This window comes from Capra hircus, chromosome 13, assembly GCF_001704415.2.
Source record: "Capra hircus breed San Clemente chromosome 13, ASM170441v1, whole genome shotgun sequence".
Classification (NCBI taxonomy): Eukaryota; Metazoa; Chordata; class Mammalia; order Artiodactyla; family Bovidae; genus Capra; species Capra hircus.
Genome location: NC_030820.1, coordinates 5174746 through 5246834, shown reverse-complemented (window position 1 = coordinate 5246834; position 72089 = coordinate 5174746). Strand labels below are relative to the sequence as shown.

The 72089-nt window shown below is 43.7% G+C and overlaps 1 protein-coding gene across 3 annotated transcripts; it reads right to left on the bottom strand.

Moving 5' to 3' along the window:
- On the bottom strand, positions 26116-59873 carry BTBD3 (BTB domain containing 3). Of its 3 annotated transcripts, none has more exons than XM_018056926.1 (5): positions 59716-59873; positions 34383-34665; positions 33806-33896; positions 33130-33248; positions 26116-30083 (listed from the first exon to the last, which is right to left on the bottom strand). In XM_018056926.1, the coding sequence occupies exons 2-5, from the start codon at positions 34523-34525 to the stop codon at positions 29051-29053; spliced, it is 1386 nt and encodes a 461-aa protein (XP_017912415.1). In that variant the 5' UTR covers positions 34526-34665; positions 59716-59873; the 3' UTR covers positions 26116-29050. The 3 variants fall into 3 exon arrangements, with proteins under 3 accessions (XP_017912415.1, XP_005687873.2, XP_017912414.1); XM_005687816.3 differs by lacking the exon at positions 59716-59873 and adding an exon at positions 45533-46260; XM_018056925.1 differs by lacking the exon at positions 59716-59873 and adding an exon at positions 34990-36061 and having other exon boundaries at positions 34383-34798.

Genomic DNA, 72089 nt, shown 5'->3' with positions numbered 1-72089 from the left:
TGCTCCAGAAGCTAATGGCATCAAACAGACCATCTAACTATGTTCAGGGACTGGGTGATTTAGAAGTTTGCAGGGCACAGTAGACATACATTGCTTCTGTCACGACACCTAGGGCTCCATCCGAGAAGATTCTGAGACTGGGGCACATGACTTCTGCAGGCTGCAGGCACCTAGCGTACGTCTCTGGTGGCTGATGCTGACTGTCACCCGGGACCTGGGCTGTGGACACCGATTGGGGCACCTGCTCTGTGGTTTGGGCTTCCTCCAGCATGGTGGCCTCAAGGCAGCTGACCTTCACCTACACAGGCTCACAGCTCCAAAAGCAAGCATCTCAGCAGGCAAGGCAGAAACGCCATGGCCTTTATTTAATGACTTGACTTCAGAAAGTATGTGAGCTATGCCATCATTTCTGCTGCGTCCTATAGGTTTTAACAACATCTTCAAGGTTGGCCCAGATTCAAGGAAGAAGAACTTAGGGCCCATCTCAGGATAAGAAGAGTGTTGCAGTTTATAGACATGATTTAGAACTGCCACACAGGGAATGTGATGGTGGCCAGGAAGTCAGAAAAGGCCACACTCAAAAGTCACTCAGATGCAAGTGACTGGAAAGCCATCTATATAACAATATGGGGAAGTGCTTTCTAGACACAGAACATACTGCCTACAGGAAGCAAGCATCGTGTCCAGTCCTTTGAATAGAGAGCCTACCCAGTGAATCCGACTACAACTGGGTGATTAAGCCTTTCCAAGCTTGAGGCTTAGTATACAGAAAGTCACCTTCCCCAAAATGTAAGTCATATTCTCCAATATCAACTTTATTTAAAAAAAATCCACCTCCATCTGACATTTTTATTTTGGAGGGAGGGGAGTGTGTGCCATGTGGCATGTGGGATCTTAGTTCCCTGACCAGGGATCAAACCTGAGCCCCTTGCGGTGAAAGCAAAGTCTTCACCACTGGACTGCCAGGGAAGTCCCCTCCACCTGCCATTTCTAAAATCTCACTTCTCAGTTGCTTCAAAACTTGGGTGAGGAGGAGGGATAATCTTTATGGATGCCCTTCTGAAAACTTGTAGTGAGTGGAGGAGTGCTCCAGGAACCTGGAAGAACATCAAGGGATGTCACTGGTGGGTCAAAGCGGCAGAGAAGTTCAGGATGCAGGCGGGTGGACACAGAAATTCCAGATGCCTGTGCAGGTCCTGGGGCTTGTGTGTCTTACTGTCTCACTCTGCATGGGTCCCCAGTGCCATGACACAGGCAGGTGGCCCTAAGCCTCCGGTGCCAGCCCCACAAGGCTTCACTCTGATACAGGCTTCGTCCATCAGCTGCAGATGGAGACTGCAGCCATGAAATTAAAAGACGCCTACTCCTTGGAAGAAAAGTTATGACCAACCTAGATAGCATATTCAAAAGCAGAGACATTACTTTGCCAACAAAGGTCCGTCTAGTCAAGGTTATGGTTTTTCCTGTGGTCATGTATGGATGTGAGAGTTGGACTGTGAAGAAGGCTGAGTGCTGAAGAATTGATGCTTTTGAACTGTGGTGTTGGAGAAGACTCTTGAGAGTCCCTTGGACTGCACGGAGATCCAACCAGTCCATTCTAAAGGATATCAGCCCTGGGTGTTCGTTGGAAGGACTGATGCTAAAGCTGAAACTCCAGTACTTTGGCCACCTCATGCGAAGAGTTGACTCATTGGAAAAGACCCTGATGCTGGGAGGGATTGGGGGCAGGAGGAGAAGGGGACGGCAGAGGATGAGATGGCTGGATGGCATCACTGACTCCATGGATGTGAGTCCGAGTGAACTCCGGGAGTTGATGATGGACAGGGAGGCCTGGCGTGCTGTGGTTCATGGGGTCACAGAGAGTGGGACATGACTGAGCGACTGAACTGAACTGAACTGAACCGAGTAGACTTATTCGTGGAGGCAAAACAGTGAGCACAAGTGAAGGCCTCAGTGAAGGTGCTAACCTTGGTCACAGGGCACAACCTGACTCTATGCCACACAGACAGCAAGCGTCAGCCAAGGATTAGGGCTTGAGAAGCAAACACTACCATGGCCTCAGCAAGGAGCAGCCTTATTCAAGGCAAGATCTCCATGGGGTGGTCTCAGGTGAATGCTAAAGATTACATGCACTTTGTTCTTGGTAAATGAAGGGTTAATAGGGTAGCAGAGATGTGCCTGCAAACGGGTCTCTCTGCTCGGGCTGAGTGTCCTTGCATACGAGGCGTTCTGCCAAAGAGTCTGGACACAGCCTTGAGTTTAATGGTCCCTTGCAAACGAGGGAGCATTCCCTTCTTGAGATAAGAAGGAGATGGGGGCTTTGGGCAGACTCTGCAGTAGACAGAGATTTCACTCCCCTTTGCTATACGATAACATGTATGCACCTGCGCTGTACTGAAAAGGCTTATTCATGCAGTCTGGAACTCTGCCTAGGGGGCTTTTATAATAAACACAATTAGTTTTTTGCCCGGTTCTGTTCCTCTGGCCAGAGTGGTTCCTGTCTGTCTCTTGTGCGTCTCGTATGTTCTGTGTCATTTCACTTGTAATCACCAGTAATCTACAGAAAACATCCCTACATCCAAGGGACACTTGGGGAGGATACTTACGCCCAAAGTCCAGTAACAACCCATGGACACTGTACCAGTTTTCTACTGCTTTGTAACCAACTTGCGGATTCAAACAGGTATCTTTGCTTTTTCCTGGGTTTCTGGGTGGTTCTGTTGACTTGGGCTGGGTTCAGCCTATCTTAGCAAGGCTCGGGGGTAGGTCTACTCTCTGCTAACTGGTCACCTGGGGGCTGGAGGTTCCAGCGTGGCCTCAGCTGGGATGACTTGCCTCCACTCCACGTGTATCTTAGACGCCTCTCCAGGGGAGTCAGGCGCGTTCCCTCAAAGAGGAGCGAAAATGTCCCCGCGCTGTGCAAGTCCCTGCTGTGTCCCCCAGCGAAGGCAGACCACATGGCTGAGTGCACAGCGAGGGTGGGCACTCAGAGTGACCCAGCTGTCACCAGGGACCCGCCCTCTATGGCACCAGGACCAGTTAGCTGCAGGGCTTGGTTGTGTTAGGAGGTGGGAGAGGGAGTGACGACGGAGGAGAGATGGAGAATAGACACTAATGGCCTCCACTGCACCCACCAACGGACTCACTTTTCCATAAGCATTGATCCTATATTCAAAGAATAGCACAGCGAAGGAAAGACACGGCGAGCTGGCCCTCACGCCCATGTGTCATGCTCCAGAGCTGGTTCTCTCTGCCCCAGGCCCAGCCCATCGTGAAATCCCATGACTCAGAGCACAGCTCTCCACACTGACCTGGAGCCCGGTCAGTTTCTACCTACCTGACTTAGTGTCTTCAAGTTCATCTTCAAAAGGGGAGGCGGAAAGCATGCCCTGGAAACTGAACCACTCACAGCCTTTACCATCACAGTTATTCTCTGGGAAGACAAGGTGAACGGAAGAGTGGAAGGGATGAGGAGAGAGTCGGGCAGAGAGATCCATTAGCAGTGGCAAGAGTTCGTGGAGCTTATTTATTGACGGTGGGAAAGGGCTTGATGAATATTTAAGCAAACAGCTTAGTGGGATGAAGAAACGCCTCTCCCAGGAAGGAGAGGAAATACACGTATCTGACTGATAACTGATTTCTTTCAGTCCATGAAAGAAAGAGCTGATTGGTGCATTTGGGATGGACACATCCCCTCCCCTCTTCCAGCCTCTCTGCTCCTGTCTCCTGGGAGAGGCTTGAGGACACCAAGCTTCAGGGCTTGGGTCCTTCTCTGGGACAACAAAGGGGTCATGATGTCTCAGACCCATGTTTTTCCTTAATAGGGAAAAGCTTTTGCTGGGAAACCGAACAGCCAGGGAAAGGAGACACACAGTTTCTGACATTGGATAAGACGGTGCCAACTCTATTAACAAACGGCACAGGGCCTTGAGTGTAGGGATGTCATTTATAGGTGTGTATAGTGTACCTGAGGGAGCCATTCACATCACAGACTATGCAAACATTGCTCTCCTACGTTGTGCAGTATACAAACCACACCGCTGTACGCGACTGTCCCGCTGAGGTGGACCTTTGTAAATTATTAAGCTAATGTGAAAATTCTGTGAGTTCCTTTGGTATTAGTCCTTTGAAACACTAACAGCTTTCTATTGGTGAGGCCTTAATCCAAACTTGATCAAACATTTGGAATGGCTTTTCTTCCTGAGAATTTGGGCAGGTCTGAGATTGTATATCATTTCCCAGGCTCTTTTTAGAGTGTTTCCATTCCATGCTTGCCTTCCCATCACAGTGGAGTGAAAACGACGCCCTGTGTCTTCCCAGCTGTATCACCGGTACTGCTGATGTGAATGCTGTATTATAAGCTGCTTGCAGCTAGGGTTCAAGTCAGTCAAAAGAATGGCTTCCTCGTCTTCACTTGAACTGCTGAAGTCTGCGAGTGAGTGAAGGAAAGGACTGATTTGGATTTGATCAACAGGACAACTGTCCTAGGAAGTCCTTATGTGACTTGCCTAAGGCTTCACAGTCCTTCAGCAGCACGACTGGCCTTAGAAGCTTCATGTCTGGGAATCCTGTCAGAGCTCTTGGAGTTTGAAACTATTTATACATCATTTAGACAACGATGACTTACAAATATCCATTTGTTGCTTAAAGGAATGATAAATAGAGTAGACACTTGAGACTTGGGAAAAATATGTCCCAAGGTCCTTTGTGAATCTAGAAGTGTTAAAATACTATTAAAGCTATAATTCTCCAACTAGGTGGGGGAGTTTGAGGTCAATGCCCCTAGAGATTTTTGTTGGAATCACAAAGAAATTGTGTATTGTTTAAGAAAAGAATATTCAACATACCAACTGTATTTTTAATATAAGCCATAGAACACAAAGGTCAACAAAATCTCTCGATGGGTGGGAAGAGAGAGAAAATAAGCTGAATGCCTTTCAAAAGACATAATTTAAAAGAAAAAAAAAAAACAGCTTGAGTAACTGTCTACTGAAACATGTAATTTTTTTCCATAAGAGACAGTAAATTATAACTGAAAATTTTAAGTGACCCGTTCAGACTCTTGAATATTCCATAAATATAGGATTAAAATCACAGATGTGAGCTTCTGTTGCGTAAGATATTTTGCTCTTTAATTTATAGGAAACTTTGACTGTACAACTAAGAACAGTCTCTCATGCACCTCTGCATTCTTTTGATTTCCACAGATGCACTAGCAGCTGAATTTCTTGGGGGTAAGGGCAGTTTTAAGGTAGTAAAAAAAAAAAAAAAAAAAAGCTATTGTTCAGCTGAATTGCAGTATCATTTAGGTATCTTTTTGCTCCAAAGAGAAAACTCCAATCATACAGGCTGGCACAATATCAGAATTTACTTAATCTGGCTTAAGTATCTGTAAAGTCCAGGAGGAGAGTTGGCTTGATTCAGATGTCCACACCATCATGAGGGCTGTGGCACCTTGCTTCTGCAATTCTGGTAGTTCTGTCCTTATTTTGAGGCTGGCTTCAAGCAGCTCTTCCATCTACTTCCTTGTTGATAAAGAGAAGTGAGACAGACAGAGGGATAGCCAATCTTGATCTTGACATTTCATTCTGGCTCCAGTAGACTTATTAGAAAAAGGATCCCAATTCTCCACTTCTCCCTGAAACCATGCCCTTTGCAATGTGAGCTTATAGTTCCTCCCATCGTGAAGTGGAGTCTGTATCTCTATTTTTTGAATTTGGGCTGGCTTCCTGACTTGCTTTAGGCAACAAAATATGGAATACGTGACAAGGGGTTAGTTCTGAGTAGGAGCCTCATGAGAAACATTCTCACTCTCACTTGGAATTCTGTCTCCACCATAAGAACAAATCAGGGGCAATGAAAGACTACATGGAGTAGAGATAAGCCATCTTCATTGAGACCAACCTCAATCAAGCTACAACCAACCATCCATATACATGTGAGAGTCCGGCTAGGAGCAGCAGGCCTGCTCCCTGATCTGCAGCGGACTACAGACACGCAGGTAAGCCCATCTGAGGGCAGAAGAACCACACTGCTGATTTGCAGAATTATAACAAAAGCTCATCACTTAAGTTTTGGGGTGGTTTGTTACATAGCAATAGCTAAATGACATGCAGATCTTTTTAAATCACTTGGTCAACCCACAGCCAATCACTATGACTGACTCTAATCCAATCAAGGCCACCTTGAGCTGTGATGCCAAAAAGTTCATTTGGGTTTTTCCATAAGATGATACAAAAGCCTGAACGAACTTTTGGGCCAACTCAACAGAAGTGGAAACCAGAAAGAACATCACAGGTTATTAGAAAGGAGATAGAAGGCAGCTGGACAGTGGGGATGGCTGCACTGTGCTGTGCTGAATCAGTCATGTCCGACTCTTTGTGACCCCATGGATTGCAGCCCATCAGGCTCCTCTGTCCATGGGATTCTCTAGGCAAGAGTACTGGAGTGAGTTGCCATGCCCTCTTCCATAGGATCTTCCCAACCCAGGTCCCCCCACATTGCACGTGGATTCTTTACCAGCTGAGCCACTAGGGAAGCCTGGGGGTGGCTAGGCGGTGGCAACACCCTGGCTACCACTATACCTTTAAAAGAGCTCCCAGGTGGGCGAGGATGGAACGGGAGGATGAGGAGTGCGCCTCCCCCTCGGGGTGGGGGGTGAGTGGCTCTTACCCAAAAGCCAGCCACACAGTACATTCAGATATTTCATCTGCCTCCACAAAGTTACAAGTTACTAACAGCCCTGAAACTTCCAGTTGCTTGAAAACTCTTGAAATGAATATGCCAAATCCAACAATGTCAACATTTTAAGTGCAAATGGTTTCTCACACTCCATATTACAAATATATATATAGAGGCCAAATTCCACGTCTTTTAAGTTCAGAAAGCCTTCAAAGGAGAAAGCTGACTGCACTAACTAGGGCACATTTCCCCATGAGTATCTGATGCAGACTTTCAAGGCCCATAAGTCACACATCATTTTCTTCAGGAGCTTTGTGCAGCTGAGGCTTCCTCCTGCAATACAGATCAGTGCCACAAAACTGCCTTGTAACGCTGTTTTCAGAGTTAAATTAAAACACCATCAGATTTTGTTTAAATATGCCTTTCAAATTTTCTGTTCTAGGTGTTTTTTCTTTATGCAAGTGGAAAAAGATAAAAATTATGCTTAATATTTTTTTAAAAGGAAAAGAAAGCATATGCAATATAAGCATGCTAACACAACAGGTACAAATGTCGCAAAAAAAAATCACCCAGGACAAAATCAGCAATGGCAGTTGAACTTCAAAAGGGCCAAGAGCTACCATTAAGGAAGGAAGACGGTATTTCTTTCCAGTTGGGGGAATAGATAATCATGGGGTTTCTGTGAGTCCACATCCCATACACTGCATTTTTTCTCTTGAATCTCCCTTCTGCTTCTGGAAGAAAAAGACCTATTGCATGCATGTACTGGGAGAAGTGAGCTGCGGTCCTAAGAAAATGATTTAAAGGCACTTTAAAAATTGTATTTGTAAGCAGTCAGGCTTTTATTACTAGACAGCGTATCAAAGCTTAGGGGAAGCCTCTGGCAACCGATGAAAGAAGGAATTTTGGTGTAAAAACTGGCCAAACGGACTGGAGTGGATTTAATGTTAAAAACCCTGTGGACATTTAAGGACTCACTCATTAAAACTTATGGAAAATTGGATTAGATTAAACAGCTGTGGAGAACAGGGACATGTGAATAAGAGGCCTTTCATCTTTAAAATGTTCCTATAACTTGACATATTTAAAGCGACCTCAGTAGATTATTGTGGTGCATTAAGCATACTGATCGCCTCGATTCATCACACTTGCCTGTATCCATGTCCTTCAGTATCAGCCTCCCTAAACCCTGCGCTTGGACATGTGATGCTCTTTGGCTAACGAAACCAGAAAACCTGACACATACAGATGTTTCAGAAGTGCTCATGTATGTTCTCTTTCTCTCTTCGATTCCTCTCATTCTTGTGTTTACAAGCCCAGCCTTGCCTGCTGGAGTCAGTCCATGAAGCCCACAAAGTCACCTCAGTTTCATGGGGCTTGAACCTATGAAAACCCTGCATCCAGAAAATCTGGGAGAAGATACAGTCATAAAATCTTTAAAGAATCTTTTGTCTGACCTCGCCTCTGCTGCCAAAACCTGTATTAGTTATCACTTGAGACATAACAAATTGCTCTGAAATGTAGGTAATTAAAAAACATTAAACATTTATTATCTCATGGAGTTGCTGTGGGTCAGAAATCTAGGTCCAGGTTAATGGGACCGGTCTGGCTTGGGGTTTCTAATGGAGCTGAAGCTAAGATGGGTGTAGGCAGCTGAAGACTTGACTGGGCCTGGAGCACCTGCTTCTGAGATGACTAACTTGCAAGACTGTTGTCAGGACACCTCAGTCCTGAACCACGTGGATCTCTCCCCAGCATGGCTTGAGGGTCCTCTCAACATGGCTGCTGGCCTCCCCAGCGTGAATGGCCGGAAACGGCAGCTCAGAATCGACGGTGTCTTCCATAGCCTGGTTGTCAGAATCCCATACCATTGTTTGTGCGATATTCTACTGGTTTCACAGATTAGTTCCATTCCATGCGTGTGGAACCTCACAGTGATGTGAATATGAGGACATCTCAGAGGCTGACCTCTGCATATGATTTTATAGATTTGATCTACAAGCCAGTGCTCGAAGAACCACGTGTCCTTCCAGATGAGTCTCTTGTATTACCCAATGTTTTCTCACCTTACCAGCGTGCAGGATCCAGGGAATGCTACTTCAGTGGTTTACCCTGAAACCTGCAGACTCACTGGCTGCCAGACGGCAAGATCTCAGCCTGTCCCTTTCCTTGTGTCTCTCTGGCAGCCAGCAGCACTGGCAGACGATAGTCGTATTTGCCTCGTTTAATTCTTTATAACCCCTGCGTCTGTCAACTGCAGCTGCTTCTCTTACACCACTGGCCCACGTGGCCGTTTCTGCACGGAGCTGTCCTCGGCGCCTGTTCTCTCTGCTGCTACTGCTGTTGCTGCTGCTGCTACCCGAACTTCCATCCTCAGATGCCTCCAGATGCTCTGATGTTGACGAGGACTCCAGTAGGTCATGTTCTCAGAGCCACCAGCCCCGCTCTGAGCTGTGGTGCTCCCCTCTCGGGCTGAATGGAAGGAAGCTTCTTTTCCGTCATGTGTGCATGTTGCGCTTGTGTGCAGATGTGCACGGGGGCTTCCCCGGCGGTCTAAGGGTAAAGAATCCTCCTGCCAATGCAGGAGGTTCGATCCTTGCATTGGGAAGATCCCATATGCTGCGGAGCAAATAAGCCCACATGCCACGACTTCTGAGCCTGCACTCTGCAACAATGAAAGCCACCATCGTGAGAAGCCCATATATTCCAACTCCAAAGTAACCCTCACTCGCACAACTAGAGAAAGCCCAGGTGCAGCACTGAAGACCCAGCACAGCCACAAATAAATAAACAATTTAACAAAAGAGGCACGTGAAATGCATTTCCCTGTTTTAATCAGCCTACATTTCCCTCCTTACTATGATGAAGAGGAAGGTGGAAGAGGAAATTTTGAGATGTCTGCTTAAAGATTCAAATGAAGTTGTGAGAGGTAGCTATACACATGACCTGGGACTCAGGTCTCGGCTGGAGATATGAATTTAGAACTCAGTATATACATCCTGCCCCTAAACAGAGGAGCTTTGCCGTGGGCCTGTCGTTTGCACATTTTATCCTGTTCATAGGCTCTGTGGGCCAGTACTGGAGGAAGCACAGTGAGCACTCTGCCCCTGATGTCTGGGGCCTTTGCTGGAAGTGATGAAATGGCTGGGGCTAGAGCAGCAAGGCTGCAGGACCCACTTCCAAGCTGGTTTCCCTCTCGCATCTCATGCTTCGGCGGAAGGGCAGACTTAGCTGAGAATGTTGACCAGAACGCCAACATGCAGACTCTCCAGCGTGGTGGTCTCTGGATGTTTCTAATGTGACTATGCAAGGCTCTAGGAGTAAGCATTTCCAGGGAACGAGGTCATGTCCTTTGTTGACATAGCCTTTGAAGTCACACAGCATCACTTCCACTGGACTCTAAGGACCACTGGAGTTCAAGCAAGTAGCCATTGACCCTATCTCACACTGAATGGAGTAACAGAGAATTTAGGGTCATGCTTAAAACTGCCATATCTGACTCATCATCTATCTCCTGGGTGGAAAGAAAGCTCTGTGATCCAGGGATTTTTGTCTCTTTTTTTAAACTACTGTATCCCCAGCACCTAGAAATAGGAATATTTGTTGAATGAATGAATAGGGATATAAAACCATGGAAACAGATGAGATCACTTAGGAAGAAAGTACTAGAGAGTTCCAGAGCTCAACACTGAGCCCCTGGGGACATGCCAACATCTGGGGTCTGACAGAAGAGGAGGAAGAGACAGAGCTCTTTCCTATGGATCCCCTTAACCCTTGAAAATCAGTCAAGGGGACATGTCTTTCTAGAACATTTGCTTCAGTCTCTGGATCACATAGTATCTGGTTTTCTGTAAATCTCTGTCCTTGTGGCCTCCAGCTCACTTCTTCATGAGGACAGGACAGGCGAGGACTTGTGCACATATAGGCCCCAGGGTTGGCCATGGGGTAACTGGGGTTGGACTGGGATGGATGGAGTTGAATGTATGGGCTGAGGAGACCATGCATGAGCAAGGAGGCCCCTGTTTTGTGCTGTGAGATAAAGACAGGATTCCTGGAGAAAGGATGTGGGCTATGGGCAGGAACTCAGGAGCCAGGGACCCACCTCTCCTCAACCACCACGTTCCCTGGGGCAGGCCTCTCAGGGACCAAGCGTTCAAAACTTGAGCCTGGCTTTACAGGCTGCTACAAAGTCATACTTTTGTCACACTTTTGTCAAGGTAGAATACTAGAACATATTTTACTTAGTGGTTTGTTAGCTGGAGTTACAACTTTTAATATTTAAACATATAATATTCCGGTAGCCACTTGCACAACTGTCCTGGGCTGTATAATTCTTCAGGTTGGGCTTGGTTCAATGGAGGGTCTGGGGTAGAAATGTTGGTGGTACTACTTTCAGAAGCCAGAATATCTCAGACTCAACTCCAGTTCAGACAAACACTCACAGCACTTGCAATTAAAATCTGCTAAAATTAGATTAGGTTGCCACCCAGGGAACTATAAGAATGCCCTAATGAAATCACGATCTAAACGTCCAGGCTTCTCCCAGATATGATTAACAAAGATCAAGACTGTAGAATGCTTTTCCCATTTAATTAAGAATTTTATGAAGTAGGAGTCTTCATTTAAGCAACTAAGCATACATGTCAATCCCTGCATTTAAGTGGATGTACATTTTGTTTTAAAATTCCAAAATCCAGCATTTATGAAAACCTTAGGCTACATTATATGATACCAGAGGTGGGCTGATCAGGGACCCCTTTGCCCACGTGTGTCTGAAAAAGCCAGGTTTACTTTCAAACATGCTTTCAGCTGTAACTGACTGAATGGGGCCTGTCAGCCTAGCTAATTAAATTTAGGGGGGAAATTGTCTCTGTCTAGGAACTACTGTGCCATGCATGACCTCTTTGATCTGATTCCGACTACAATTTAAAGTAATTTTTTATTATGGAAATTTTCAAGTATATACAAACACAGATTGTACAGCAAAATTCATGTATGTATCTCTCACCCAGTTCAACAATTATCAACTTTCTTTTCAATTTTAAGTTTGGTTGTCATTCTACACTTCCATAATTCTCAAACTGAATCCTCTTCTTGATTGAAAGCAATAAGTTTTTTCTCATTTTAGAATTGTTTTTACATTCAGTTCAGTTCAGTCGCTCAGTCGTGTCTTGACTCTTTGCGACCCCATGGACTGCAGCACACCAAGCCTCCTTGTCCATTACCAACTCCTGGAGTTTACTCAAACGCAAGTCCATTGAGTCAGTGATGCCATCTAACCATCTCAACCTCTGTCGTTCCCTTCTCCTCCTGCCTTCAATCTTTCCCAGCATCAGGGTCTTTTCAAATGAGTCAGTTCTTAGCATCAGGTGGCCAAAGTATTGGAGTTTCAGCTTCAGCATCAGTCCTTCAAATGAATATTCAGAACTGATTTCCTTTAGGATGGACTGGTTGGATCCCCTTGCTGCCCAAGGAATTCTCAAGACTCTTCTCCAACACCACAGTTCAAAAGCATCAATTCTTTGGTGTTCAGCTTTCTTTTTAGTCCAACTTTCATATCCATACATGACTACTGGAAAAACCACACCTTTGACTAGATGGACCTTTGTTGGCAAAATAATGTCTCTGCTTTTTAATATGCTGTCTAGGTTGGTCCTAACTTTTCTTCCAAGGAGCAAGCATCTTTTAATTCCATGGCTGAGGTCACCATCTGCAGTGATTTTGGAGCCCCCAAAATAAAGTCTGTCACTGTTTCCACTGTTTCTGCATTTATTTGCCATGAAGTGATGGGGCCAGATGCCATGATCTTCATTTTCTGAATGTTGAGCTTTAAGCCAACATTTTCATTCTCCTCTTTCACTTTCACCAAGAGGCTCTTAAGTTCTTCACTTTCTGCCATAAGGGTGGTGTCATCTGCACATCTGCTGCTGCTGCTAAGTCACTTTAGCCGTGTCCGACTCTGTGAGACCCCATAGTTGGCAGCCCACCAGGCTCCGCCGTCCCTGGGATTCTCCAGGCAAGAACACTGGAGTGGTTTGCCATTTCCTTCTCCAATGCCTGAAAGTGAAAAGTGAAAGTGAAGTCATTTAGTCATGTCCAACTCTTTGTGACCCCATGGACTGCAGCCTACCAGACTCTGCAATCCCTGGGATTTTCCAGGCAAGAGTACTGGAGTGGGTTGCCATTGCCTTCTCTGCTGCGTATCTGAGGTTATTGATATTTCTCCCAGCAATCTTGATTCCAGCTTGTGCTTCCTCCAGCCCAGCGTTTCTTATGATGTACTCTGCATATAGTTAAATAAGCAGGTAACAATCTACAGCCTTGACGCACTCCTTTTCCTATTTGGAACCAGTCTGTTGTTCCATGTGCAGTTGTAACTGTTGCTTCCTGATCTGCATACAGGTTTCTCAAGAGGCAAGTCAGGTGGTCTGGTATTCCCATCTCTTTCAGAATTTTCCACAGTTTATTGTGATCCACACAAAGGCTTTGGCATAGTCAATAAAGCAGATGTTTTTACTTTACTTCTTTATTTTTCTTTATCTTATCACCTGTGCGATTCATCTTTCTTTGTAGCCCCAGAATGATGGGGCCTGGGACCAGGGCAGAAATAAATGCCTTCAATCCAGTTAGGGGTTTTCACAGAATTCTTGTTTGGCTACTATTCTCTTCTGATTATGTGCAAATGTTCCCATTGTTAACCAGAGAGGAAAAATGCTTCCAGGAAGAAACTGGAAAGAAGACATCTATTTAACACTGCCTTTGGGGGTTAGCGCAAAATGACAGGACAGTAGGAAGCAGTAGAAAGAGCTCCCCCGACAAGAGAAGCTAAATGATTCTGAGACTGGCTCCCAATCAGGTGTGGCATTGACAAGGCCCTGATAATGACCTGTGAAAGACCGCTTTCTGGTTGCACTTGGTAATTTGTTTCTCTAACCAGAGCATCTTAGCAGGAGTTTAGAAGAAGGTACAGTTCCTTGTAAATGGCAGGCACATGGCAAAGCCTGAGAACGAGCTCCTTTTATCTTTTTAGGCTGCAAGAAGCCACGTGTGCTGCCTCTCCTTGTCCACTGGCTGGTCCGAGATCAGGGGTCTGGCTGCAGTCGCCCAGGTTCCCACGTGCCTTCATCATGGGACAGGGGGCCTGTGGCCTCTTCAGGGGGGTCTCTGCCACTCCCTCTCCCCAAACTGTTGTGAAGTACTCATGTGTTGTGAGAGGCTAGGGCGGTTCTCACCCCATCACCTTTCCTGATGAATGTGGGCATCGGGTGGGGTGGGAATGGGATGGACTGCCTGAGCTCAAGGGTGAGAGCTGGAAGGCGGGGAGCAAGGAGGTGCTGCCATTGAGGAAAGACACAGAAAAGAGAGGGACACGCGCAAGCCAGGAGGGTCTCAGACTTCCCAGATGAGGCTGACTTCAGGAAACTCGACACCATCAGAGGCTCCAGGTATTCTGAGGCTACCCCGAGCCAGACTGGGTTCTTTCTTTCTTCTTAGTCTTATTGCAGTGTAGCTTGACAGTGTTGTCCCCGTGTCCTCTGCACAACAGAGTGAATCCACTCTATGTCTACGTATGTCTCCTCTTTTCTGGATCTCCTTTCCATTTAGGTCACTACAGAGCACCGAGCAGAGAGCAGAGTTCCCTGTGCGTTACAATAGGTTCTCATTAGCTATCTATTTTATGCATACTTTGTACAGACTTGGTTCTTTCTGGTGAAGGACACATCCTTTAAGCGCCTCCAGGGCCCGAGGGCGATGCTTGACAAAGATGTCAAGGGGGGCCGGTTTCTTGTCTCCCCGCTCATCCTCAAATGGCCGCTGGGTCCGCCCTGCACTCTGGGCTCTATTTGGAGGCCCCAAAGCTGAAGAGCCTCTGAGCAAAAGCCCTGGGGAGGCCATTCACGGAACTCTAAGGGAAGGCTTGGCAAGCCTCAAAGGCTCCTTGGGAGCATGGGAGGCGGGCCAGGGAGGGTCCCAGCCCTTCTTGGCTGGTTGTGATTCAGCATCACTGCTTCCCTTCCTCCTCCTTCCAAAGACTTGGCCTCTAAAGGAAGCTCTACAGCGGTCTCTCCCTCCCTCCCATTCCTTTCCTGACTAATCTTGCTGCACCTTCCTGTTTCTAGTCACTTTCTTGCTCATTTCTGAAGCCGTCAGGAGTTGGAGGCCAAGGTGACCTGTAGATGGAAGATCTGGTTTTCTCCATCTGATAACTGTTTGCCTGGAAAGAAGGGAGTTTCTCTGCCATTACAGGGAAGAGTTCTGTTCATTTCCTTCCTGACTCTGGAACTCAGTCCCACCACAGACACCCGAAATCCACCCCAAGTTAAGAGTTCTTTGCACATTTGGTCAGTCTGGACATGGGAATCTTACCAGAAATGGCTGCAGTCCACTCTTTGCTTTCTCGGGAGCTGTCTGTAGAGGGAAGCACATTCCTCCTGAGTGTGAAGAGCAGAGGAGAAGGGGATGGGAACCTTCCACCTTGCGTTGCTGGGCAGAAATTAGCCCAGGAGATGTTCATGTTCAGCCCAGGCTTCTGATTGGTGGATGGCAGCCAATCTCTGGGAAGCCCCCGGGGCCTGAGGCACCCATTCACATTGGATGCTCCCTCCAAACCAAACTGGACCTATAGTCATGGGGCTTTTCCTACGGGGAAGACTGGTTTTTCTAGGGCATGAGTTGCTTCTTTCTGGATTTTTGATAAACCCACGTGGCAAATAAATCTGACATTCGGGAAAGGCATGCAATTTCCCCCCCAGATTTATAGCAACTCTTTTAGCAACCGAGGCTCTGGCTGGTAACTTACAGTAACCAAGCATAATTCCTCAGTGGGGAACACAGGGTCTAGGATACTCCACCAGTGGAAACTTTCTGTACTGCGGGAGAGGAACAGAGAGAAAGCAGGGATGCGGGTGAGGGAGGGGTTCCTCAGAGAGGAGAGGAATGGAAGCAGCATCAAGGGCATTGCCTTATTTCCCAAAAGACCGGAGAGGAAAGAGCAGACTGAGAAATACACGTGCGAGGCGACAAAGCAGCGTTACAAAGGCCACACAGAACACTGTTCACCAAGGTCACAGAAGACAGAGCAGGTCAAGCAGGTTCTCGCCAAGCAGACCTTAGGAAAGCAGGCGATACAGCCAGCCCATCAGCTGTTGGGCTCTTCCTAAACTTTTCCACCTGCTGAGATTCTCCTGGGTGGTCCCAGGTCAGGAACTCTCTAGAAGATGTGGAAGTGAGCAGCTCCCAGGAGAGAAGTTACATGATGTTTCCTGCTCACCTGAGACCCCATCCTTCCTCTCTGCTCCTGCTACCCCCTCTATCTATATCCTCCCAGGACTGGCTGAGCTGTGATACCCCAGTCCAACTCCCTCTTTCCTTCCTGACCCTCTGAGGGCCAACACTGCCCCTCTTGGCTCCTGGAGGAAGCTCTTGGACCAGCACAGGTTTCCTGGGGTCTTGCTGTTAACAATGATGAAGACATTCGAAAGGGGACTTCCTCGGTGGTCCAATGGTTAACCCACCTTCCACTGCACTGGGTGCAAGATCATGCTAAGATCCCACATTCCTCATGGCCAAAAAACCAAAACATAAAACAGAAGTAATATTGTAACAAATTCAATAAACCTTAAACATGGTCCACATCAATATTAAAAAAAAAAAAACACCACCACACAGAAGGGAAAGGCTCCTTCCCACCCACCTCCACAGCCCTTTCTTAGTTTCCCAGGGCCTGGCTTTTGAGTACAACTGCACAGCAATGCCAAGGGCAGGTATACAAGAGCAGAAGGCATGCTGTGAGTGACTAGACAAACGTGACACTGAGGTGTCTACTAGCTCCAGGTGAAGACTCCAGGGTGAGGAGCTGGAGCTAGCGGGCAAGAAGTGGTCTGGGGAGAAGACACAGTTGTGCCTGGGGGACTGGGCACCTCTTGGTAGAACAACCAACTAGTTACCTGGGGAGGAGACCTGCTAAGGGAATGTTTCGGCAGTTTAAGACACGAAAGGGATTCCTTCTCCTCTCCCCTACAAAATAATCATGTTCATTAGTGCCTTTTGCTCAAGCGGAGTCTCTGTGGACAACTTCAGCAGGAACTGAGCGTAGGGGCCAAGTTAGAAGGAGCACCGTGTGTACGTGTGGGCCCCTCCCACATTCCGGGGAAATGTGCTCACTGCCTGGTGGCATAAATGGTCCAATTAAATGAAATTGGGTCATTTGTAGAGACACGGAGGGACACAGAGTGTCCTGTCCTACAGAGTGAAGTTAGAAAAACAAACATCCCGCACTAATGCATATATGTGGGATCTAGCAAAATGGTATAGAAGACCTTATTGGCAAAGCAGAAACACAGACACAGATGATAAACACATGGACACCGAGGGGGAAAGGCGGGGGCGGAACTGGAGTTGGCACACATCCGCTGTGGATGCTATGCCGTGCCGTGCCCAGCTGTGTCTGACTCTTTGAGACCCCATGGACTGTAGCCCGGCAGGCTCCCCACTCCATGGGATTTCCCAGGTGAGAATACTGAAGTGGGTTGTTATTTCCTCCTCCAGGGAATCCTCCCCACTCAGGGATCAAACTCTCATCTCCTGCACTGGCAGGCGGATTCTTTACCGCCACACCACCTGGGAATGCAAAGCAACTACACTCCAGTAAAACTTAATTTAAAAAACTTACTAAAAATTTTTTTAAAAGGAAATGTGAACATAAATAAATGGTCTGATTAGCCACTCCTAGTTACTCACAGCCTCTGCCACATGCCTTTGCTGAACTTCTCAGTAAAGAGATGGAGCCTAAATCCCCCCACCCCCCGTATCGGGGGTCTTCTGACCCATGCTGGCTGATAGGACACAAGTGATGACTCGCAAATTCTGAACCCAAGCCTCGACAGGCCCCCCCGTTTCCTCCTGATGCAGGTGACTTTCCTGGCCTTGGTCATCACCATGGAACCACACCTGGGCTAGCTTGCTGGACAGACAGAGCAAAGTGGCCCAGCCAAAGGTGGCCAGCCCTCACACGTGAGGCTGTCAGTGTGCAGAGCTGCCCAGACTGCCCGCAGCAGCTCCAAAACTTAGGAGCACAGAGGGATTTCTTCTGGCCGCTGAGGGTGTGTGTGCTTGTTATGCAAACGAATGTATTATAAGTACCGACAGCTACAGAACAGCCTGGACAGGAGTTTCCACTAGGACCAGGGAGACCCACTGGGCCTGGAGTGGAGATCAGCCTGGGCCTGGAGGCTGGGAGAGGACACGTCAGCCTGAGTGGCTAGCACACTCCTGAAGGAGGTGGAATGTTCCAGAGACAGGGCTGAGAACTGGAGTCCCAAACGTGGGCAGGCACTGACACCAGTTAATGGTGATCTGAACGTAAACAAGTGGCATGGTCTGTGGGCCAGACACTGATGAAAGGGCTGGGTCTCTAAAGTTTGGGGGTGCAGGTTAGAGGGCTGGGGTATAGGGAGATTGAAATGAGTGAGCCCAACAGGCAGAGGTCAGGGTCAAGAGGTCAGGGAATCAGAGACTGGGCCTTCTGAAACCCCGCATTTATTTCATCCATTAACACCGCCAACAGTGGTTTGGTTTTGTTTGGGGTGAACTGGAATGGCACCCCACTCCAGTACTCTTGCGTGGAAAATCCCATGGACGGAGGAACCTGGTGGGCTGCAGTCCATGGGGTCGCTAAGAGTCGGACAAGACTGAGCGACTTCACTTTCACTTTTCAGTTTCATGCATTGAGAAGGAAAAGGCATGAGTCGGACATGACTGAAGCGACTTAGCAGCAGCGTCCATGGTTTCAGAACATAAGCATCAGACTGATTTCAGGGCGTGTGTGATGCCAGAGTCCCCAGCAAGGAACAGAGTGCAGAAGCTAGATGTGCAGGTGTGTAAAAGTTTTAGCACAACTTGTCTACACCAGGGGTTCTCAACCTTTCATGGGCGTCAGAATCACTCATTCGTGTTGTCAGCTTTGCAAAGAAGTGACTGGCCCCTAAAAGAGAATCTCTGGAGGTGAGGCTCCTGAAGTAATATTTTGTAAAACAGAGAATACAGAATAAAGGGATCAGAAACGAACTTCCGGGAAACCAGGGCCCAGCACTGATCCTGCAGATGGGTACATCGTGGTGGGGGGCGGTGGAGTGCCACCCTCGGGGGGACACGACTCAGCTGCCAGGGCTCCTGACACACCTGTGTTTACCCGAGTAAAAACAATCAGCCGTTGAAACAGTCCCTGTAATAGTCACATCACTCATAATAAAGGTCAAACCTGCTCTCAACACACAGCAAATAATGTCAAAGCTAAAACCAATTTTAATTCCCAAATATTTGGAGAAGGGGTTATATCCAAAATTGTCTAAGACTCTTAGCCATGAAAAGAGCTTATTTTGACTCTAGCAGAACTAGGAAAGGGGCTATTCTTTTACCTGCAAAACAGACTCCTGGAAAATGTCTTCAAAAGGTCTTTCAAAAACTCACCAAGTACTCTCACATCCAGCTTTTCCAGGGTACGTTTCTGAAGAATCCTAGGTAATTTCCTAGCACAGAAGCCATTTGATACACTAGAATCCATCTATCTCATTTGCCTCTCATATGGCACCCCACTCCAGTACTCTTGCCTAGAAAATCCCATGGACGGAGGAGCCTGGTAGGCTGCAGTCCATGGGGTCGCTAAGAGTCGGACAGGACTGAGCGACTTCACTTTCACTTTCACCATCACAGAATTTAAATAATTACTAAAAATTCAGTTAAAATATGAGAATTTCACAACAACACAGCTCCTTGTAAGTTTATATACTCCCTATTCACTGGATATTTTAAAGGACAGCAACAAAATGACTTTAATTTTCGGCGTTGACAACTTCTTGAAAGTGTGTGCAAACTGGTTTATGTACAAGCGCACAGAAGAGGAAAATACGTGGGTTTCATTTGTGGCCTTTCATATTTTGTTTCGCATAGCACTGTAATGATGCTTCCTGTTTGCCAGGTACTGTCACAAGCTCTTTAGAAATATTAATTTATTTAATCATCAACAACTTTGTGAGGAAGCACTTATTACTGCCCTCTTAAGAGAACTGAGGCTCAGAGAAGTTAAGTAACTTGCCTGAAGCCACATGCAATTAGAGCTTCAAATCCAGGTAGTCTTCCTGCAGCCTAAGTTATGAACCAGCACCCTAAGTGGACTCTCTTGTTTTTCGTCTTCCTAAGAAGTCCTGAGTGTTCACTGGAAGGACTGATGTTGAAGCTGAAACTCCAATACTTTGGCCACCTGATGTGAAGAGCTGACTCATTGGAAAAGACCCTGATACTGGGAAAAATTGAAGACAGGAGGAGAAGGGGATGACAGAGGATGAGATGGTTGGATGGCATCACTGACTCGATGGAAACGAGTGTGAGTAAATTCCAGGAGTTGGTGATGGACAGAGAGGCCTGGCGTGCTGCAGTCCATGGGGTTGCAAAGAGTTAGAGATGACTGAGCGACTGAACTGAACTGAAAAGAATCTTAGAATCAAGGATGGGTACCTATAAACCATCTACAGAGGATGGTAGAATAAAAGCTGTTTTCTTTCCCTCTCCATAAATGTAAATATATGACAAGAGGCTTCACTCCAGTCTCACAACCCCGCTTCTGCCTGGATGTTGCAGCCACTGGACCCTGGCCAGAGTCTCTCCTCTGTTCCTCTGGAATCCTCATCCTCCTCTCCATTTCCCAGCCCTCTCTGAGCTTTGTGTGTGTTACTCATAGGTCCACCCTCTCCTCCTGCCTCTAGTCTGATCCAGGCTGGCCTTCCTTGCGTCAGAAAAACGGTTTTAAAACATGAAACTGCTGCCTTATCTATCTCAAATATCTTCAATGTCATTGCTTTATTCTGCAGATAAAAGCCAATAATTCAGCCGAACGTGTAAGTGCTCCCCGTGCCTGCCCCGTTCATTATCCTGTTCCACAGCTGGCACACAGGAGGCAGTCTTGTTCTCCCACAAGTACCCTTTACGTGAGCTGTATTAAGCGGTTTCCGATACTATCCCTCTGCTCTCTCTTCTGGAATTCCTTTCATCCCTATCTGTGAGTCTGTGTGTGAGTGTGTGCTAAGTCACTTCAGTTGTGTCCCACTCAGTGACCCTATGGATGGTAGCCCACCAGACTCTTCTGTCCATGGAATTCTCCAGGCAAGAATATTGGGTTGCCATTTCCTCCTCCAGGGGATCTTCCCAACCCAGGATCAAACCCACATCTCTTCTGTCTCTTGCATTAAGCGAGTTCTTTACCTGTTCTTTATCAGGTGGGTTCTATACCATCAGCGCTACATGGAAAGCCCCAATCCTTATTTCTTCCCTTCTGTGTCATGAGTCTACGCTAGATGATTCTAACACATCCTTCAAAGTCCAGCTCAGCATCGCTTTTTCTTCCACCAGAGGCTGATCTAGATGCTCCTTCTCATTGGTAACCAAGGCATTTTTCTACTGCCTCTTAGAACTACTGGTGTATTCCTGCAGACTCCTCCCTGGTCATCATTCTCTTGGGAGCTACTCAAAGTGTGATCTGCAGACAAGGCTGTCAGTCAGCATCGTGTGCATGCTCCCAGGAGAGGCCGTTTCTGAGGCTCCACCCAAGAGCCACCAAATCAGCACTTCTGTGGGTGGGGGCCAGCCATGCACAAGGCTTGGCGCTAACAGGAGGGCAGCATCGCACAAGAAGCCGCTGAAAGCACTTGTCTCCTAGCACCTTACTGCCTGGGATGAAGCCAAGGATCCATAAACAGTCAATGAATGAATGAACGTTGAGTTAATCCCCCGAATGATCCATTAAACCTATCTTTCCTGGGAAGCTACAATACTAAAATTCCTTAGTCCACAAATGCCTCCAAATATTCTCAGAACTGAAAATTTTCCTGAGTTTTGAACTGGATAAGGCTCAGGTGTTCTGAGTGTTTGTTTCAGCACTATTGGACAAGATGCAGAAAAAAAATTTAAGTTTGGAGCTGGTTAAGGCAAGCACAAAAGTGAAAATTCAAGATGTAAAGAAGAGTATTTTTATGGATTCTACTATATAGCAGAAGGTGGTACTCTCCATTTCAAGCTTTGAAAGATTATTTGAAGCTTCCTTAAACAGTTATTATCTTCCTTTTGACTACTTTTTGAACATAATAGTTTAGGAAGGAAAATGCAAATTGTACAGCCACAGTGAAGACTGCTACGTATCAAAATATTATTTTTGTACTTTTCTAGTTTCTCGCAAAAGAGTCTTTATGCTCTATGCTGGTCATGAAGATTTACAGCAGCACTTTTTGATAAAATGAACAAGGCCTTCAATGAGGTAACATCTCAAATCAGTCAGAATGGCCAACATGCTGGAGAGGGTGTGAAGAAAAGGGAACCCTGCTACACTGCTGGGGGAGGGGGTCGGCGGAACATAAACTGGTACAGCCACTGTGGAAAACAGTATGGAATTTTCCATAAAAGACTAAAAATAGAGTTGCCATATGATTTAACAATCTCACCCCTGAGCAAGTATCTGGACAAAACTACAATACTAAAAGATAAAAAAAGACAATTCAAAAATATACTATATTCATAGCAGCAGTATTTACAATAGCAAAGACAAGGAATCAACCTAACTGTCCACCAACAGATGAGTGGATAAAGATGAGGTGCGTACACAATGAACTACTACTCAGCCATAAAAAAGAATGACATAATGCCACCTGAAGCAACACAGATGGACCTGGAGATTATCATACTAAGTCAAGTCTGAAAGAGAACACCATGTGATAAAGCTTACATGTGGAATCTAAAATACAACATAAATGAACTTATCTCTGAAACAAAAAATAGACTCACAGATAGAGCACAGTCTTGTGGTTGCCAAGGGGAAGGGGCTGGGGGGTAGGATGGATTGGGAGCTTGAGATTATCAGATGCAAACTGCTATATAGAATGAATAACAAGGTCCTGCTGCACATCACAGGGAATTGTATTCCCCAACACTATAATAAGCCATAATGAAAAAAGAATGTATATGTATGTGTTCAGCAGAGTCGCTCAGTGATGTCTGACTCTTTGCGACCCCATGGACTGCAGCACGCCAGGCCTCCCTGTCCAACACCAACTCCAGGAGTTTAATCAAACTCATGTCCATTGAGTTGGTAATGCCATCCAACCATCTCATCCTCTGTCATCCCCTTCTCCTCCTGCCCTCAACCTTTCCCAACATCAGGGTCTTTTCAAATGAGTCAGCTCTTTCCATCAGGTGGCCAAAGTATTGGGAGTTTCAGCTTCAGCATCAGTCCTTCCAATGAATATTCAGGACTGATCTTCTTTAGGATGGACTGGTTGGATCTCCTTTCTGTCCAAAGGACTCTCAAGAGTTTTCTCCAACACCACAGCTCAAAAGCATCAATTCTTCAGTGCTCAGCTTTCTTTATAGTCCAACTGTCACATCCATACATGACGACTGGAAAAACCATCGCTTTGACTAGACAGACCTTTGTTGGCAAAGTGATGTCTTTGCTTTTTAATATGCTGTCTAGGTTGGTCGTAACTTTTCTTCCAAGGAGTAAGCATCTTTTAATTTCATGGCTGCAGTCACCATCTGCAGTGATTTTGGAGCCCAAAAAAATAAAGTCTGACACTGTTTCCATAGTTTCCCCATTTATTTGCCATGAAGTGATGGGACCAGATGCCATGATCTTAGTCTTCTGAATGTTGAGCTTTAAGGCAACTTTTCACTCTCTTCTTTCACTTTCATCAAGAGGCTTTTTAGTTCTTCTTCACTTTTTGCCATTAAGTGTGGTGTTGTCTGCATATCTGAGGTTATTGATATTTCTCCCGGCAATCTTGATTCCAGCTTGTGCTTCATCCAGTCCAGCATTTCTCATGATGTACTCTGCATATAAGTTAAATAAGCAGGGTGACAATATATAGCCTTGAAGTACCCCTGTCCCGATTTGGAACCAGTCTGTTGTTCCATGTCCGGTTCTAACTGCTGCTTCCTGATCTGCACACAGATTTCTCAGGAGGCAGGTCAGGTGGTTTGGTATTCCCATTTCTTTAATAACTTCCCACTTTGTTGTGAACCACACAGTCAAAGGCTTTGGCATAGTCAATAATGCAGAAGTAGATGTTTTTCTGGAACTCTCTTACTTTATTGATGATTCAATGGATGTTGGCAATTTGACCTCTGGTTCCTCTGCCTTTGCTAAATCCAGCTTGAACAGCTGCAAATTCATGGTTCACATACTGTTGAAGCCTGGCTTGGAGAATTTTGAGCAATACTTTGCTAGCACGTGAGATGAGTGCAATCATGCAGTAGTATGAGAATTCTTTGGCATTCGTATATTTATACACACACATACACACTATGTGTGTGTGACTGTAGCTGTACAGCAGAAACTAACAACACTGTAGATCAAGTACAATTCAATAAGTTAAAGAATACAAAATTAAATTAATAAGCCCACTAGTATGATTTATTTTAAAAATTTTCCAGGTATAGTGTAATTGTTCTAAAATAAACTGATGTAAAAGAGATGGTCTATTAAACATAAACTGTTCATCAAAGTCATAAAAACAAAAAATACACTTCTATTTTGAAATAATTTCTGTACTGCTGCTGCATGAAGTGAAAAAATCATCCCTGCCATCTAAAGCACAGCCCCTCCTCTTACCACTCAGCTTGGTTACTACTGGAGTTAGTGGGAACAAACCAACGATTCAGGGGTAGCAGTTTAACAGGAAACGTTAACTATGTCCTATACACAAAGTATGGATTTGATACAGTTAATCATGGGTTTTCTGTTTAACTATCTCTCTTGATGTTTGGCTTTTCAGATGGCCAAGTATAAAACAGTAGCATCTGCTGCTATAACTGCTGTCCAATGGGTATTTTAAGTAAACAGGCAAATAGAAAACTACCATTATAAGGACATTTTAAGATCTGCATAAATAGGAATGGTACCTTCCCCACCGCCCCCACTCAAAAAGGCTGAGAAGAAACAACAGGAGGGGTGCCCACGTTAGGCAAACTCACCCAGACTCCTCGGTGACTCATCTACAGATGCTAGAGTCATATACCGTGTGGTGTGTGTGTGACCAAGTCAACCACTGTCTTCCTCACAAATATTTACACTTACCAAACTGTATCTTGGCTGAGCAACTTTTCTCACCAGCCCATCGTGTAGTTACAGAAATAAACAAAGAGATTCTATTGTTGACATTTCCCCCTGGTTTTAGTTTTGTTAGATGATCTTAAAAAAATGGAGGATAACGTGAAGTTTTGAGCAAAGCAAGTAGCTAGCCAATAAATGTAAATGGCTCAGAAAATATGCTGAAACGTATTGATTAGAAATTTAAAAGTACAGTCATCTTCTAGTGCAGCACCTCAAAGGCACACACAGTCCTCTCTAATACAAGATACTGCAGGCGCCACTTGCTTGTTTTGGCCTCTTTCAAAGTGAGTTTCACGCTACTTACTTCCTCAGGAATAATTTTTCTCCTTCCTGTTTTGTTTTGTTTTTTCTCCTCAACGTTAAGTCCATGGCTTTTGTAGGGAAGTCAGAGTCATTGGGAAGAAAGTATAATTTCAGTGAAGTGTTGATCCTGAATGCCAACAGTAAAGGAGGATCATTTCCAATTGCCTTGGGATATTGAAAACAAACACATGTGGGTTAAGCTTAAAGAGCACCAGAGAGGAGATAACGGCTAAGATTTTGCTGGATTAAAGATCTTTGCAATTCAGACTGTAATTAAGCTGATAAGAATGGGTATTTCCAGTTCTCTCATTCTATGGAATAATTCCAAAATTCCTTTGAGCAGGTATGTTATAGAAACTGAACCAAGTACAAGCAAATACACAGGGCTTTACAATAAACTCTAGTACAAAAGTAACAAAGTTATACTGAAAAAACAAAGTTATAGTGAAAAAAATGCATGTATATAATTATGTGTGTATATAAATGTACTTGATATAGGGAAATATAATGGAAAACCAGTTGAGGACATAAAATTATATTCATCACTATCATGTCACATTGATCTTTCTTCCTAGATGTAAGGTATTCTAACAGCAGGGATACGCAGCACTGGCCACACTAACGCTAGATGTGATTTGCCACCAACAGCAGTGAGCTCAGGGAGCTCTACAGGCATGTGAGGAACGAAGCCATCAGAATGCCAGCCAACTACAAAACTCCGCAACTGGAACAGAAACACATCCACTCACTCTCTCCCATCAACTTAACACTCAGGTTTTCAACAATGCAACTGGTTAACATATTCATTATTCTATTATTCTTTACCGGATTTTTAGTTCTTTAGGGATCAATGATATGTGAGTAACTTAGCAAACAAATGCTCCTGCAAAAACCATCTCTGTAAAAGGTTAAGTGGCACCAAAATGCCAGAATGGGTTTTTTTTTTTTTTTACCACTTTAAGGAACCTTCAAAAATGTTAAGGAAGACAAATATATGAACCGGTTTTATTTTATTTGCATTTAACATGATTATACACATTCATGTGTCTAACAAGATCTGCACTGTTACATTAAAAATACAGTACAATAACATTCAACATGAGGTACTTCATATTTATATATTTTTCCTTCATAAATAATGCTGTAAGCTCCTGAATTCAAGCACTCTAATGCACAACTGGCTAGTGTCTTGAATTAGCAAGCTTATTTAGACACCTTAAAAAAAAGACAGTTCAGTGCAATAATTATGTAGAAATTAGACCATTTACTTAAATACTATATTAAGATATGCTTAAAGAATGTTACATTAGAACTGCTAGCCTAGTTCCCCTTATCCCCAGGACATAAACGACAACAAAGACTGCCAGATACGTGGGGAAAAGCATCTACAGGGCAGTGTTTAATAAAATTGTGTTTATGCATTCCACTTGCTTGCCTTGTCAGAACAATGATTTCTAGTTTTGAAAGCTACAAAATTTGATATTATCAAAGAAAATAAAGCAAGCACATTAGCCTTAATTCCATGTCACTGAAAATGCAGAAGGGAGAATAGGATTTAAAAGATAACATTTTTTAATTTTAAATACAATCTTCAAATTTATAAAACAGCTCTTGGCACCAGCCAATCAGATGACGGATTTCTTTTTCTTCTAGTGACAGCGATTATCATAAAATTAAGTTCTTCCATATCCAGTACAAAGGATCTCAAGGGGCTCTCACCCAGCAGTTTCCCAGCCTCTGGAGGGCAGCTACTAATAGGAGCACTGGTCTTGGGTGTTACTGAATGAACAAGGTTATCACACTCCTCCCTGAACAACAATCTAGTATAATGAAATTAGTGCTAAAAAGTTTCTTCTCCTCTGGCTTATAAATAAGTGCCTTCCAATCAGGTAAATCTATAGTCTACCAAATGTGAGGTAGCTATGAGTTACCGAAATGTTTAACCATAATTTATAAACAAAACCCTCTGTAGAAATATTTTTTAAAATTGAAAACCTACCTCCGTTTCAGAGACAGTTTGCCACTACTACTATCTGTCATCCTGCTAATAAGAAATAACTGTTAGATAATTTTGGAAGCTTGTCCTGGGAGCACTCATCTGTTAATCACTGGTAACAGCTTCTGACCCTCCATGCTAATAGACATAGGTAAGGGCAAAGACGATTAAAACATTTCTGTAATCCAGTGTTTTTCTCCATCGGGGAAGCCGGCCGAAGCAGCAGCCCACGTCTACGGGGGAGAAGCGGCCCGGAAGCACAGGCAGTCCCCCTCTGCGGGCTGGGTGGGCCCGGCAGGGGGACCCTTCTGTCCCAGCCCTGCTGGCCGGGCAGCAGGAGACAGTTCCTGAGCCGGTGCACACGCGTGTGCACGGGCACCCACGCACATACCCACCCCGGGACTAGCCCCCGCTCCAGAGCCAGCTTCGGGCTCACAGAACAGGAGAAGGAGGTGGCCAGGGACCACACTCTGGGTGGCGGGGAAGCCATCTCAGGATCACACTGCGCAGAAAAGTTGCCCAGAAACACGTGGATACTTCAACTGGGAGTGACCACAGTGTACACCACTAGGGTCACGGGCACTAAGCCAGCACAAGCCTTTGCTGAAGGAGAATGTTTTGATGAGCTTTTCCCTCCTTTATTTACACTATCCATGGGGGGGGGGGGGGGGGGAAGAGAAAACTGGATGTGATGCTGAGGCAGTGAACATTAAGGTATCATCAAGTTTATCACTCCAGACCACTTTTTAAAAACCCTGCAGGCATATATTGGCTCGTTCAGATGGTCACAGGCCAGATTCTAGCAGTCCAGGAATGGGACAGAATCATAATTAACGAACAAGAGAGAGTGTGGTCAAAGTAGATTAAGTAAAATATACTTCAGATTAAAAAAAAAAACAAATGCATAAAGTATCTTATTACATTAACATGTGGCACTACAAAACTAACTGTTATTCTACTCATCTGAAGAAATCATTTGGTCCTCTCTTCATGGGAATGGGGGAATAGGAATTCTATACAGTACAACTTTTGAAAACCAGCAAGTGGCAGGGATCAAAAGCTAAGCAGGGAGAAAAGAGCTTGACTTTTTCAAACTCTGGATTATAATATGCCATCAATTAAACTATTTGTCATGTGGGACTTTTTCAGGCTTCCTTTTAAGACTATTTTAGTTTCAATTAACAGACTTGCAATTTTTCTCCAGTTGACAATAAAGTTTTGCAATTTAGTTACTTCTAAAAGAAGCCTCTGTACTGGAATTGCCTGTCTTCTAAACTAAAGGAACACAAATCTGCTTGTAGCAAAAGTTGTGATCTAAAACTTCCAATTTCTTACTTGCTTTACCTTCCCTTGACAGCTGCAGTTTAAAAATTTAACAAACTTGTGAATTTAGGATTTAAGAAAACACAATGTCCAAAAGCAGATGCCCAAAATATTTAAAAGGAAATAAGAAGGTAAAGATGACTACTGTCTACTTTCTAAATTATTACTTATTATCAAGCAAAATGTCTTTCAAAATTGTACACTGAGGTTTATCTGTTTGGGGAGAGGGAGGGTTTCCGTTTAAAAATAATTGCTACTGTTACTTTAGAGTATTTCTTTCTCTTTGTCAAAATAAAGCCCAAAAGGAAATCTGAGGTGATCCAAAAATCTTCTTAAACTGGGAGGTCAGTGGGGCAGTTGGAAAAGAATGCAAAATCTCCCCGGGTGGATATAAGCAACTCTAAGAACCACAAGCCTTGCTAAGAATTTGGCTTTCCGGCATACAGTTAAAAGCTGAGTGCTGCATTTTTGCCTGTACATAGCGAAAAAGGTTGAAAGAAATCAGAACCGGCGCACAGCTCCGTTCCTTAAGAACAGCCCGCGCCGATGGCTGGCTGTGGCCGAGCTGAGCGTGAAGCGGAGAGCCGGCGCGCTCAGGCGTAGAAGATGAGCTCGGGGATCTGGCCGCCCTGCACGCCCGTGCCGTTGGTGCTGTCCGACGAGCACTGGAACTGCACGGTGACCTTGCCGCACTGCACCTCCGTCATGCCCTCCTGCCCGAAGTAGCTGAGCTCATTGCCGTCCAGGATGACGCTGGCCGTGTAGAAGGTGTCCGGCTCGATCTGCACCGGGTACTCGAACCACACGGGGAACGTGCTGCTTGAGCCGTCCGAGAAGTACTTGCTGAGGTTCTGCCCCAGGACCACGCCCTGCCGCTTGAGCTCGATCTTGGCGCTGTACTCGGCCGAGCCGCAGCTGGAGCCGTACAGCCCGAAGCCTGCGATGAAGACCCTCTTGTCCACGGCGAACTGGATGCTGTCGCAGCGGCCCCGGTAGCGCCACTGGTTGCTCCGGTAGGCGCAGGACTGGAAGCGGTGGCAGCGCTGCGGCACCAGCCCCTTGCGGGCCTTGCTCACGAACTGCAGCTCGGGCTTCTTGGCCGCCGTGTACCAGAGGAAGATGTCGTTGGTCTCGTTCAGAGTCAAGACGCCGGACTGCGCAGCACCGTTGGCGAAATCGTCCAGGGCCATGGTCGGGATGCGGATCAAGTAGAGCGCCTTGCCCAGCACCTTGCGCTTGTTCTCGATGCTCAAAGCCAGATCCTGTCGCTGGCATTCCACCTCAGCCCAGTTGAGAGCGGCCTCGAAGACCACAATTTCTTTGGCATTCAGAGTTTCCCTGCGGAGGATGCTTTCCAGGGTCTGGAAGTCGATGTCGCAGAACCCCTCGGACTTGAGCGCCAGCTCGGCCTGGGCATCGATCACCTCCCAGCAGCGCTGGGTGAGGTCCGGCTCCTCGAACAAGCAGCTCTGGGACAGGAGCACACAGGCGTTCTTGGCGCTCAGGCTGGTCTCCAGGAAATTGACGCAGGCCCTGGCGAGGTGAGGGACGATGTACTTTTTGGCAGCATAAAGAGTGGCCAAGACTGTGTCAGCAGCCAAGTCAATTTCATCACAATAGATGTATCTGCAAGAAAGAGTCCGGCGTGTAAATGGAATTTTCACCAAATGAGCGTGTCCAGCAAGAAAAGATGCAGCTACTTTCAAATTAGTTCCAAGAAAATCATCTTAAGTGACAGTTCTTACAAAAATGATTAGACATTATAACAACATCTGAAATACATTCATAAATCATGAACACTTCAATTTAGTAGAAAGTGTGTATAATTAAAGACATTAACTTCATGTAATCACTCTAGCCTCTATTTTAAAGCTATGTTCCCTGTCCTCTCAAAGAGGGAAAAAAAAAAATTGAGGATTCGAGAACTGTTTGAGAAAGACTGAGATCAAAGACAGTTAATATTAGGGAAAAAATAGCAAAATTTTATATATATATATATATATACACTGAATTATAATTAGAAATAATCCCCATGTTTTAGGAAAAATATATGTATACAGTTTTACTTAAAAATGTTTCTGTGCATTCAGATGGAAACAAATACATTTAATACTATAATGTTAGCAATGACTGCATCTTGATGCTTTTAATTAAGAATGACTTGGATTTTCCTTAAGCACAAAATAAAATCTGATCTTAAAAAGATATTTTTCAAGTAGTCCCAAGTTCTATGGATTTTTAAGTATGGGCTTCGATGCTTGATGCTATCTCACAGTTAACTTTATGTAGAATCCAATGCAGGCTTTGTATCTGCTTTTTTTTTTTTTAACTCTAAATTCTCTCTTCTCCACACATTCCTTCTACCTTCAGAATTAAAGAATACATTATTTCTAGATATATTTAATTAAAAGACAAATAAAGCCTAAATATGCACTATTTGTGTGCTTCTCTGAAGTGTCTGTATTTCAGGAAACACTTCTTACTGTTTTGGGAGACAGTGGCAATCTCCCAGGATGGTATGTCAAGGCAGAAATCATCTGCTTCTTTCATATTCTATTGTTGACCAAGAGAGGTCAGTGAGAACTGCGCACAGGTGAAAAATACACATCAATAAACATAATTTTTAAAAAATTTCTAGCTAAGGTGCTTAGCAACTTGCTATTAAGTTTTCCTTAGTGAAACAAGAAATTAAAAGGCTTCTGGAAGAAAACACAAAAAATATAAGGATGGCAATGAGAAAAAGGACCGCAATCACAAATGGAAGCTGCATTTTTGCTCCGAGGAAGCCCTTCCTTGTCTCTGAGAGACTAAGACAGCAACTGGCAAGACGGCAAGACTGCGGGACAAAATGCCCACAGCAGTGATGCTCTGACCGGAGCATGGGGACCGCAGGAGGACTCTGCAGCACGGCCAGCACTGTGCAGCGCTCACCCTGGAACGGGCAAGTGAGCAGCTTTCTCTTCCTTCCTGACAATGCCACAAGGCAGGGGTGAAGCCAGCCTGGCCTCCGCTCCCCCAGGTGATCATGCAGTGCTGATCCGGCACGGCACGGCACGGCAGTAAATGGCACCTGCTGTGCTGCTGATTCTCGCCGCTTTACATGGACTGCACGTATAATTTTAAAAGCTGTGTCAAGACATATTCTAGGCAACACATTTATAAGAAAAGATGCTTGTCAAATGATGAATCAAACGGCTTTGGTGAAATGGAACTTTGTGACTAGTACTCGGGCTTTCTAATTATGTACATATTTCTGCAGCAACAGAACACTCCACTTGACTACAGTGATGCCAAAACACCAAACTGGTGTCAGCATTCTCCTCTGCAACAGAAACAATGTCAAATATACAAAGCTAACTTCACGGAGTGGGGGGGGGGGGGGGGGGGTGGCGGGGGGCAGGAAACAGCACACAAAAATTCCTGAAGGTAAGACAGGTTTCTGCAAGTAGATCTCTAAGAGATTACAAAAGTCATAAAGTCTCTGTTGGTTGAAAGTGGTGGATTAGTTTATGTTGTGGTACTTTACATGCTCATTTGCCTCTAATTTCCCAACCTCTCCCACTGTGAAAGTTCTAAACAGTAGCAGATGGATTTCAAAACTAGACTATTTAAATAAAGAATTACAACACTTTAAAGTTCAGGAATTAACTATAATACTTATTTTTCAGTAGGCAGAAAACAATATATATTAACCTTTTAACTGTTTGTGGGATTACTGTCCAACTTGATCCAATGAATAATTTTTTTTCAACAAACACTGTAATGCATTTCAATGACTCAACATCCCCACAGCAGCACATAACCTTGAACTCTGATACACTTTGGTCTGCTAGAATAAGGCTCAACAAAAATCACCTAAATATCACTTAGAATAATCACTGGACTCTAATCACACACGGTAGACTATAACACTCTCCAGCATCAACCCATGTCAGAGAAGAAGATTCTATTTATCTGGTTAACATGTACTGGATTCTGAAAAAGACTCATGAGATAGAAAACTATTTTTTAAATAAATGTACATCTTATAACTGTATTTCTGAATGACCAATTAAAGTTTTTCCAAAGAAATCCATATAAAACTATAGAAAATTGATCAGATCTTTCAAAAATTTCTCCTTTACTACAAAATGCAAATGCTTCTTACCCTTGAGAAATGTCTGTGACTTTATGTGAGAGCATGTGTATGTACATGTGCATCAAGATCAGATAATTAACTTTATATTTGCTGATAGGAAACAATAACTCCTAGAAAACTTTAAAGCCTCCTAACTGGTAGAGTTTAAATAATGCATACAATTTCTGGAATTGTGACACCAAAATTCAATTTATGTGTTTTTAAAGACTTCGCACAGAGAGAACATACTCTATTAGATAATCCTTAACCAGAAAGTTATTTTTAATTATAAGCCATTAAAGATGAAATCACTGTGTGCCTCTTGCCCCCAAATCCCATGCCAAGGTGTGATTAGAAACGCCTGCTTCATTCCACATGCTTTCCATGGAACGACGCACAGAAGTTTTCTTTGAAAACATGTATTAGGTAAAGCAGCACCCTCTTTCTTCATCGGCCTCTCTTTTGTATTACCTGGAAGTTACACTTAACTGTGAAGCCAGCAGAGCACAAACACAGCACAAACAAACTCTTTCCAAACATGCGTGTGGCGCTTACTTCAGCATGGCGAGAAAAGCAGCAGGGTCGACATCTGGGATACGGATCTCATCTTTGTCCTCGGCAAGTTCTCCGTAAAACATTGCATGGAACACAGAGCTCCCAACAGCTAAAACGTACTGTGGAGAAGGGGAAATCTTATTTCATGCACCAAATTGAAAACATTCTCAGCAAATCATTCCAGAAAAACAGCTCTAAAGTGATCAGCTTTAGCGAACACAGAGTACCTAACACCTGCTCTACTGACAAAGCCAAGGTCCAGAGAGGATCTGGCTGTGAAAGCAAAAGACAGAAGTTCATGCAAACCAGTCTCTGTGCTGCTAGTTATCCAGGCTTTCACAGGTTAATACACAAGGTCCCTCATTATGAAGTAAATGAAAGCACATCTAACTGATTTCTAGAAGGGTCAGCATATGACTTTCCAAACCTATCACAACAGCTTCCCATGACTGGGGAGTGAAGAGGGCATGTTTTTGTGGGGGATATAAAGCAGGGTACAAGGAAACAAAGAAAAAAAAATTAAGCATGGCCAGGGCCCTCTGGAGAGGCTGTGTCTGCTCTGTGATGGGGGGAAACCAAGCACTGCCTGCAAGCTGCCCAGCCCCGTCCCGGGCTCAGGGAGAGGGTCCCTCTGTGGAGAGCTCAGGGCGAAACCGGTAATGCAGCTGTTGCTTACTTTGTGTCCTGGCAACCGCTGAGTCCCGCCTGGTGGCCCAACCACAAAATGTACATCTGCCATCAGATCATTATTGAACATCACCGCATTTCTATAAACAGAGGCAATTCATTAATTCAAAGCATTGTAACACCCCCTCCCCAACATAAAAACCCAGGAAAGAGTCACAAGATAAACAACCGTTGAGTAACTTCGGGGTAAAACTACAAATAAAGGTTCCAACTATACAACTGCATTTGTAATCACTGCAAACACATGGAAGTAACTAAAGTTTATTTTTTTTTTAAAGTTATCCAAACTTTTTTTTAGACTTAAGGACAAATAAGAGGTTTCTGTCTCCTATAACCTAAAGAAACAACCCTGTCACTTAAATGTTACAGCTTACAAAAACATTTTTATCTAAGAGGAAAACAGCTGTACTGCTCTGGAAAAGATACAAGGCAGTTTTCCATTACCAATAAAACTGCTGGGAAAAGAGGAAACACAGATTTATGTTAAAATACATTACAGGTTGTGCAAAAGCAGAGACTTCAACCCAGGAAAACTTTTCAAGTAAATATGCTGGCCGGGCACTTACCTCTCCCTAATGGTGGGATAGAGCCCCTGCCAGTTCGGGGCGGGAATAAGGTTGTTGTTACTGAGATTCTGCTGGTGGTACTGCTGGACAGTGGTGCTGCTGGAGCTGGCTGGTTTTTTGCGGGGGAATATATCAGCAGCCATCTTCTTCTTCTTCTTAGTCTTCAAGGTAATTATTTCATAACAAACTGGAGGCAACTTGCTGCTGCTGTTGCTGCTGCTACTGCTGCTGCTGCTGGGATTTGTTTTCTTCGAGCTTTTCTTGGACCTGTTCTTTACCGTCTCTGGAAGCATCAAGAAGAAGGTGAGACATTTCATGTTCCTTTCCTTGTCATCTACCATGAGTACAGTAGGTCTCTCTTTATAGCCAGATATCCCAAGTCGGTGCGAGCATCAGGGAAAAGAGGCTAGCACGAGCTGAGATGAAAACAGAAACCAACAAGCTGATATTTTGCTTCTTTTCTCAGGCAGGCAAGGTGACCTTTTTACTATGTTGAATGAGACACTGGTTTTAAGTTTTATCCAGTACTGGGTCTGTTAGATACATCCCCATCATGATTCCTGTTTCTCTTATTTGCTCATAAAAATAACCCAGTTTCCTAGATCACCTGAAAATGCTACACCGAGAGGAGACGACAGGCAGAGAGAGCCGTGGTGCTTGTTTTCTGAATTAGGTTATCAAGATGTGCTGGAGCTGCGTGAGTCTGTTCAGCCGGCTGAAGTTGTGTGGTGAATGGACCGGAGGAGAGTAGGTATTACAGCCCTGCAGATGGAGTCAGACAGCCAGTGCTCAGAGCCAATAGCTGAAGTCACCAACCATGATTGGACCAAGCCAAACAGTGACACCTATTGTAGCGTGCATAGTTCTGACGTTAAAGGAACAGCAGTTGCATTCTCTTGGCTACTATGTGTACATTTAAATAAGATAAACACCTATGAAACATATTTGAAAACAGGAAGAGTTTATGTCCACAGATTTCTCTTCAGCAGACGTGCATTTTTATTTCCCCAGTTAAACAGGCAGGATCAATTAACAAAGCTTAGGGACTGATATCTACTCTCTGTTTCTAGTAAAATCCTTCTCCTGGCAGCATTTAGTTTCTAGTACTTCAAACAAAGCCCTCCATTTTACCAGCTAAAAGGGATTACACATAGAGAAGTCATATTAAACTCATTTGTTAATGCTTAACGTAATAAAAGAATGAAATTTTTCTTTTTCCATTTTTAGTCTCTTTTAATGCAAGTTAGAGTCTAGTGCAAAACAGGAGATGAGGTCATGTGTTCATTTTACCTCCCAGGGTTTTCTAGCTCTTATAATGAACTTTGATAGGAGTCCCAGATCACAAAATACTGTTAATTAGACTGAAATGATACCAGCAGGTTTAGCTGCACTGAAAAATAAAACTCATTCTGGATGTAAAAATAAGATTCAAATGAGACCAATCTGGTAATCAGCATTTAAAGGTTACAACTCACTAAAAATATGTGAAATGGGGCCCTGTTCAGAACTTCGAAAAATCCAAACTAAATGGTATGGTTACATTTAGCTTCATCACAATTTTAAAGAATATAATCCACAAATTCTAACACACATTCATTAACAAGGCTATCCAAAATGATGTATGTTCTGATGCTGTGTAGTTGAGATGCAAACAGGTTCCCTCTGCTTTGAATCAGAATAACACCAACTCCTGTGTGGTTTTCCGGAGAAGGTGATGGCACCCCACTCCAGTACTCTTGCCTGGAAAATCCCATGGACGGAGGAGCCTGGTAGGCTGCAGTCCATGGGGTCGCGAAGAGTCGGACACGACTGAGCGACTTCCCTTTCACTTTTCACTTTCATACATTGGAGAAGGAAATGGCAACCTACTCCAGTGTTCTTGCCTGGAGAATCCCAGGGACGGGGGAGCCTGGTGGGCTGCCGTCTATGGGGTCACACAGAGTCAGACACGACTGAAGTGACTTAGCAGCGGCAGCAGCTGTGTAGTTTTCACAGACGTGAATCCTCCAACAGTTTCTCGCTTTGCTGAGTAAGGACAGGCCCCACACACGCACAGGTACCTCCAGGGGGCCTGATGAGACAAGCTCTGCACTCTCGCTGCTCCCAAGGGCAGCCCCATCTGCTGCCCCTTCAGAACCACAGCCCGGGGCTGCACCAATGCCATCTGAACAGCCAGTGCCTGACAGCGAGGGTCCGTGAACGGGCCCTTCGGTCACTGTTCCAACCAACCATCTACGAACAGAGCACTCTGGAAACCAGACTTTAAATCCCTGGGACTCTGGGTCACTGAAGTCAATCGAGGAGGGCCCTGTTCACTGTCATCACTGTATTCTCAGACCTGTTTACAAAGCCTCTGCAGGACAGACTGTGAGCAGAGAATCACGGTCTTCAGCACAGGTTCTTCATCCCTGGTTCGTACAGACCCTGACGCGCTGCTTTTGTGCTACGTGTACCGCCTTCTCAGTCACAGGGTGAACAGACACGTGAACATGTGCGTGCGCACGCGTGCACACACACACACTTCCAACTGCCTGCAAACACACTTCACCACAAAGTGCGTGTGTGAGCGAGAACGACAGAGAGGGGGAGAGGGAGTGAAACACATGGAGAAGGGCACGGAGGAGGAGCGAGCGCGTTCCACCAGAGCTGCCTTCTCAGAATACAACTAGACCAGAGGTCTCCGCAGGCTCCAGCACCACTGAGCTTCCTGACCACCACCGTCCCAGAAAGGCTCCACGCCAGGCACTCCTTTTGACTGCGGATAATTCCCTGCGTATTTCTAACAAATCTAGTAGCTGGCTTTTTAGGTCAGAAGTAATCAATTAGAATGGAAGGGAAACGAAGGCTTTTGAGACAGACTTACCAGCAGCTGGAAGGACAAAATAGAAAAAGTATAATAGGCAGACACAAGCACGTAGTTTTGTGGGTTTTATTCATTTTTGCATATAGTTCAACAGCCTTCACCTGTGCCTAGAAAAAGCACTGCTCTTACGTGGCTAGAATAAAAGAGAAAGCACACGTGATAATTTAAGAAAGAAAATTATATAATATTTTAGAAAATGCTCTTTATTTAGAAAATTAAGTTTTGCGGAGAAGCTTGGAAATGTGTGTTAAATTGGAATCACCTAGAACAGTGCTGCAAAGAGAAGTCTTGCCTTCCTCTCGGATGTGGGGACTGAGGAGCATGGCTGTTTTAAAGACGTGTCTTTCACTACAAAAACTAATCCAGTTTTTAAAAAATAAGAAAGACATTTTAATTTCTGTAGCCAATTTGGAAAGCCATGAAAACGCTAATACAACCCTGACAAGAGCTTACTGAGAGTTCCCTCTCACCACGGCAATGAGGCAGTCAATACACGGCCTTGCTCCTGCACACATGGTCCAGGGCGCAGCAGCCGCATCTCCTGGGGGGACGGGGCGGGGGGAGGGTGTGCTAGAAACCACGGTCCTGGCCTGCTTCTGCATCAGAATCTGCGTTTTCAACAAAATCCTCCAAGTCATTTCTATGACATTCAAGTCTGAGAAAACCTCACACAGATGATTAAGGGAATGTTGTAAGGTCTTCTCAAGGATCAGTATCAACATCTGGGGCCATATATCATATTCAGTTTTCAAATGAATGGACAGATAATTCAAAATAACTTCATTTTGAACCTTCATGTCTTGTTCTGAAATTCTGATTAGCCCCTAAGAGTCAGATTCTATGAGTCAGATGCGCAGACTGAGAGGGCCAATGGGGAGGCCCCCAAATACTTTTCAATACTCAGGAAAAGAAGCTCAAGCCCAAATTATTTTAAAGGGTGATGAAAGAGACAATTACTGGGAAAAATGAAGGATTAAAAAAATGCCAAGTGTGGAACAGATGAATAACTTAAATTTTAAAAATAATCCACCTCACAGCTACATTTCAAAAAATTAGCACTGTGGTGCAGCACAATTAGCAATCCAATAGTCTGGTTCAGTCCTGGTTTTACAAATTAGAGCTCTGTGTGTGTTTATGTGTGCATGTGTGCTGGCAGGGAGAGTGTCTGAACAAATCATTTAGCCTTTAAAGCGCCTACACAGTGAAGAGGTTCATCCAGAATTGATGAGTGTTTCTCAAACTTTATCCTCAATCCACAGTAAGAAATCTATTTTTGTCTTCAGAACTAGTACTGACACACATAAACACACAGATCTCTGCACAAAGAAAACGCAGGTTACAAAACTAAACGTATGCTTGGCATGTTGTGAAACACTATGATATTTTCTGTTTCATTCTTTTCTTTTAGATATTGGTTTTGATACAGTCACTTGACTTAACGACCACAGCTGAAGCAACACTGGTCTAGGTTATTTCTAAGGACTTCTAAGACTTAACATCCAGGGTTTTTCCTACCAAGAATTTGGATTATGAACCACCAGATAAGGAAAAGACAAGGCTGCATCAACCTAATGGAGCCCATGAAGCCCCTCAAACTGCACACAAAATTGGGAGTTTGCATTTATTTTTTTTGAAAAGAGAAGCCATATCTGTCTTTTAGAATAATTTATGATGCAGAATACCATAAAATGTTATGGAAATCTCAGATTAATTTGAATAGTCAAAATATTCATCATATCACTTTTATTTTCTGCTTTTATTTCTATAGTTTATTTATTAAACACAAATAATGGCTTCTTTCCTTCCCTTGAAATTAACTTCAAATAGTTAAAACCCCCTCTATTGAATCTGTAACCCAGAAACACCACCCACAGGGTTGAAGAATAAAGAATACCAGCCTGGTACCTACCATCAAATTTCACCTCTAAAATGTCTTTCTGTCTAGCATATCACTTGTTCCTACATGTCCTGAATTTTCAAAGCTGTTATGAGACATGGTTAATTTGCCCTAATAAAGTAAATAAATAGGTCAAGTCAAGAAGCCCATCAATTTTTATGAAAGTATTCTCAAAATACAACATGCTGATCATCCAGTGTAGCAGGTGTTGGGCATGCAAGGGAGACCAAGATTAGAAGCCAAGCTCAAAAGGTCAGCTAACAGCAGTGGATTTCAGGTAATTTTATAACTGCTGGAAAGTTCAATCACTTTTATCTCTTTCCATCCAATTCTCAGTAATAATAAAACTATGAACAGGATTTAAACTCACTTAGTTCATCTTCCTTACCACTGGAAGGTTTGCCAGACACCCTACCTTCATATCCCTTGGACTGCAAGGAGTCCCTTGGAAAACAAGGAGCTCAAACCAGTCAATCTTAAAGGAAATCAGTTCTGAATATTCACTGGGAGGACTGATGCTGAAGCTGAAACTTTAAAACTTTGGTCACCTGACGCAAAGAACTGACTCACTGGAAAAGATCCTGATGCTGGCAAAGACTGAAGGCAGGAGGAGAAGGGGACAACAGAGGATGAGATGGCTGGATGGCATCGCTGACTCGATGGCCCTGAGTCTGAGCGAGCTCCAGGAGCTGGGGATGGACAGGGAGGCCTGGCATGCTGCTTCCACGGGGTGCTCAAACAGTCGGACGCAGCCGAGCGACTGCACTGAACTGCCTTTATATAGGAGAGTCTAGTTTATTCCGTTTGGGGACTGGAGTAAGGTTTGGAACTAAAAAGATGAGAGCAATGATTTAATGCAACTCTGTCCCAAAGATAAGGTAACCAGGGGGTCCAGAAGATTAAGGGATTTGAGAAAACTCCGCAGTTAGGTTGTGGGCAACGTCTGGACTAGGGTGCAGATTCCCTGAGTGCTTTTGCAACTGCGTCTATTCTACTCACTCTAATTTTCGCCCACAGTAATCACCCCACATCCTTATGTAATGCTTTATCTTTGTATTTCCAATCTACTTTAAAAGAAAACTACAAGTCCAAATTTACAGCTTTGAAAACCATGAATATACACATACTCTCTGCCCTGCAGGAAGAAACTGCTAGACAAATGTGACGCCCCTTTCTGGAAAGAAATGGAGAGGACCTGTAACAGGAAGGAACCCAGGAGCACAGCAGTCATGGGGAAGCAGTAACAGAACAGGCTCTCCAACAAAATGAAAATTAGAAAACCAGCTATTCACGGTTAGCACCAACAAATCCTATGTCAACAACTAACAGCGCTGGCAACTCTTGTCTAACTTGCTCTAAGCCTGCACTCCTGCCTGGACTTGTATTTGGTTCACTGCAAGACCTAAACAGCTACAGCAGGGAAGGTGACTGAAGTCTGAAGAAGGCAGGCTGGACACTTCCAGGACCTAACAGAGGAGAGCAATGTCATCTGATACATTACGATGGAACAGTGTTTTGGTTTTGCTTATTTTTCTCTTCAACACTGAGCAAAAGTTATGCCTGTGATTTTCCCCTCCTGTGATTTTGGAGGGGAAAAAATACATATATAAGTGACAAAATGTTGACAGTTCCTAAAGATAGCAGCAGCTGCTGGGAAACAAGACTGTATGTATGCTAAATCTGGAAATAAATATTGAGTCAAGCACTGGCAACACGGTATAGTTAAGCACCAATAATACATGACCTTAGGGTTAGTTACTCAGAATCTGTGAGCCTCATTCTCCTAGTCTCTCAAATGGGGTGATTCCACTCAGCTCACTCCTTTCAGGATGAAAGGCAAGACTATAGGTCTGTGAAAGCATTTTGATAAAAGCTGAGGACACTCTGCAAAGGTAAATTTCCACTATTAGCAACAATGGTACCCAAAGCAGGGAACATCAGTGATACAACCTTCCAAAACACAAACACCCAAAGATTCACCTGGCTCCCTGCCCTCCTCCTCTCCGTGCTTTACAGCATGGACATTCATCCATCAGCAGGCTCGTTCGGCCCCACTGAGCTGGCCCCGGGCTGCTGCGCCTCTCCTTCCGAAGCTGCAGGTGAGGCTCAATCAGGATGTCTGTGGTGCACTGTGATCAGGCCCCACCCAAGGCTCGACTGTGCCCCTGGAAGACACGCTCCAGGCTGAGTGCCCCGGACTTCAAGACTACCTACTGTCAGATGCCCAGCTGTGCCCTCCTCCTGAGAGAGCCCAAAGCAGCAGGCAGTCCAGAGCCACTCAGCAATGTCCACAGCAGCAACTCAGTTTGGCCTCTCAACAAGGACCCGACGTGAATTCTAGCACCAAGTACGATGAAGCTAAGACAAACCCTTGGGCAAGGCATGCCTCCGCGTGGCTGGAGGGGGAAGCTCACGGGTGTTTCACTGCGTTTCCCTCGTGTCATTTGCTCCTCATCAAGTCCCACTCAACCTTAAACTGTACGTTACATTTGCGTAAACTGCCCAGAGGCAGAATGTGACAATTCCGTGAAGGCAAGAACAGTGATTCTTTTAAAATTTCATTTAACAGTTAACACGACATTTGATGATTATAGCTGTGTCTGGGTGTACTTTGTTTGGACTATTAACTCATCTAAATGCCAAATCATTCTCTATCATATGTTAAATGAGGTGATCCTGAAAAAGACCGTATAAAATATATCATACAAGATACTCTAATGATAGATATTTAAAAGACTACTGCTATGATCTCTTTTGTCAAGTTTAAGATCCTTTAGTACACCAGGTAATCAATTGCTAATTTACATGTACTCTGTGTGATCGCATATTAAGTTTCCTCATGTGTAAAATTGCTGACTACATAATCTCTTACCTAGATTTCTAGAATTAAAGAATCTGTATAATGTTTGGCAGAAATAATGATTTACTTAATATAGTCTTCTTTATATTTTAATATTATGATTATGATCAAGACCCACCTAAAACTTTATGTATTATATAGACATGTATTACAATTTACTGATTTTAAGATTCCTTTTTCTCTCACCGCCCCCCCAACATTTTAACATCTCTGAAATTGGGTTGAATCTTATAATCGATGGCATTTTATAACTTTAAGCTCCTCCACGTTCTTGTTGGTACATAAAGGCATACCTTACAACTGATGGCTCCTTACAGTCAGTGAAATAAAGTAAAAGATACATAATTCAAAAGGAAAAAGAAAAAAAAGGACTCTCTTCTTTAGGCTGGCTAATTATTCTGCTAACCAGGTAACATGACGGCTCAGAATTCTGGCTGAACTACATCAGAATAATCGAGCTTTCATCAAGTAGTTACTTGATCAAGTATTAATATATAATCGAAATTCTCAACTGACACTACTACTGTTGACAACCGACGACACGGTAAAGCTTATTTTGGATAAAATAAAGCCAGGCCTCAGGAGGTCTCTTCTGAGAAGGCCCAAGGCGGGGGCTGCTCTGACCCCAAAGGGGACATTAATCCCATCGAAGACACCAAAAGGGAAGGCCCTGCCCACCACGGCTGCAGCTTTCTCCAGGTTTGCTGTTGGCTTTAGTTGACAGAGGACGAAAATAATGTTTTAGTCAAAAGAAAAAAAGTTTTTCCTAAGTATTTCTTTTACTTTAGCTAGTGTATATATATATGTATATATATTCTGATATTTGGAAGATAATAACCAAAAATATCTCCATAATTAGATCATTAAAATTCAAAGGCCTCTTCACTTATGCACTTAACTAAAGAATGTGTGGCTTTATCAGATGAAGTCACCCTTCCCCGGAGGGCACATGGAACGGGAAGAAGAAATCCCAACAGCCTTCAAACCAGGTGTTCCGTATCCGTTCTGATGGTTAACAGGGTGAGTGCGTGCATGCTGAGTCGTGTCCGACCCTTTGTGACCCAACGGATTGTAGCCCGCCAGGGTCCTCTGGCCATGGGATCTGCCAGGCAAGAATACTGGCGTGAGTTGACATTTCCTTCTCCAGAGGGTCTTCCCGAGCCAGGGATCACCCCTGAATCTCTTACTTCTCCTGCGTTGGCAGGTGGGTTCGTTATTACTGGCGCCACCTGGGAAGGCCTCTTAACAGGGTAGGTGTCGCAAACCAACTTCCCCAACCTCCACAAGGTAGTGAAAATGCTCTGCAAGATGAAATAAGATTCCCAAATACTAGTCACATCACCGTGTGTGTTTGCCCTAAGTCACTCAATGACACTTAGAAATAAGCACTGCTCTCGTGGCTCACAAGGCAAAGCATCTGCCTACAATGCGGGAGACCCGGGTTCAATCCCTGGGTGGGGAAGATCTCCTGGAGAAGGAAGTGGCAACCCACTCCAGTATTCTTGCCTGGAGAATCCCACGGACAGAGGAGCCTGGTGGGCTACAGTCCATGGGGTCGCAAAGAGACACGACAGAGCGGCTTCACTTCACTTCTCTCCGCCAGAGTTTCCCTGGTGACTCAGCGGTAAAGAATCCGCCTGCCAATGCAGGAGATGTGGGTTCAATCCTTGGGTCAGGAAGATGCCCTGGAGAAGGAAAGAGCGGACCGGTATTCCTGCCTGGGGAATCCCGTGGCCAGAGGAGCCTGCCGAGCTACAGTTCACGGGGTGGCAAAAGAGCTGGACACGACTTAGCAACTAAACACCAGCAGCAACAACAGCACCGCTCTGCTCCCTCGGCGTACTACACTGCCCACAGCACCTGCAGGGACGGTATGTACTGCCTGAAACGTTTTTACCACTGTAAAAGCAGGGGGATACTCTTGGTAAAGGCAAGGCCAGATTAAAAGAAAAAAAAAATTTCATTTCCTGTGTAGCAAAGCCACACAGAAAAGACTAGTTACCAGTTTTATGTTTTGACCATCACCACACATGTCCACAAGGGCCTCAATTAATTACTATTTAGTGAAATGCCTTCCTTCATTTCTATAATGTACGTGACTAGAATGAAATTGAGTTATTTTAGGCAAATAATACAAGATCTAAAAATAAGAGATGTGCTACACAGAGAGAAACCATGCTACAGGAAAACACAAACACATCTTAAATTACCAGGCATCTTCACGCCCAACTTTTAACCTATCTTATCTGGAGTGGAGATCACCACATGAAAGTGAAAAAACGCACATATATTTCTATACTGAGTCACAAAAATATCTTCTAACAAAAAATCCAAGTAGGATTAGAAGCCTGTGACAGAGGGTTATTATGGAAACCAGCTTCTGGCAAAAACTCAAAGTAAAATCTGTTTCTGCTTTGAATCCAAATAACAAAGATATGTTTTATGCTACTTTTAATTAGGTTTAAAGTCTACAGCCCCCACGATGTTCTGAAGGACACAATGCAAAGGCACCCTGACGGTAAACGTGGGCATAGCCTTGACTGTGTCCACACCAAGGGACATTCAGAGACAGCCACCATCTGATGCAGGAATCATCTCTTGGCACCACTGAAGAGCCCCTTGTTGCTTCCATCTCTCACGCTGTTCTAATCAGAATTAAAGTTGAGGGGTTTCTGTACTTAGTTTCATTGCATGTGTCAGAACTAAGAAAATCAGGTGTTTCCAACAAAAATTCCATTCTAATGATATATTCAGCAAGTTTTTCTTTAATTAGAAGCTACTCTGTAAGTAGGTCAATACTTGAACTGCCCAGAGATACAGAATAAAATAACTGCTTGTAAAACAACACTCAAGTAAGCCTCACTTAGAAAGTCAAGACTATTCATGAAAATGTGTACTCAAATTTGGGTCTCCCCAGTCTCTGCACCCATAAAAATAGGCAGAGTATTTACACGTGCACCTTAACTACAATGAGCAAATTAAAAGCATTCAAGTCAAAATACATCTTCAAAAAGTAGCAACTTAACTGTTAGTACCTCAAATTTTTGGCTTGGGGTTTTTTTTTTTTTTTAAGTTAACACTCAGAGAGGCAACCATTTCATCACAGTCAAGAACTACATGGACTCATACAAGAGCCACTGTTACGATGATGACTGGAGCCAAACCACGGCAGAGCTGACAGTCTCTGAAAAGGGTGATCAAATTTACAAGAGCCAGGCCTCCGCATAAGCACTCCACTAGCCAGCTGTAGGGACGCCGCGATCCACTGGACGTTCAGTATAGGAGACCTGGCCAAGGTCAGTATTTCTGTAATGCAACACTGTTCCAAAGCATTTAAAATATGGCACAAAAAGGAAATGAAAAGTGATATCTAAGTAGCACATGGCCAGGTCTTAACTAACTGCTCTGTGCTGCTCTTCCTAAAGAGGTCATCACGGGAAGAAGGGTGGCCTGTCTCCATATCAGCATGCTAGAAGTGCGCACCAAGCACTTATCCAGAAAAAAAATAAATAAAAGAAATCCTGCCTCACCTTTCTCAGTGAGGGGAAGCCACAGTTTGCAGTGCATTCTGGATCTCCACAACCTGCCTCCAAGGCCTGTGACCTGTCCTCTTCACTGACTCCCTTTACGAACAAGACTGTTCTCGAGCTGAAATGAGCCTGCTGCTTCCTGCCGTCCTCACTGTTAGGAGCCTTCCGTCCTTCACACTGCAGTCCTGAGACACCTCGACAGGGAGGGTCTCCGGGCCTCCCCAAGACGAACTGCCTCACGTTTCACCTGCCTCAGGAGGTCGGACAAGGTGAGTTCTCCGAGGGCCTCCCAGCAAGCCCCGACGGCACCACTCCCACAGCCGGCTTCCAGCTGCTCTACAGCAGCAAAGAGCGAGTGCACACTTCTCAATCCACCTGGAACCCTAGACTGCCTCGGGGAGTGCAACTGGCCCTGGGCTGAAGCGGAGGGCGGCCAAGCCTCTAGCTTTCTGAGACGCGGCTTCACAGAAGAGACACCGGTGAAGAACCGAGACATCTGGGCAACAGTGTCCTGAGGCTTGCCGAACATGTCTGGGCACAAACACAGCTTTATAACCCTGCATCCACCGAGCATCTAGTCCAACGGAAAATATTACAGCTAAACTGAAAGCAAGTCCCCACATGCGCTCAGACCAAGACTTCGCTTCATTACCATCTAAAACTTACTGGAAGACAGATCTTCACACACTCAGAGAGAAGTGTGGGCTAATGAGGAGCAAGACTCCGTTACCAGGACAAAGCTGCCTTTATCAACTGGTCTCAGCTCATGGTCTAGCATATTTATTCATAGCACCAGTAGAGAATTTTAGTGATTTAATGAACTAGGAAGGATAATAAATTCTCAGCGACTCACATGAAAGGAGGAAAGCAGTCATATGAATAATCTTAAAAAATGGGTAATTAAAAAGACGTTTATATGTGGCTTTGAAATGTGTTTCATTTGTACTTAACGCTGAATGGGCGAATTTCCACTACATTAGACACACCCCATCTTCAAACAAAGTAATAAAACAGGCTTGTGTGTTTAGGGCTGAGTATATGAATAGTCTGGAAACTCACCCCCATCCTACAAACAAGCTAGGGACGGGCAATGTCACATTTCAGATTACTGCACAGCATAGGCACATGCAGACAAACTCACTTCTTAACATGTGTGTGTCTCCATAAAAACACTCTACTGTAAAGAACTGGAGTGTTAAGTAATCACGTGTTTGTTTTTTTCCCCCCCAAAATAAAGAATTCTCAACTTCAGTTTACATACTATCTGACATTACTGGAGTAAGCATTAACGGAAATGATCCCATCAACAGAGGAGGAGCTGAACAGCCTAGCCATGGCTGCAGGCTCTTGCTGGTGTGTTTATTCCAGTCTTACCACCAGCAGCGATTTTTAAAATCCTTAGTAGGGTTAAACTGCTAAGAAGTAATGGCTTGAATTGTGCACTGGCAAAAAATATAGCTTGAGTTTCTAAATAACAAGTTCAACTGGCTGGAAGAACACATTTTTTCCGAAGGTGGGATGAGGTGAACACACTGTTTTGCATCTGCTGGTTAAAGTGTGTGTGTTTTAACACAGTAAGTATTTTAAGCAGGTCTGAACTGCACTGGCTCAGAAGCTAACTGACACAGGTACTGAAGCCCTCTGAAACCGCCTTGTGACACTGGTGGTGCTGATGCGTGACCAAAAGCCCTGCCTGCTGCCCCAAACGGAAAAGGGGGCTTCAAATGCACAAGGACTGGTCTACCACCAGGCTCGGGGACTCTTTTCCCTTTTCACAGCTGAAGTTGCTGGTTCCTAAACCTGGATAGTCACTCCAGTGGACCCTCAGCAGCCAGAGTGAACATCACCGAAAGGCACGTCAAGGGGTCTTGACCTCCCCATGCCTCCCCAACTCATACTTGGGGGACTTGGGGGACTTAGGAACCATGATGAAACAGCTTGTGTGAAGGCAGCTTAGCTACTGTGTGTTCCTTTGCCATAATCAATGGACCATCTCACGGGGAATCTTTGGGAGATCCAGCAGTAAATACTTTTGATTTTATTAAATCTCAACCCTTGAGTATACATTTTCTTATATGAGTATACATTTCCATGAAATGGAAAGTATGCTTAAAGCATTTCTGTTGAAACTGAAACAGAATGGTTGGCATGGGGAAAAAAAAAACTGTGTGAGAGCTGAACCAGCCACTTATTTCATGGAACACCAATGCACTTGAGAAAATATGCAAAATATGCTTATTCACACTTAGGTATTTAGAAGACATTTCTTAAAAATGAATGCAATGAGCTGACTATTTACTGCAAATGAAAAAATTCAAACCTTAAAGCAAAAGTTGGGATTTTGGAATTCTTGATTATGCCACTATGAGCTTGATAGCTTCCCAAGACTGTCACAGACTTCTTAAAGACCGTTTCTGATTAACGGTTGGTGACATTAGTTCTTTAACATTGTATAAAGAAACATGTCAACATTTTAAAGATCCGCATAACTCAGTGAACCAATATTTTCTAATAGTATTGCAATTACATTAAAGAATCATGCATGTTGGTAAAAGGTTCATTCAAAGTACACAACAGACCAGTGGATTTTAGTATAAGAGGAATACAGAAAGTTCACTGATGATTTCATCAGTTGATTCTACATAGCAATCAACTTTTAAGAAATTATCATTCAAGTTTCAGTGAGGTATCAGAGAATATCCACAATTATCTCAAAAGACTATTAAGATGCTCAGCTGCTGTGTGAGGCCGTATTTTCTTCATAAGCTTCAATCAAAACATTTATTTCTAAACAAATAAATATTTAAATTTTTTCTTTGTTTTCATTTCTATTTCAGTAAATATTACATAAACAAAAGCTCGCTGGGTTTCTTGAAATATTCAAAAGTATAAGAATCCTGAAGTCAAAAAGTATAAGAACCATTGATGCCCACTTGACATAAGGAGTTTGGATTTTACTCTAAGTAAAAAAAAAAAAAAAAAAAAAAAAACAACAACAACTTTAAGTGATCAGGGCCAGGGTTTTACACATAGCTGTTTTTTTGGTTCTACTCTTCCAGAAAATAATAATTAATTTCCAGAGTATAATTCTCAACTATTAGGTAGACAGAACAGAAGACACGAGAAAATGACCATCTCTGTCACAAAAAATTAACAGCAGTCTTGGAGGTAATATTCCATGTTTTATTACATTGCTTGGCATCTTAACTTTGTCCCATCCTCAGAAAATTCAAATGCAAGCTGCAAGATATAGACATATTATTCAACGATCTTAAGAAAAAAATTTAAATGAGCTTTGAATAGACTGTTGTCTCTAGTAGCGTCACATAAACCAGCAAGAAAGAAGCAAGTTTCTCTCTGATAGCTTGCGCTCTGCTACGGGAAAATGAGTAGTAGTAACTTCTGCAAGGTAAGCATGGTTGCCAACATTTAGAATTTGTTCACATTTGCCTTCATTTAGAGATACATTTGCCTGGAGACTCCCAGGGACAGGGGAGCCTGGTGGGCTGCCGTCTACGGGGTCGCACAGAGTCGGCCAGGACTGAAGTGACTGAGCAGCAGCAGCGGCAGCAGCAGCAGAGATACATTAGATAGAAACTGCCTGCTCTTCCAACACATCATTTTAATTGTGGTTTATGTAGTATCAAAATATTCCTCTAAATAATTGAAAACAGAGCGATGGAAATAAAGTTTAGCTTAGGACTCTGCAGAAGTCCAAACAAAGGGAATACATCTACCAGCTGTGACTTTTCATTTAAAAACTGCCTTTTCTTAAAGGGCTGGTGTTCACTTTCTGAAAAGATTTTAGAGGTTGTGTCAGTAGGTTTGATTCTCCTACCTACCTTACATTCAGTAATTATTATTAAAGAAAGACTATAAAATCAAAATACAGATTGATCTGATCTCAAGAATATGATTTTCCTATAGTCCAATCCAAACACCATTAAGTTTAGACATCTCTAACTGACACCCTCCTGATCGAGGACATCGCGATCTGGTGAGGATTTTGAGAATGTGATGGGAGCTGTGTGCTGTCCCGGAGTCCAGGCCCAACTCTGGCATTTTGAGGCATCCTTCCTGGCACGGACAGGGGAAAGCAGCTAACAACACACCTCAGAGTCTCACGTACACATGGGCTGATCCCACAGTCCCAAAGAAGACTTGTTCAATAGTGTTACATTAACTAGAAAATCTACTCATTCCCATAAATGCTTTCTCCAGCGTTTACTAGTATGTGTTGAAATCCTCCAGTGGAGGGGTGGGGTGTCGGCCGCCAGAGACCCAGCCAGGCCAGCTTCTAGCTCCTCAGCTCATCTCCTGAGGCTGCAGGAGGGGTGAGGGAAGAGATGGGAAGGGTCGGGGGGAACCTGGGGTGTACACAGTGGGTGTGTTACATGGGTTGGAGACAGGCAAGGGCTGTGCCAGAGAGGAAGCAACAGTCAGAACAGTTATTGGGTGTCTGAACCGCCAAGGGGATCAGCTTCTCACACTTTTAATGTGGACGTTAACATTATTTTAAGAAGAGAGACCTGCTGTAACCCCAGTCAAGAATTTTATTATTTTCTCAACTTTCTAGGAATATAGGTCATTTGACTTTCCACTACACATCCCATGAACACAGGTATGAAAATAAGTAATGGTCTAGATGTAAGCCCTTGTCTTTGCAGAGGCTCACAGTATAATGGCTGATGGCCAAAACCAGCCCCTTGGTACAGAGTAGGTGTGTTTGCTGGTGCTGGACAGGCAAAATCACCACTTTTAAAAAACTGGCGGATATAAGAAAAGGTGGCAATTGAAAAGAAAATCTTCACAAAGAAAACAAACATTGTACTTACCCAGGTCCCCAGCCCAGGTGTGTAACTATAAAAAGCAAGGTGTGCTTTCCAAGTGGGCTATCCATTAACAGCCTAAACTAAGGGCTATTTTGTAATTCAACAGCAGAAAAGCAGTGCTTTCCATTCAACCTTGGCCATGTTTAAGAGTTCAAAATAAACTGTAACAGTGATAACTCTTAAAGAATGAATCTCTGTACTAACAAAACACAAATACAACGATCGGAGCTTTAAAGACAACACAGATTCATCAAGTGACATATTCAGAATAGTGGTGCTTATGACATTTTATTTCTAATATGTATGGTAATCATGGCTAAAATGTTTACACCTTCTAAATATGGGGACCTACCCTGTTCACATCACTATTACTGAAAAATTAAGACTTAAAATAGGGAACTCGATATGTTTTGTAGGAAACAGTTTAGAAATTGAAGGACATGTTTTTTGTCTACCTCACTGGTACTGGGTTTATGCATTTCTAGAGAGAACACACATCACGGTTTTGGTTTATTGTCTATTCTTTGGCTGCTGACATGATCCCCAAAATCATCTTCTTCTGGCACACGACACCACTCAATCGTGCCAGCAATTCCAACAGTACAAAACACATGAATATTTCGTGCCCTACAGAAAGAGAGGGAGCCTGACGTTTCTGAGACGTACTGAGATATGAAGCGCAGCAAAGGAGACACTAGGGACGAAGGGACTGTACGTGGAACTGTGGATGACTGCTCCGCTGCAGGGATGGCCACAGCGCACACGTGTCGGGGAAACAGGGCAAAGGCCTAACTGCCTTTGATTTTGCAGACTTAATACCATGTTCAACTACGTGCTTCTCTGTGGCTCTGAAGGACTTCAAAACCATCTTATATAAGAACTTATAGCTGGAACATTGGAAGAAAAAGGACTTAAAGATGGGGAGAGAGATGGGCTTAGAGATGGGGAGATATCTGAACAGCAAGAATACACAGAAAAGAGAAAATAAGTGGCTGCGTCCCATTCTGAGATGGGTTAGAGAGTAAACAAACCGTAGATCGCTGATACTCACCAGGGATAGCAGGCCCCTTTATTCTGAAATGTTCCTCACCCCATTGGTTAAAAACTGAAAGCCAAAGAGAGCAGATTCTAGAATTCAATTCACATCATTCTGATGTGAATTAATGCAGCTGGCTAAGACTTTCTGACAGTTAAGTGGCCTGTTCCTACACTCTGGCAGGGTTCAGCACTTTACAGACAGTACCCTATTTAATCCTCATAACCACTCTCTGTATTATTATACCCATTATGAATTATACATGTTCTGCAACTTCTGTTTTGCTGGGGGGACGCTAAATCACCAATGTTGGATCCAAAGATGCTATACAACTACTCTGCTTTATGAGAAAGTCATGGGAAAAAAATGGAGTAGACTATATTCATTTATTCAAAAAAATTTTACTGACCACATTCTGTGTATCAGACACTTGAGACACATTAATGAACAGACATAAAAATACTTGGCCACATGGAACTTACTGTCTAGCAGGGACAGGGAGAGTCACCAAAAATAAGAAATAAATAAGTCATACAGTAATTTAGATGCTACAAAAAATGGAAACATAATGCATTCCACAAAGGACACAAGGCAGTTTGCCTTTGTAAACACCGGGGACATCACTGCTGAGACTGCAGTTTAGTGAAGACCTGAAGGTGCAGAGGGACACAGGCCGAATGAACACCCTGGATAAAGATCTCAAGGGGGAATGTGCCTGCAGGGTTCCAGGGTCAGTCAGGAGGGAAGGCTGGCTGGATGGAGAGCATTCCATTCCAGGGAAAGGACTGGAGGGGAGGTCATAGTGGGGGAAACAGAATGCACTGGGCTTTGCGAACCATCATGAGACTCTGACTTTTACTCTGAGGGACATGGAAAGCAGGTGAAGAATCTGAAGCATATCTGACCTATGTATGAAAAAGATGACTCCGGCTGTTAGGCTGATAACGTACTAAAGGGAAGTCAGGACGGTGAAAGGAGAGGTCACTGAAACCACCCAGGCAGGAGATGCTGGAGACCTGCAGGAAGGCGCCTGCAGCAGAGCTGGGAAAATGGGCTGAGCTCCTGGGTGTATTCTGAGGACAGGATTGCGGAAACATCCAGAAGACGAAGCAGCAGGATCTGCTAACAGCCTGGATGTGGAGTGGGAGAGAAAGAGAAGAGTCAGGATGATTCCACGGTTTCTGACTTAAATAACCTGAAAAATGGAACTACCCCAACACAGAAACTGGGGCAGGCTACAGGAAGGACAGGTTTACAGAGGAAGCTCAGAAATTCTGCTTTAGTCTTTAAAAGTGAAGTATCTTTTACATATTCAAGTCAAGAAAGTAGATGGATAACACACATCAGGAATTTAAGAGTGCCACCCCAGCTGGAAGTATACACTGGGAGTCTTAAGAAGCTGCATGGTATTTTATTAAAATCTTACAATTGTTTGTGACAGAAGTCCTACAAAAACTGAGCCCTAAGCACTCCAAATTAACAGGCTGGTGGGGGGTGGGGGTGCGAAGCAACATTAAAATTTTAAAATGACTGAAAAGTCAGTGATACAAAAGGAAAAGCAGGAGACTGTGGTGTCCTCAAAATCAAATGAAGAACGTCAAATTAAAAAGGGAATGACCAATTCTATCAAGCGCTGCCAAGAGATAAAACGAGAGATGACTGTTGCAATTTGCAATATTTTCTTTCGAAAAATCCCTGGAAAAACCCCACTCAGCCCCCATCCCAGAAGACATGAATATTGTATTAAATACGTTATCTTTTTTTAAGATTTTTTTTTAATTTATTTTTTTTATTTTTTATTTTTTTTTTTAATTTTAAAATCTTTAATTCTTACATGCGTTCCCAAACATGAACCCCCCTCCCACCTCCCTCCCCATAACATCTCTCTGGGTCATCCCCATGCACCAGCTCCAAGCATGCTGTATCCTGCATCAGACATAGACTATACTAACATAATTTATAATTATATAATAATTACTGTTATCATGTAATTAAATGTGTAATTTATTTTTTACATTGGTCTCTGCTGCTGCACAGGCTTTCTCCAGCTGCAGCGAGCCAAGGATCCTCTCGCTCCGCCGCGCATGGGCTTCTCTGGCTGAGGAGCACAGGGCTCAGGGTGCGCGGGCTCCAGTAGTTGTGGCACAACGGCTTAGTTTCTCGGCAGCATTTGGAAACCTTCCTGGACCAGGGATCGAACCCGCCCCTCTCCTGCGCTGGCAGGCGGATTCTTTACCACGGAGACACCGGGAAGCCCCGCATATGACGTTACCTTTTAGTTTTGTCACGAACGTAATTTATTTTTCTAAAGAACTATTCAAAAGGGAAGGATTTACTCCAGTTTAATATTTGAGACTCAAGTCAGTAGATTTGTTAAAGAAATACTAGTGATAAACTGTAGCTGCTAACAGTAACCTGCTAATATTCCATTCCTCAGTTCAGTCTCTCAGTCGTGTCCGACTATCCGTGACCCCATGGACCACAGCACGCCAGGCCTCCCTGTCCATCACCAACTCCCGGAGTTTACTCAAACTCATGCCCACTGAGTCGGTGATGCCATCCAACCATTTCATCCTCATCCCCTTCTCCTCTTGCCCTCAATCTTTCCCAGTATCAGAGTCTTTTCAAATGAGTCCTATCTCTTAAAAAAAAAAAAAAAACCCTCTAGGTAAATTGGAAATAAAAGGATAGATTTTCTCTGTCCTGATGAGAAATTATGATAAACAAAAGCCAATACTGTACTACTGTTTTTCCTATTAAAGAATAAAAGTTTGCACATTACTGCCATTACTATTTGATAATGTTCCAGAAGTATTTTATAATATTCCAGAAGGCTAACACTAGAGCAGTCTGCCATACAACCAAAATAAAAGGTATAATTATTAGAAAGATGTAGATTCAAGCGTCACTATATACAACTGATTATATAACTAGGAAACCCCAAAAAATAAACTGGAAAGCTCTTAGAATAAGAGCCAGGTATAATACAAAGAACAAAAGTCAACAATCATCTTACACCAGCAGTAGCCAACTTCATGAACCCTTCACAACAGCAACAAAAACATAGATACCTAAGAGAACCCTAACAAGAAATGTTAGGACTTAATAAAGATTTAGCAAGCAAACAAAACACCTCTGCTAACAGACAGGTCTGTGTAACTTTACACATCCCTTCAGCAAAACAGACTATGTATACATGACGGTCCCTGTCAAAGAAGCAAAATCACTGGATACTTCTCAGTTCTAAGGATTCATCTGCAGAGCCCTCCAGGTTAAGATGACATGTCTAACAAAACATCAAGCATTCAAACATCCTCCTTCCGCATGCCCCCCAGATGTCAGTAAAGAGAGCTTTCCAGAAGACACGCATCAGGCATGAGACCTGTCGTGAAGATGACAGCACAACCAGGACAGTGGGAAGCAGACAGACAGACAGACACTCGGCAGGCCTGAGAGGGAGACGCCCCACCACCCGTGAGGCGAGCTGAGATGCACTCCAGTCTGCTCCAAGACTGGAGGAGAAAGGGTCAAGGCAGGTAAACTAAGCCCTACTTCCTGGATGCCCTTCCCACCTTCTCACTGTGGAGTTCTGCCCCACAGTCCCAGAGCCCTAACAAACTGGACCTGATTAAGTCTTCAGACTGCGAGAGCACCAGAACCTTCCCGAAAGTGAAGAGGATGCTAAGACTCCAGCCAGAGGCCTCAGGATCACTGGCAGCTGGACCCTCTCCCAGCACAGGGTGCCACCAGAGGACCAGCCTCTGACTAGCCCAAGAGGAAAAGATTGTACTTGCGGTCCCAGGGAAAAACTCAAAAAACCCATCAAGAGCCTAAAGGCTGCCACTGAGGAGCCTGAGGGGATGGAGAAATGGCCACTTATTTTAAGTAAGTATTTTAGTACTCTTAGATTTAATTACGTGCATGTATTAGTATAAAGATAATAAGATCATCTTTACCTGAAAGGACAGATGGCTATAAGTAGGATTTTTAAAAGAACAGTGTGACTTGCTCTAGCAGATATTTCCATATATCCTAAAGGTACAATTAAAAAGATTTAGCATTGATTAAGATTAGAGATCAATCACTGATGAGTAAGACCTCAAACAGAATCAGACCCAAAAGTTAGTCAAGATCCTAAAATATAATAAAATGGAAGACCACAACCCAGTGAAGAAAGGACGGACTGTCTAACAGATCTGCTGGTAGACAGGGCTGACTCAGGAGGAGAGGGTGCTGTAAGACAGTTCACACCCATGTGCTAACAGAAAATTAAATGTACAATCCTGTACTGTGCTAAGTCACTTAGCCGTGTCCGACTCTGTGACCCCATGGACGGTAGCCTGCCAGATTCCTCTGTCCATGGGGATTCTCCAGTTAAGAATACTGGAGTGGGTTGCCATGCCCTCCTCAAAGGGACCTTCCCAACCCAGGAAGATCCCCCTCATTGCAGGCAGATTCTTTACCAACTGAGACACCAGGGAAGCCCTTGTACAAATCTAATATATGTTAAACAGACATTTCAAAATCATTTTTAAAAATCATCAATTAAGAATAAAATGGGCAAAGTACCTGAACAGACAATTCTCAAAAGGCAAATGAACGAATAAAAAGCAAATTACTAATTTCACTAGCTACCCAAAAAATATGAACTGAAGTAAGGCCACATTTTTCCTGCAAATCAGGAAAGATCAAACACTGGAGTGCTGACACTACAGGAAAACCATCTAGCACGTAAGGGAATCGATGTGTCCTGATATAAGCAATTTGGCAGCACGCCTCAAGAGTTATAAAGGAGTTCACCTTTGCCCCAGGAATTCTGCTATAAATCTAGCCTGAGACATCAGAGACAGCGAGACTTTCAGACAAGCGCCTTTACCCCAGCTCGACCTGTGTGTCTATTACTTTGTGAGCCTACCTCCTCTGCCAGACTCAGCTGAAGACCTTGCTCTATTTCTATTTGGTTCATTCCACTGCTCCAAAACTCTATGTCGCAGGCACAATTATTACCCCTATTCTATGCATAAAGGAAGCACAATCAAATAATTAGGTAATTAAGGTCACTTAATCGGAAAAGGCCAAGATTTCCAACTAGAGTTTAATATCATATTCCCAAACACTAAAAATGGAATATGTCAAAGAAGAGAAAACTAGTTAAACAAACTTTGACATATCCATCGTTTAAAATTTTACTTTTGAGGACGATTTAAGGGCACAAGAAATGTCTGTGATATATTAGCAAAGGGGCAATATTTAAAACTACAAATGAAATTAAAATATCAATTTTGTTTAAAAGTGTATCTATGCAGACAAATAAAATGGGACAAACGGAAGCACATCATGCCGTGTAGAGCTGTTTATTTCTGGATGACACTGCTGTGATTTTTATGTCCTTAAGATTAGGTGAAGAAAGCTGAGCGCCGAAGAATCGATGCTTTTGAACTGTGGCGCTGGAGAAGACTCTTGAGAGTCCCTTGGACTACAAGGAGATCCAACAAGTCCATCCTAAAGGAGATCAGTCGTGGGTGTTCACTGGAAGGACTGATGCTGAAGCTGAAACTCCAAGTCTTCGGCCACCTCATGTGAAGAGCTGACTCACTGGAAAAGACCCTGATGCTGGGAGGGATTGGGGACAGGAGAAGAAGGGGACGACAGAGGATGAGATGGCTGGATGGCATCACCAACTTGATGGACATGAGTTTGAGTGAACTCCAGGAGTTGGTGATGGACAAGGAAGCCTGGTGTGCTGTGATTCATGGGGTCTCAAAGAGTTGGACGCGACTGAGCGACTGAACTGAACTGAACTAAGGATCAGGTAAGAAGTTACCTTCTTAGCTGCACAGCATAACTGCTGAACTACAAGGTCCATCAAATCAAAGGGGTTTCCACTATTTTTCTTTGCTCAGAGTAAAATGGGGAAAATCAGCCTTACAGAATTAGCTTGACAGTCCAAAAGTTAACTAGTACATAAAACCAGAGTAGAGAAAACTTCTTCAATCCCTAATACATGCTGGAAATCTCTGTACTACCATAAGCATTTTGGATTGACTGATCAGATTCTGATCATCTACATAGCAAAGTTTGAAAGATTTCAAAACACGGACAAGCCTGAAGACACGTCTGAACTATTTTACATGAACAGTTTTAAGAGTTCCTTGCAAAATAAACTGGAATGAATTGGCGAGGGAATGGGAATAACTGTTTTGTGCATAAAAGAACGAACATTTTTTAAAAAACCTGTCTTTGTATAGATGTGTGTGTGTTGGGGAAGGGAAGGAGTGGGTGAATCTGTAGAAGAACTGTGCCTTTCCTTCCCTATTTTAAAGTATAACATTACAAGTGGTCTAACTTTTTGCAAAGAATCATGGCAAAGAACTTTCTAGGAATGAAACAATTTACAAACTGACAATGTTATCTAGTCACAAATTAGCAAAGTTTTTGGCAAGGATGTAGGGTTATATTTCACTTTTAAAACTTCTTAAGTATGTCTTCAGACTTTAGAAAAATGACGCTTACCCTTCGAAGATGTGTGTGCCCCAAAGGAAAATCAAGGGTTCTTTTTAAAGGTGCTTTTCATCTCTTTTAGAACTTTGTTACACAAGTTCTTAGTGCAGAGATTGGTAAAAGAGAATCTCTTCAGGGGAGAACAGCAGAGCTGTTCGTATTGTCACTCCATACAACAGCACTGATAAATAATTCTGTAATCACTTAAAGAAAAACTGGGACTGTGTGAACACACCTTTACCTGAGCCGAGGCCAAGAAAAGGGGGATTCAAACTCTTTAGAAAAGGAAGCGTCCTATGCAGCAAACCAAAGGTAGACCCGCCCACTTCCCCTGGAAGACCCGTTGCTATGGTAACCAGCAACTATCACACACACACACAACCCCGCCGCCCCCCTCCCCCCCACCGGAGAGTCAGAACTTATTGGGGGAGGGGATCCTCCCAGAGGTTGTGGGATGGATGGCTAGAAAGGGGGAGCTGGGGAAGGGTGGGGAGGGAGGCTGAGAGCGAGTTAGAAGAAGCCAAGGCAGGGGTCAGAGAGGGTGGCCTTACTACTAAGATATTCAACGCAGTAGTTAGAACAATGCCTGGACGCCGGAGTCGTGTTTAGCCGAAGTTTGAACCTTTAGAGACGCTTCCCTCCGTCCCCTGGCGGGGAACAAGCTACTCTTTGTGAGTTCCTGCCTATGGAGAACGAAGCTAGCGTTTCATCTCAGCAGTATCAAACTGCTACTTCGCAAAACTCAAAACTTGACTTTCTTATATTAAACCGGTGTTTCCCAAACTCTACTGCACCGCTGGAATCACTGAGGGAACTTTACATACCGCGTTTTACTTGGTCTGCAGTTTTGAGCCTAGAGTTTTAAAACTCCCCGGTGACGCTTTCGTGGAGCCAGTTTTGGGAACTACAGTACTCCAAGATGTGGCTGAGAGTATTTAAATCAAAGGATGAAAGAGAGAGAGAAAAGGGGGTAAAGAAAGCACAATCATCGCTCTTTGTCTTTTCACGGCTAATAATAGAAATTAGCTGGCTTTCTCCAAGCGCACACAGGACAATAGGTTTCTTAATAAATAGGAGTCCCCGGCATGCCCTAACAATACTTTCTTTGAGATAACAAGACCAGGCAATATAAGTCTATTCTCCCCAAGAGAGCAAATACCCTTCTTACCAAAACACCAAACCTGCACATCTATCTCAAGAGCGAATGGGCCGTGAACACCGCTCAGAACTTGGAGGACGAGCTGCAGGACCACAAGGAAACCGAACTCGCAGAAGCCCAGCAGCGTCTGCCTGGGCCCCGCAGCCCCCGGGGCGGCCGAGGGCGGGGGTCGGCCCCCGGGACCTCCGGCGCCCCGGGACAGTCACTCCGGGGAAGTTTGCTCGCGCTCAGCCCTCGGCTCCCAGGCGGGGGGCGCGGCCGCCACCTGCTCGACCGCCCCTCCCGGACCGCGGCCGCCTCCCGGGGTCGCGCTCGCGGCGGGCGCCCGAGCGGCCGGCAGGGCCCTGGGGGCTCGCCTCGGCCCTCCCCGGGGTCCTGGGCTGCAGCGGGCCCTGCCCCGAGCCGGACGCCGGGACCAGAAAGGGACCGGCGCCGTCCCGGGGAGCCCGTCCGAAAACCGCCTCCGCGGCCCGCGCCCCCAGAGCCGGTGCCCCCCCACACCGCCAGCCGCGGCCCCCACTCCGCCCGCAGCCCGGCCCCGGCCCGCCGCGCTCGGCCCCTGCGGCCCGCGGTCGGGCGCGCGCCCCATCTCGGCGGCCCGGCGCTGCGCACGCGCGGAGGCGCCCGCCCGCCCGCCAGCGGCGCCCTCACTCACCGCGCGCCGGTCCCGTCTCCGCAGGCGGCGCCGCCGTGAGTACCGCACTCCGCCCGGGCCGGGGGCAGCTGCTCAGGCCCCGACCAGGGCTCTCGGGGATGCGGCGCCCAGCGGGCTCGGCGGGGACCCGCACGCAGGGTACGCTCCGTGGGGCCGCGCGCGCGCCCGAGCTCGGGGGGCGGGGCCGAGGAGTGCGCGCGCCCGAGCGCCGGGGGCGGGGCCGAGCTGTCTGCGCGCCCGGAGGCGCCGCTGGACACCGGGCATGCGCACTGCCCTGCCTGCCCCTGCCCTGGCGGCGGCGGGCGCTGACCCTGCACCAGTGAAACCTAGGCCGGTGGACGAGCGCCAAAAGGCACCCTTCACGGAGAGGCAAGCTCGCCGTTATCCCACAGGCTGCAGTCTTTTACTCGGTGTCATTTGTCAGTTAAAGTGTTAAACATTTATTGAGCACCTACTTTGGTAGAGCCTTCGTGCAGAACGCGGAACATAACTCAGGTCATGGGGAACCAATTGCATTTGGCTTTGGGATACCTTTTCGGACACTGGTTCCAGTCCTCTCTTTGACCAGATGAGAAAAGCGCATAGAGATTCATTTCAGTCGCTCAGTCGTGTCCGACTCTTTGCGACCCCATGAACCGCACGCCGGTCCCGTCTCGGCTGCTCCCTGTCCATCACCAACTCCCGGAGTCCACCCAAACCCATGTCCATTGAGTCAGTGATGCCATCCAGCCATCTCATCCTCTGTCGTCCCCTTCTCCTGCCCTCAATCTTTCCCAGCATCAGGGTCTTTTCAAATGAGTCAGTTCTTGGCATCAGGTGGCCAGAGTATTACCTGAATCTGCAAACCTTAACAACACTGTTAAGCAATTTGGGGAATGAGACTTGCCGCTGGCTAGGGTCTTGAGAAAACTTAGCCTAGAGGGGAAAGAGATGGAGTCAGAAGATAAGATCACCTGGATTCTGCAAAGGCAGAAATCACACACAACACACACAAAATCAAATAACACATGAACTTTTCTTGGGGCCAAAATTGAACCTGAATGAAGGTTCATAGTGAAGGGCAAAAACGGTGGGTTAGAAAGGTAATTGATGCTCCTTTAGAAAAGACTGTTGATGCTTCACTTCAAATTTTCAGCTTTTTTCATTAGACAATTGATAACTACTAGAGATGTCAGGGAGAAGGGTCCAGTGGTGTGGGGGTCTGATTAATGCTGAATTTTGGAACATAAAGTGAAGACCAGACATGAAATGCTACTGAAGTATTAGGGTCCTGAATTCAAGTGTTGGCCTCAGGGAATGCGTGGACACGTTTTCAGAGATTGTGAAAGACAGAATTCCCTAGTTTTTGTCACTGCTTGTTTTGTCACTGCCTAGTTTTTGTCACTGCTTGTTTGAGAAATAGCTCTCTATTTCTCATGACGATACCTACTTTATTAGACTTGATCATCAACCTTGGTAGATATTTATTAGTGGATAAATTAGACCTCTAAAATATACAGCTACAAACCCTAAATATTGGGTTGGCCAAAAAGTTCATTTGGGTTTTTCGTAAGATGTGATAGACAATCCCGAACAAAATTTTTGGCCAACCCAATACTTCTTTTAAAATGAATTTGGCCCTGGGAGAATATGCTTCTTCTTAACTGAAAAACAACAGCAACAACAACAACAGCAACGTTAATTTGGGAGGTAGTACACAAAATGAAAAATAAATGGATTTTGGAAAACAGACAGTTCTTTTATAAACTCCAGATCCTTCATAGCAAACTGTTGGATGTTGTGCAATTGTTCGGTGCTTATTGTATTCGATTGTAATGTCAGGGAGGAAGAAATTTCACTCTACCCTTCTGGCTGGTCTAAGAATTAGGTTGAGACAGAGTAACAGGAGAAAATCAAAACAAAAGTTTAATAACGTATTCATGGGAGAAAGCCAAAAAAATTGAGTAACTCACCAAAATGGCTCAAACCCCATCTTAAATATCTTCAGTTTAAAAATAAAAGTTGTTACCAACTGTGGCTGGGACTTCAGAGGGGAAGAAGACAATTCTTATGAAGGTGGAAAAGCAAATGTTTGACAAATAAATGTTTTCTAGGCCCTGCAGAGACAAGAAGACACTGAGTAGACTCTGATCGGTAAGCTGTTCCCCTACCACCCTTAGCCAATATATTTTTTTGGCTGGTGTCTCTGGTAATAGCTCTGTTCCTGGAATATGCCTTTTATCTGAAACAATTAATTTTTTTTTTTTTTTTACTGCACTGCACATCATGTGAGACCTTAGTTCCCCAACCAGGTATCTCACCCAAACCCCTTGCACTGGAAATGTGGAGTTCTAACCACTGGATCACCAGGAAAGTGCCTGTTTGTCGCAGTTATGGGGAAGGTCAAAGTTTCTTCCTGAGTCTTTTGGGTTTGATTGCTTTCAGTCTGAAAAAAATCTGCATACCAAAGAGACATTTGGGATGGCAAGTTTTGTTCCCCTGCAGTGGCATGGAATCATAATACTTACTTTGTATGATGGTTAATTTTATGTGTCTATTTGGCTAGGCCACTGTACGCAGGTATTTGGTCAAACATCGTTTGCATGTTTATGTGAAGTTGTTTTTTTCAGGTGAGATTGACATTTAAGTCAGTGGATTTTGAGTCAAGCACATTGCATTCCATAATGTGGGTGGGCCTTATACAACAGAATAAGACTGAACTCCCTTGGAAAAAAAAATTATTCTGGACTTGAACTGCAGCTCTTCCCTGGGCCTCCAGCATGTCCGCTCACCCTGAAGACTTTGGACTTGTCGTCCTCCACAATCATGTGAGTCAATTCCTTATAAGTCTCTCTCTTTTTTCTCTCTCTCTAGTTGGTTCTGCTTCTCTGAAGAACCCTGACTAATATACCTTGTGTGGTTATGAATATAAGGTAAGTTAATTATCATCTGAATCTAAAAAATGGGTATTATAATCTTTAATTTATAAGGTTGTGTAAAGTTAAAATAAAAATGAGTAAATCACCCAGCAGATGTTAGGGTCTGAATAAATGGCAACTACTATTACTTTTGAATGAATGCCAAAGGTAAAAACCAAAAGAGAAGAGAAGGTGGCTATTGAGCCTGTGAGATTTTCCTTAATTCCCTGGATAATACTATTAAATTTTAAAAATTGATTTAGGAGATAACAAAATTTTGGTCTCCCTAGTTGATATAGCAAAAAAGGTGATACACCGAAAAGGTGATAACATAGGAAGATTTTGATTATTTGCAAGTAAATGCCTAATGAGTCATTAGCTAAAGATCTCTGTACCAGACATGCAAAGCAAAGACATGAGTTCACATCTGAGCATTTTATTTCAATTCAAGTGCCAGTTCAATTAACTCTACTGGCTACCAGGAAGGAGAAACCTTAGAAGTGTTTACACTGGAAATAATTCCCAATCTTAGAGTAGGTGCGTGATATAGCACTCAATCAGTGTGTTTATTGAATCCCTTTTGAGACAAGGCTATAGCTATTAGGAGCATGCAAAAATGGATAATATATTCCATTTAATCTACAAATATTGCCATTTATTACATACTAGGCAACATTCCTGATCTCGGGGAACTGATCAAATAGCCTGTGAGTAACCATAGCTATAATTTAAGACAGAATGTGGCAAGAGCCTCAGGAAGAACATAGATGATTGAGTTATTTGTACCTCGTTCAGGAGGCTGATGCTGGGGGCTCCCCTTCCTCATCCTGCCTCCATTGTGAGCCCCAGTTTTGCACAATTTGGTCTGATGCAAACCAGTGAAATAGAGGAGTATCTTTTAAAAACGTTTTGAGCAAAGTGATGAATATTAAATAAAATAACCTTCTCATTCCCCTGACTCACTCACTTCAGAGCTTACAGGGTATAATAAGAAAGGGTGCAGCAGGCCTCTTCAAGCCATTCAGAGGTGAAAGCTGCTCTTTTCCTCATTGTCTTTCTTTTCATGTCAAAGCTGTTGTTTTATTTAAAGGGGAATTTACTTTAGAGTTAAAAACAGAAAACAAAAACAAATCTAAGGTAAATTCCCCTGATCTCATGAAGATTTATGAGGAAAATACATAAAAAATGAACATGACAATAGCAAATGGTGGGGACTGGTGTTCCTAAAAGAACAGGGAATAATTGAGTTGGAAACCATGAACCAGGTGGCCAGAGATGGCCATCGTGTGTACCTGTAGCTGCTGCCATGATGTGACCTCCTTTTTCCTTTTGGCTGAGAATAAAAGATTCCACCATGGATGAGAATAGGCCAACTGTAGGACTGACAAAAGCAAGTGATTGAGGGGGAAATACACAGCAATTTTGTCATTTTTAAATAATCAGGATGTTAAATTGTATCATAAGAATTTGTGAATATATTCATTTCAGGAGTTTTGCCACAGTGAATGGGAAATAAATTAATCTGGGATTAAAGGAAACTCTATACTAGAAAAGGAAGAGTTTTAATAAAATCACAAGGAATGGCCTCCGGCCATGGATGTTAATTATCATCTGATGAATAATAATGATAATAATAGGAGATGTGAAATAAGTTAAAAGATACATGCTGAGTCAAATTTTTTAATTTTTTAAAAAAATTACCAACCCTGGAATGGTCCATTGCAAATTTAAGCAATGCGCTGGCATTAAATGGTTTACAATTAGCTGAAAACACAATTAGCTCTACGCTACAGTTTCATACACAGCATCTTTTTTCTGTGATTTTTAAAAATTATTACTTTAAAAATATTCAACTTGATTAATATCCTGAGTGTTGCCAACTCAGTAAAGAGAATTTCAGTATACTTATTTCTTGTTGTTGATGTTGTTTAGTCATAAGTCATGTCCAATTCTTTTGTGACCCCATGGACTGTACCCCACCAGGCTTCTCTGTCCATGGGATTTCCCAGGCAAGAATACTGGAGTGGATTGCCATTTCCTTCTCCAGGGGATCCTACCAACCCAAGGATGGAACCTAAGTCTCCTGCATTGATAGGCAGCTTCTTTACCACTGAGCCACCTGTGAACTTACTTCTTTCTATAAGAATATTTGATTATCAAAAATCAAAATTTGTCAGAATGCCCAGCAGGCACATTTGCTGTTATTTTTTAGATCTTACTGTCCTCTTCCCTGTTAATATTTTATCCCAGTGACAAATGTCATTGAGATGACTTTGCACATTTTAATTATACTTGGAATTTTAAATGCTAAGGAAACTTTCCATCAGAGCTCTTATGATGGCTCAGTGGTAAAGAATCTTCCTGCCAGTGCAGAAGACGCAGGAGATGCAGTTTCAATACTTGGGTTGGGAAGATCCCTTGGAAGAAGAAATGGCAACTCACTCAGTATTCTTGCCCGGGAAGCCCCTTGGACAGAGGAGCCTGGTGGGCTACAGCCGATGGGGTAACAAAGAGTTGGACATGACTTAGCAACTAAACAACAATGAATTATTTTCCATAAGCATTGATAAAAACCATGTGGCAAACCCAGGACTGGGTTACAGAGGGTTATTTCTTTAAAATGAACTGCCTACAGAATATTATATCTAGTTTGCCAATGTAAACACATACTTCATTAAGCAACAGTTTGTAAAGTCACATGAATATTGAAATTATTTATATTCTAGTTTAGTGGGAGAGTTGAGGTGAGTACTGTCTAATGGAAAGACGTGTTAGCCACAAATTCGAGCTACATATGAAATTTAAAATTTTCCAGTAGCATTTTAAAGAGAAAGACTAGGTGAAATAACTTTAATAATGTCTTTGATTTAATCCAGATATTCAAAATATTATCATTTCATCATGTAATGTATGTAAAAATTTATTAATGGCCTATTTTACATTTGTTTTCATACTGAATCTTCAAAATCTGGTTCATATTTTCCTCTTATAGCTCATCCCAATCCAGTCAACAGTTTCAAATAGTCCTTGATAGTAGCTGCCTGTGACTAGGCGCCGTAGAACTGGACAGCAAAGATCTAGGACTCGGGCATTGGTTCTGAAACATGGCTGCACAGTGGAATCACCTGAGAAAAGATGAAAAAATGCTGATACCTGTGTCATGGTCCCATGATTCTAGTGTATTTGCTCTGGGCATTGGGAATTCAAAACCAAATTCAGGTGATTCTAATATGCGACAAATTTTGACAATCACTAGTTTTATTTAAGGCTTTAATGTTATGAAAGCACTGTCAATTGTCCTTGAAACCAATAGAATTTAAAAATCATGCTGAAACATACTAGTGATGTGCCATATATGGCACATGTACATCACTAGTATTTTTATTTATTTTTGGCTGCACTGGATCTTTGTTGCTTCTTGCAGGCTTTCTCTGCTTGCAGAAAGCGGGGTCTGCTCTCTGGTTGCTGTGTGTGGGCTTCACATTGTGATGCCTTCTCTTACTGCAGAGCATGGGCTCTAGGGCGCGCAGGCTCCAGTAGTTGCAATGCCTGTTGCTTTGTGGCACGTGGGATCTTCCCCAATCAGAGATCAATCTCATGTCCCCTGCATCGGCAGGTGAATTCTTATCCACTGTACCAGCAGGGAAGTCCACTAGTATTTCTTAATAAAATTAACAGTTCTAATAAGATTTCAAGTTTTGGTTATCTGGCCATGAATTCAGCTGTAACATGGACAATTCCAGTCAAGATTTAACTTCAGTTCTCAATGAGAACTGTTAAGTATGGCATTTCTGTATTTGTTCCCTGGAATTTTTAACTTTATGTTTGTTTAGCAAATCTCCTAATAGAGAAATCAACTCTGACAATGGAATCACTAATTTGTCTATGATATCTGCATTTATTTAATATGTTTAACTCTTGTGTCCAGTTATTTAATATGCTTAACTCTTATTTTCCTACTGAAAATATAAGAGCTAACCCACATTCATGACAAATATTTCCCCTCCTTGTTTCTACTCCATGATTGTTGATTATCTGTACCTCATATATCAGATATATTCTAATACTGCTTAGTAACAAACCACTTTAAGAGTTAGTGAATTTAAAACAACAAACTTTATTATCAATACTTCCATCAAGCCTCTGACTCTGCTCTGCAATTCTGCTCTGGGCCAGGCTTGCCTAATCTTGCCTGAACAATCTCAAGCATCCTCATTTAGCTGGTGGGGTGGGTGTCTGGAGGCTAGTTGGTCTAGACTGGACAACTGGAATAACCCAGCACTGTTCCTTGTTGTCTCTGATCTTCCAGCAGGCTAGCCCAGTGTGTTCTCAGAGTAGTGGTGGCCTTCCAAAAACTAAAAGTATGAAGGCACATTTTAAAGCGTCTGACTGCATGAAGTTGATACTGTTTCATTGGCCAAAGTAAGCCATTGGCAAGCCCAGAGGGGACACAGGCAGGTTCATTCAGTCTGCCATGCCTTGGTCCTATTTGATTAGTCTTATCACACTTGAGTCTGTGTATTTCCAGGTGTTGCTACTCTGCAGGGTATGTTGTTGTTATTTGTTTTTTATAAATCTCTTCTGGGTATTGCAATGTTGAATATCTCTTTCTATTGTAGATAGGATTTCTCTTTCTCTGAATGTTGCTACTATCCTTCTGTCTTATAGAACTTTTCTTTGGGGTTTAGTCATTTTTATACTTTTAAAACCTCTTTTTAAAACTGACTCTATAGATGAATAACAAAAACAAACACAACCTTTGATCAGCCCAACAGTCAGTAAACTGATATAATATGTTCAAAAGACTGTGCATTGTATTGAGTTCCAAAAATGTTTCAAATGCTTTATATTTCATCAAAATTCTTAACCTGATTTCAAAATCATTAAGTAAACCAGTGCTTATATACATACAGTGTTGATAAATACTTCCTACTTATCTGTTATCCATTTAACATTTGTAGTTCATATGTGTGTTTTCCAATGTATTTATTTGTAATTAATGGCTCAATTCAGCATATAAAATCATTTCTGGTTGAATTTTCAAGAAATTAGAGTAAAGAGTAATATAGAGAGATTTTCTTAAAACCAGACTTTAAAAGGCATTGGATCTTATCACTTGGTTATATGACTGAGCTGTGTTTTTAAGAAATAAAAGCAAGTACATTTCCTTCTCTGGGTTTACTTACTTGGCATCTGTGGAGGTTCAGAGTCCTATAGAAACCTTTATCCTTTTTCTATTTAAACAGGCATTGTAAACTGTTTGTTAGTAGACTATAACCTTACAAGAGTAAATTACAGTTCATGGAACTGTGAATTACCATGCAACATTCTATGCCTACATGAGTAATGACAAAAAATAGATGAAGAAAACACCACCTACTTGTATTGCTCTGTTTGCCATTCTCAAAAGGGTTATTACTGCGCAGCTTCCCATAAGCTGGAAAAGGTATTATTGCTGATCAAATAACTTGGAATAGAAGAAGCCCTGAGGAGTCTAATTCTTCGAAGGTTAGCTTTGTAAGTTGGGAATATTCTGGAATGTGATAGCAAGAAGTTGTATCCTACTGGACATTCTTGGGGTGATTTTCCTCAGAAACCAAGCCCTCCAAACAGAATTTAAGTGCAAGTAGTGTTGTTGGAGGTGGTCCAAGGAAACACTGATGGTGAAGTGAAGCACGGGGAAGTGAAACGCTGAACAGGAGCTTGGTGCTTTGGGTGGTGGGACTGGAATCATTATGCACCGATTCTCCTCTAGACCATAGAGAATGAGGTTCTGCTCCCAGTTCAGTTCAGTTCAGTCACTCAGTCATGTCTGACTTTGCAATCCTATGAACTGCAGACCACCAGACTTGCCTGCCTATCACCAACTCCTGGAGCTTGCTCAAACTCATGTCCATCAAGTTGGTGATGCCATCCAGCCATCTCATCCTCTGTCGTCCCCTTCTCTTCCTGCCCCCAGTCCCTCCCAGCATCAGGGTCGTTTCCAGTGTATCAGCTCTTCGCATCAGGTGGCCAGAGTATTGGAGCTTCAGCATTAGCATCAGTCCTTCCAATGAAAATCCTGGACTGATTTCCTTTAAGATTGATTAGTTGATCTCCTTGCAGTCCAAGGGACTCTGAAGTCTTCTCCAACACCACAGTTCAAAAGCATCAATTCTTCAGTGCTCAGCTTTCTTTATAGTCCAACTCTGACATCCATACATTGACTACTGGAAAAACTGGCTTTGACCAGACAGACCTTTGTCGGCAAAGTACTGTCTCTGCTTTTTAATATGCTGTCTAGGTTTGTCACAGCTTTTCTTCCAAGGAGCAAGCATCTTTTAATTTCATGGCTGCAGTCACCATCTGCAGTGATTTTGGAGCCCAGTAAAATAAAATCTGACACTATTTCCATTATTCCCCCATCTATTTGCCATGAAGTAATGGGACTGGATGTCATAATCTTCATTTTTTGAGTGTGGAGTTTTAAGCCAGCTTTTTCCCTCTTCTCTTTCACTTTCGTCAAGTGGTTCTTCAGGTCCTCTTTGCTTTCTGCCATAAAGGTAGTGTCATCTGCTTGTCTGAGGTTATTGATATTTCTCCTGGCAATCTTGATTCTAGCTTGTGCTTCTTCCAGCCTAGCATTTCTCATGATGTACTCTGCATATAAGTTAAATAAGCAGGGTGACAATATATAGCCTTGACGTACTCCTTTTCCTATTTGGAACCAGTCTGTTGTTCCATGTCCAGTTCTGTTGCTTCCTGACCTGCATACAGGTTTCTCAAGAGGCAGGTCAGGTGGCCACTGCTGAGTTTTCCAAATTTGCTGGCATATTGAATGAAGCATTTTCACAGCATCATCTTTTAGGACTTGAAATAGCTCAACTGGAATTCCATCACCTCTGCTAGCTTTATTTGTCATGATGTTCCCTAAGGCCCACTTGACTTCATATTCCAGGATGTGTGGCTCTAGGTGAGTGATCATACTATCATGGTTATCTGGATCATGAAGGTCTTTTTTTTTTTAATAGTTCTTCTGTGTATTCTTGCCACCTCTTAATATCTTCTGTTTGTTAGGTCCATACTGTTTCTGTCCTTTATTGGGCCCATCTTCGCATGAAATTTTCCTTTGGTATCTCTAATTTTCTTGAAGAGATCTCTAGTCTTTCCCATTCTATTGTTTTCCTGTATTTTTTGCATTGATCACTGAGGAAGGTTTTCGTATCTCTTATTGCTGTTCTTTGGAACTCTGCATTCAGATGGGTGTATCTTTCCTTTTCCCCTTTGCTAACTTTAGCTTCTCTTCTTTTCTCAGCTATTTGTAAGGCCTCCCCAAACAAGCATTTTGCCTTTTTGCATTTCTTTTTTTGTGGATGGTCTTGATCATCACCTCCTGTACAGTGTCACGAACCTCCATCCATAGTTCTTCAGGCACTCTGTCTATCAGATCTAATCCCTTGAATCTATTTGTCACCTCCAATGTATAATCATAAGGGATTTGATTTAGGTCATACCTGACTGGGCTAGTGGTTTTCCCTACTTTCTTCAGTATCAGTCTGAATTTGGCAATCTGAGCTCCCAGGAAAACTGATTTCTCTGCACTTCCATTCAACTCTTACTTGCGAGTTAAAGGTGGTTCAGTGACCAGAAAAAAAGGCAAAGAATCTCAATTTCTGGCAACTGGAGGCGAGGTATCTTGCACTAGTAAGTGTGAGGGAATGTGAGCAGGGCAGCTCCACGTGCGTCAGGTATACATGGACACAGAGGGGCATCATCAGGCCTGTCCCAGGGGTCTGGGAGGCTAAATATTGTTTTAATTTCCCTCAATGATAGTCTCTTGTCCCTTGATTTCTTCTCTGATCCTCTCTGATCTCCTCAACCTCTCAGTAGAGGTATGCCCTAAAGATATGCATAGCAGATAGTGACCCACTATTCCCTGATTGCTCAGATGGTAAAGAATTGTCTGCAATATGGGAGACCTGGGTTTGATCCCTGGGTGGGACAATCCCCTGGAGAAGGGAATGGCTACCCACTCCAGTATTCTTGCCTGGAGAATTCTATAGACAGAGGAGCCTGGCAGGCTGTGGTCCATGGGGTCACAAAGAGTCGAACATGATTGAGTGACTAACACTTCATGCCCAGAACAACATGGGTTTGCCAGATGACCCAGTTACTTGCACACCTGAGCAGGGCGCCTTACATCCAGATTATTTCCAGAAAGTTTGGGAAAATTGTACCAAGGTAGCAATACCTTGGAGATGATCTGAAGAAAGGGCATTAGTCAATTTCCATCCAGGCCAGTTGTTCTCACCTGGAGGAAATTTTAACCCTCTTTTCCTTCCTGGAGATGTTTGGCACTGGCTGGAGACCTTTTTGCTTGTCTCATCATGGCGGGGAGCATGGTTAGAAGTCAAGGCTGCTGCTGAACATCTTACAATGCACTGGAGAGCAGTTCCCATGCCACAGAGAATCAGCCATCCTAAAAGTTCAGTTGTGATAGCCTTCAGGGACTCTGATCTAGAGAAAAAACATCAGTGGGAAAGGAAGAAGCTACAGGTCGTTCATTCCAATTTCATCTCCTAGTCTTTACTCCCAATTTTTGCTCTAACAAAGTTTCCATTGATTTCTAAAGGTGTTTCTAAGCATGTTGGGAGGCTCATTATGTTTGTGAAACTTGAGTAAATTGAATAAAGGAATAGCATTCTGACCTTTTAAAATGTTTTCAGATGCTGGGCACTGAATTGAAATGTTAAATCCAAAGAACCAACTAATGCCGATTAGCAGTGATATGGCAAAAAGGGCAGTTTTTCTTTTGGCAAACCAAGTCACGAAGGACAGAAAGAGACTGACACTCAGTGATTAATTTCTGGAAATGTGGCTGAACGAATCAAATTATGGATCATTTGATGCCATTAAATTTGAGTTCCTGCATTATATGTGGACCTTTTGCTTTTCAGGCATTCTCAGTGTATAAAATTGAATGTGCCATTTACAAGCTATCATGTAATTTTCTGTTTTCTGAAACAAAAGCAACAATCTGAGTACATTAAAGACCATTATATAATTGACAAACCTGCTTTTTAAAACTTGATCTAAAACACAATTACTGTCATATGCTAAAGAGAGTTATCCTTAACAGTGAAAAAATCATTTAAAAATTAAAATTAAAACCCTCTTTGCTTTATTCCAACAAAAATGTCTTCCTTGTGTATGCATTTTCACAGTTTACAGAGTTTCTTTTTTTCATACCTGTTAACTCACTTGATTTTCAAATTAACCCTGTGAATAGAGTAGATATCATTTTTCCCATTTTTAAAATTAGGAAGCTAAAATTCAGAGAACATAGTTTACTGAAATAAAAATTTGGTTGTCGGGAATTCACTGGCAGTCCAGAGGTTAGGACTCTGTACTTTCAGTGCCAAGTGTGCAGGTTCAATCCCTTACCTGGGAAATAAGATCCTATATCCTGCAAGTCGAGCAGCCACCAAAAAGAAAAAA

What these genes read in the sequence shown, in the direction of transcription:
- BTBD3 (XM_018056925.1), bottom strand. Translation starts at nt 34,723, where the DNA reads ATGGTAGATGACAAGGAAAGGAACATGAAATGTCTCACCTTCTTCTTG. An exon ending in TATCCCACCATTAGGGAGAG is followed by an intron (nt 33,897 to 34,382) that starts GTAAGTGCCCGG and finishes CTCTGTTTATAG; the next exon opens with AAATGCGGTGATGTTCAATA. An exon ending in AGCGGTTGCCAGGACACAAA is followed by an intron (nt 33,249 to 33,805) that starts GTAAGCAACAGC and finishes CCTTCTCCACAG; the next exon opens with TACGTTTTAGCTGTTGGGAG.